At 37.6% G+C, this 69,719-nt stretch overlaps 9 protein-coding genes across 9 annotated transcripts; 6 read left to right on the forward strand and 3 right to left on the reverse strand.

Moving 5' to 3' along the window:
* The first annotated feature begins 51 nt into the window (after positions 1-51).
* Positions 52-1,240, forward strand: LOC110698858 (uncharacterized mitochondrial protein AtMg00810-like). Its single transcript, XM_021876375.1, has 2 exons — positions 52-169; positions 225-1,240. Exons 1-2 carry the CDS (start codon positions 52-54, stop codon positions 1,238-1,240), a joined length of 1,134 nt encoding a protein of 377 aa, XP_021732067.1.
* Positions 1,241-9,751: 8,511 nt separating this feature from the next.
* Positions 9,752-16,762, forward strand: LOC110698797 (zinc transporter 1-like). Its single transcript, XM_021876317.1, has 3 exons — positions 9,752-10,584; positions 10,757-10,906; positions 16,294-16,762. Exons 1-3 carry the CDS (start codon positions 9,961-9,963, stop codon positions 16,603-16,605), a joined length of 1,086 nt encoding a protein of 361 aa, XP_021732009.1. The 5' UTR covers positions 9,752-9,960; the 3' UTR covers positions 16,606-16,762.
* Positions 11,936-15,046, reverse strand: LOC110698800 (serine/threonine-protein phosphatase 7 long form homolog). Its single transcript, XM_021876320.1, has 3 exons — positions 13,346-15,046; positions 12,817-13,251; positions 11,936-12,736 (listed from the first exon to the last, which is right to left on the reverse strand). Exons 2-3 carry the CDS (start codon positions 13,249-13,251, stop codon positions 12,314-12,316), a joined length of 858 nt encoding a protein of 285 aa, XP_021732012.1. The 5' UTR covers positions 13,346-15,046; the 3' UTR covers positions 11,936-12,313.
* A 1,124-nt stretch (positions 16,763-17,886) lies between the features above and the next one.
* LOC110698903 lies at positions 17,887-21,216 on the reverse strand. The gene is made up of 4 exons (XM_021876406.1): positions 20,972-21,216; positions 20,686-20,849; positions 18,568-19,084; positions 17,887-18,461 (listed from the first exon to the last, which is right to left on the reverse strand). The coding sequence occupies exons 1-4, from the start codon at positions 21,001-21,003 to the stop codon at positions 18,293-18,295; spliced, it is 882 nt and encodes a 293-aa protein (XP_021732098.1). The 5' UTR covers positions 21,004-21,216; the 3' UTR covers positions 17,887-18,292.
* A 4,310-nt stretch (positions 21,217-25,526) lies between these two features.
* Positions 25,527-28,624, forward strand: LOC110698805 (cytochrome c-type biogenesis CcmH-like mitochondrial protein). The gene is made up of 4 exons (XM_021876324.1): positions 25,527-25,674; positions 26,442-26,638; positions 27,865-27,996; positions 28,107-28,624. The coding sequence occupies exons 2-4, from the start codon at positions 26,489-26,491 to the stop codon at positions 28,308-28,310; spliced, it is 486 nt and encodes a 161-aa protein (XP_021732016.1). The 5' UTR covers positions 25,527-25,674; positions 26,442-26,488; the 3' UTR covers positions 28,311-28,624.
* Positions 28,625-28,800: 176 nt separating this feature from the next.
* Positions 28,801-32,794, forward strand: LOC110698804 (protein PLANT CADMIUM RESISTANCE 8). Its single transcript, XM_021876323.1, has 5 exons — positions 28,801-29,386; positions 29,476-29,813; positions 30,216-30,287; positions 30,931-31,143; positions 31,251-32,794. Exons 2-5 carry the CDS (start codon positions 29,585-29,587, stop codon positions 31,253-31,255), a joined length of 519 nt encoding a protein of 172 aa, XP_021732015.1. The 5' UTR covers positions 28,801-29,386; positions 29,476-29,584; the 3' UTR covers positions 31,256-32,794.
* Positions 32,795-34,080: 1,286 nt separating this feature from the next.
* LOC110698859 lies at positions 34,081-34,914 on the forward strand. The gene is made up of 2 exons (XM_021876376.1): positions 34,081-34,609; positions 34,712-34,914. Exons 1-2 carry the CDS (start codon positions 34,081-34,083, stop codon positions 34,912-34,914), a joined length of 732 nt encoding a protein of 243 aa, XP_021732068.1.
* Positions 34,915-39,404: 4,490 nt separating this feature from the next.
* On the forward strand, positions 39,405-48,482 carry LOC110698807 (malonate--CoA ligase-like). Its single transcript, XM_021876325.1, has 17 exons — positions 39,405-39,613; positions 40,689-40,858; positions 41,062-41,274; positions 42,784-42,982; positions 43,070-43,158; positions 43,735-43,804; positions 43,896-43,948; positions 44,081-44,188; positions 44,487-44,585; positions 44,769-44,861; positions 44,956-45,033; positions 45,308-45,409; positions 46,344-46,434; positions 47,333-47,406; positions 47,616-47,795; positions 47,943-47,996; positions 48,109-48,482. Exons 1-17 carry the CDS (start codon positions 39,475-39,477, stop codon positions 48,154-48,156), a joined length of 1,860 nt encoding a protein of 619 aa, XP_021732017.1. The 5' UTR covers positions 39,405-39,474; the 3' UTR covers positions 48,157-48,482.
* A 2,421-nt stretch (positions 48,483-50,903) lies between these two features.
* LOC110698808 (peroxiredoxin-2B-like) lies at positions 50,904-52,693 on the reverse strand. Its single transcript, XM_021876326.1, has 3 exons — positions 52,461-52,693; positions 51,508-51,587; positions 50,904-51,416 (listed from the first exon to the last, which is right to left on the reverse strand). The coding sequence occupies exons 1-3, from the start codon at positions 52,613-52,615 to the stop codon at positions 51,163-51,165; spliced, it is 489 nt and encodes a 162-aa protein (XP_021732018.1). The 5' UTR covers positions 52,616-52,693; the 3' UTR covers positions 50,904-51,162.
* Between the last annotated feature and the right edge of the window lie 17,026 nt (positions 52,694-69,719).

A 69,719-nucleotide genomic window follows, 5' to 3' on the forward strand; every position in this document is an offset into this window, starting at 1 on the left:
CAATACAAGATGTAAAGTTTGTCAACTCAAATTTTATGGTGGGTTGGAGCTATGGACAAGAAAATTGCAGCATTGGTTGGAAATGGCACTTGGGATTTGGTGGACTTACCTAGAGGGAAGAAACTCATTGGATGCAAATGGGTATTCAAGGTGAAGTTAAAAGCTAATGGTGAGCTTGAAAGATGCAAAGCAAGACTTGTTGCTAAAGATTTAATATGGCATAGACTATGAAGAAGCATTCAGTCTAGCTGTGAAAATGAACACCATTAGATGTCTAATTGCCTTAGCAGCTTGTAAAGGATGGGATCTGTTTCAACTGGATGTGAATAATGCTTTTTTACATGGTGACTTGAAGGAAGAGGTCTATATGAAAGTGCCAGAGGGGTTTGATAACCCAGGAAACAAAGTGTGCAAGTTGAGAAAGTCCATATATGGCTTGAAGCAAGCTTCAAGACAATGGTTTGAGAAACTGGTCAGCTCCTTAATTGATATGGGTTTTGAACAATCAAAAAATGATTACAGCTTATTCATTAAGAGAAGGAATGGGTTTATTTGTGTAGCTGCAGTTTATGTTGATGACATAATTCTAACAGGAAATGATACTGATGATATGACTTGTTTGAGAAGTGATTTGCATAATAAGTTTACTATAAAATATCTTGGCAGACTTAGTTATTTCCTTGGGATTGAAGTTGGTTACACTTCTGATGGCAATCTGCTCAGTCAAAAGAAGTTTACCAAGGAATTAACTCTTAATTGTGGCTTACCTTTGAAGTCTAGAGCTGTTACACCTTTTCCATTGGGTCTGAAACTACAGCTTGGTGATCCTTTACCAGATGCAGAGCAATACAGGTCATTAGTTGGGAAGCTGAATTTCTTAACCCATACAAGACATGATTTGTCTTTTGCAGTTCAATCTTTGAGTCAGTTTATGCAACAGACTTATTCTTCTCATTTACAGGCTCCTATTCATACTCTAAGCTATGTTGCTAATACAGAAGGCCAGGGAATCTTGCTTAGAGCTTCTGATCACATCTCATTACATGCTTTCTTTGACTTGGATTGGGCTAGTTGTGTGGACTCCATGAGATTAGTCACTGAATATGTTCTTCTTGGGAAATCTATTGTTGCTTGGAAGTCAAAGAAGCAAGGTTTGGTATCCAAATCCTCAGCTGAAGTAAAATATAGAGCAATGGCAATATTAGCTTCAGAGGTTACATGGACAGTCAGGTTGCTTTGAGGAATTGGGTGTTTACAGGTTTAAGACCTGTCGCTTTGCACTGTGACAATCAATCAGCTTTGCATATTGCTCGCAATCTTGTATTTCATGAGCACATAAAGCACATTGAGATTGACTGTCACTTCACCAGGCACTACTAGAAATAGGCCAATTTACGACAGACCAGAAATCCGTCGGAAATTTTCGACGGAATTAAATTCTGTTGGAAATTTACGACGGATTTCCTACGGAACACAAATCCGTTGGAATTTATGGGTTTTCCGACGGAATATTCCGTCGGAAACTTAATTTTTCGACGGAAATAAAATCCGTCGGAAATTTCCGAGGGAATTTTCCGTCGGAAACCAAATGTTCCGACGGAAATAAAATCCGTCGGAAATTACCGACGGAAAATTCCCTCGGAAATTACCTTTTCCGATGGAATTTTCCGTCGGAACATAATTAAATAATTAAAAAAAAAAACAAACCTTACATTCTAACGGAATATTCCCTTGGAAATTACCTACCGACGGAATATTCCGTAGGAAAGTAATTCTTCCGAGGGAATTAATTCCGTCGGAACGTTTACCTAATTAAAAAAAAAAACGGATTTATAATTTTTTTTAAAAAAAAAACAAAACCTAAAACCTAAATACACGGACCACTACCTAAAACCCCCATTATCTTTCATCTCTCTTTCCTCACCCCGCCTCTCTTCTTCTTCTCTAACTTTCTCTCTTCTCTCTTCTTCTCTAGCTTTCTCTCTCCTCTCTTCTTCTCTAGCTGCATTATACTCCTCCATTTTTGACATATATCAAAACAATAATTGACATATATCAAGCTCCTCTTGTTCCTCGTTCCTCCTCTTGCGTTTCTCGGTTTCTCGGCGTTTCTCCTCCTGTCCAAGCAACGTTTGCTGATGGTTTGAGCCCAAGCAACTACGACATCGACTTCTCGTTCCTCCTTCAGATCTAGGTTTTTTTTTTTCTTGATTTTTGATTATTGTAATGTTAGATCTAGATTATAATTAGTTTTTGTTATAATTGTAATGTTATTTGATTAATTTTAGAAGATGATTGTATATTATTTATTTTGTTTGATTTCATTTTTTATTTTCGATTTGTGGTTTATATTTCGATTTTTTGTTGTTTTTGGCTGATTAATTTCAGAAGAAAATTGTAATGTTATTCGATTTTGGTAATTTTTTCGATTTTTGGTTGTTGTTTCAATGTTTTGGTTCGCGGGTGTGGTGGTGGGTGGGGGTGGTTCGGCGGTGGGGTGGTGTCGGTGGTGATGTGATTTTTAGTCTGAAAACTAAGCCTCACAAAGATATGAATCTATCCTAATTCTATACAGAAAATTCACCAAGAATTAAGCAAGAAACTTAGATTAATTAATCAAGAATCCACCTAATTAATCAACCTAGGTGATTGTTTTAACTAAAACAAACAAAACAGCAAATTGGAATCCACCAATCAAGAATTTAAGTAATCCAACTTAAACAAAAGCAATAAGAAATATTATTATGAATGTATGATTAAACTTGTATATTATTCGAAGATTACAACCCTATATTTATAGACTCAATCAATTATCCTAATCCCACTTGAATTAGAATTCTAATCCCCTAACAAAAACCTACGGATTGCATAACTTAATCAAGTTTAGATAACTTTGATTTAGTTATTTAATCCTACTTAAACTCTAACTACTCTTAAGATAAAACTTGCCTATTTTATCCTAACTCAAGCTTGCACTCCAAGCTATTATTGACGCCTACTAGACTAAAAACAATTCCTAATCAACTTAGGAACTCACTTTGCTAAAAACAAATCCTAATCAACTTAGAAACTTGCTTAGCTAAAACTAGTCCTAATCAATCTAGGAACTTATTAAGCTAAAACAATTCCTAATGCAATTAGAAATCCTAAGTGCTTAAAACAAGAAAAACCCTTTCAAGTGAAAGGTAAAAACTTGTAAGCAAAAACCTAAGTAAAGACTCACAAAATAAAACTAAGGAAAAGAAATCATTCTTTTCATATCTCCGCCTGAACACCACTTCACGCGCCACCACTTGTGACACGCGCCACATCACCTTGTAGCTAGGCTCCGTCCGGTGCCGGAAGACAGGAGCGTGGGACTCATCTCGGCGCGTGGTCGCCTGTATCGTCGCCGGAAGTGAGCTGCGCAACTTCTTCGTTCTTGGAAATCATGCTTCTTTCTTTCCAATTTAAGCTATTGAACCTTTCCTTGATTATTTCCTTGTTTGGGCAGCCTATAATGGAGTTGTTTAGACCATCTAAAAGTACATTAGATCTTTCAAAAGAATTAGCTTCTTGATTCGAATCATCCTCCTCTTCTTCAAAAGAATTTGCCCTCAAATTTACTTCATCAAAACAAGTAAAAAGGTTTTCAATAGTATATGTAGAATCTTCATCACCACTTTCAGTAGACAAGTCTTCTTGGCACTCACCATCTTCATAATTGTCATCTTCTTTAGCAAGAAAACATGTCTTAGGTCCTCTATCGATTTCTTCCTTGAATACTTTTTCTTTTAGAAACAAACTCGAACTACGATTAACATTTGAGCACTTACTCTGTCCTTTATGAGATAAAGGATGTAGACTAAAACGTTTGTTTCCAACCTCCACGGAATACACATTAGTCCTTCCATTAAATTTCACAAATCTATCATATTGCCAAGGACGGCCTAATAGTATATGACATGCATCCATAGGACAAACATCACATAAAACTTTATCATGAAATTTACCAATTGAAAAGGATATTAAAGCTTGTTTATTCACCTTGACATCACTCGAATTATTGAGCCAATGAAGCTTGTAAGGGTTTGGATGCTCGGTAATTGGCCACTCTAATTTATCTACCAAAGTAGTAGACACTACATTGGTGCAACTTCCCGTGTCTATGATCATATCACACAACCTATCTTTCACCTTGCATCTTGTTAGAAAGATTTTCTCCCTTTGATTGCCCTCAATAGACATAGGTTTTGAGTGTAGTGCTCTCCTTAGGACCAAAATTTGACCATGAGTCTCGGGTTCAATTTCTTCCATGTGTTCCTCCTCTTCTTCAAAGTTTTCTTCATCCTTTTCATCGTCACTACCTTGCTCACACATAGCCTGCTCTTGTTCCCATTCTTGAGCCGTCATGACCCTTTTAGAAGAACAATCACTTGCAATGTGACCAACACTACCACACTTAAAGCACTTCCTTCCTTCCACAAACTTCTTCTTAGTTTCGAATTTAGGTTTAGAATCTTTGTAATTCAATCTTGAACTACCCTTTTCCACATTAGCTTTCTCAAAAGGTTTTGAGAATCCTTTTATAAACGGTTTAGAGAATGAGCTTTTCTTCCCTTTTAATTGTTTTTCAACTTTGATAGCCACTTTACACACATCCTCAAAAGACCAATATTGTTGTAATTCAACTTTTTCAGCAATATTATCATTCAATCCCGAAATAAATCTAGCAATCTTATGTTCAAAAATCTCTTCTAAACCACATAGCATGCATAACTTCTCAAATTCAACAATATAATTCTCAACAGTCATAGAATTTTGTTTAAAAGTTTTCATCTTAAGATAGATATCTTGAATATAATCACTAGGAACGAACCTCTTTTTCATGTGCTTCTTGAGTTGCTCCCAAGTTGTGATTTTGTTACGCCCTTCTTTATGCCTCTTCTTTTTCAAATTATCATACCAAAGACTAGCATAACCAGTGAGCTTCAACTCCGCAAGTTTACACGTCTTTCTCTCATCATACTCCTTGTAATCAAAGAGTGTTTCGGCCCTTCTAATCCATTCAAAATATTTCTCTGGTTCATTCATACTCCCATTGAATTCGGGAAGGTCTAACCTAAGGTTTCTATCATCATCTTTAGGTCTATCCCTTCTCCTAGGTCTAGGTGAATCATCACTTGATGAATAATTCTTTCGTGACCTCCTAGGGTTTCTCCTTGGTTGTTCTTCCTCACTTGAACTAGAATTAGGGTTAGAATCACCCCTCTTTGAAGAAGATCCATCATGAGTATCAAGTCTCTTCAATACCTCCTCCAACCTTGCTGCCAATTCGGTGATTTGCCTATCTCTTCTAAGATTTTGCGCTTGTTCTAAGGTTAAACCCCTTGGAACTTGTGGAACCTCTTCGTCACTCATGATTCCTACACAAACCAAGTTAGTCTATGCGAAAATCTTGATTAAAAGATAAAATCTTGAAGGAATCTTGAAGCAAACAACAACCGGACTCCCAACCCGTATTCCAGTGAAACAACACCAAAAGTTTAAGGCTGTACAGAGTTAGTTACTCAACCAAATGCTACGAAATTTTAGGTGACGATAGCTAGACGTTTTTCGAGTCTAATAAAAAAAGAATCACTTAAAAATTCCAAGCCAAACGTTACCAGTTTAAATTCTACCGAAACTGTGCTCTGATACCAAGATGATGTGATTTTTAGTCCGAAAACTAAGCCTCACAAAGATATGAATCTAACCTAATTCTATACAGAAAATTCACCAAGAATTAAGCAAGAAACTTAGATTAATTAATCAAGAATCCACCTAATTAATCAACCTAGGTGATTGTTTTAACTAAAACAAACAAAACAGCAAATTGGAATCCACCAATCAAGAATTTAAGTAATCCAACTTAAACAAAAGCAATAAGAAATATTATTATGAATGTATGATTAAACTTATATATTATTCGAAGATTACAACCCTATATTTATAGACTCAATCAATTATCCTAATCCCACTTGAATTAGAATTCTAATCCCCTAACAAAAACCTACGGATTGCATAACTTAATCAAGTTTAGATAACTTTGATTTAGTTATTTAATCCTACTTAAACTCTAACTACTCTTAAGATAAAACTTGCCTATTTTATCCTAACTCAAGCTTGCACTCCAAGCTATTATTGACGCTTACTAGACTAAAAACAATTCCTAATCAACTTAGGAACTCACTTTGCTAAAAACAAATCCTAATCAACTTAGAAACTTGCTTAGCTAAAACTAGTCCTAATCAATCTAGGAACTTATTAAGCTAAAACAATTCCTAATGCAATTAGAAATCCTAAGTGCTTAAAACAAGAAAAACCCTTTCAAGTGAAAGGTAAAAACTTGTAAGCAAAAACCTAAGTAAAGACTCACAAAATAAAACTAAGGAAAAGAAATCATTCTTTTCATATCTCCGCCTGAACACCACTTCACGCGCCACCACTTGTGACACGCGCCACACCACCTTGTAGCTGGGCTCAGTCCGGTGCCGGAAGACAGGAGTGTGGGACCCATCTCGGCGCGTGGCCGCCTGTATCGTCGCCGGAAGTGAGCTGCGCAACTTCTTCGTTCTTGGAAATCATGCTTCTTTCTTTCCAATTTAAGCTATTGAACCTTTCCTTGATTATTTCCTTGTTTGGGCAGCCTATAATGGAGTTGTTTAGACCATCTAAAAGTACATTAGATCTTTCAAAAGAATTAGCTTCTTGATTCGCATCAGGTGGGCTAGGATTGTGGTGGGTCTGGGTGGGTAGGGCCGTAGGGGGGCAGGGGTAGGCTGGTGGGTAGGGGGGTGGTGGTGTGTGGTGGTGTCGGTTTAAGGGTGGTGGCAGGGGGTGGGCTGGTGGGTAGGGGGGCAGGGGGTGGGCTGGTGGTGGGTTTAAGTAAGGTGGGTGGGTGGGTTTAGGCTAGGGCTGGTGGTGGGGGTGGTGGGTGGGAGGCAGGGGTGGGGGCTGGTGGTAGGGGTGGTGGCTGGGGTGGTGCTAGGGGTTTTTTTTTATTTTTTTTAATTCCGTCGGAAGTTTCCGGCGGATTTGTATTCCGTCGGAAATTTCCGACGGACTTTCCGGTGACCGGAATTCCTCTTCCGACGACGGAAGTTCGTCGGAAATTCCGTCGGAACAGTGTTTTCCGACAGAAAAGGCCGTTTTCCTACAAAAGGTTTTCCGACAACCCGTACCGACGGAATTTCCGTCGGAAACGGCCTTTTCCGACGGATTTCAGGGTGTTTCCGACGGAATTTTGCCGTCGGAAATGGCCTGTTTTCTAGTAGTGAGGGACAAGGTGTTGGAAGGGTTGATCACTCTTGCTTATCTTCCTATTGGTGCTCAGTTAGCTGATTTATTCACCAAGACATTGCCATCACCTCAACTGCAAACTCTTGTATCCAAGTTGGGAATGATTTTCAGTCTAATTCATCTCCCACCTTGAAGGGGGTATTGAGAGTATACATATATACAAAGCAAGGTTGTTAGAGTCTCTGCCATGTCATCACAGAGTTTGTTATAGCCTGTGCCACATCAGCTTAGGTGGTTACAACACTTAGAGAAGTTTGTTATTTACTTCTTCTAGAATCTTCTTATTGTAATAGATGCTATAATATCTCCTTTGTTGTTAATCTATTCATTCACTCATAATAAAATAATATCCCAATTTCTATATATTTAGCCTTTTCTCTCTGGTTTTTCTCTTGATTTTTGTCACAAACTTTCATCAATACAAGGTATATTATACATTAACATCGATCATTTCATTAACATGAAAATTCTTCCTTGAGAAGTTTTGTTTCTAATGGCTTTCGATTAAGCGTTGCTTTTCTCTTATTTATATATTTATTTAATGTCTTTTTCTTTCTTTTTCTTGTATCTTTAGCTTTTGGTTATTTCTCGATTTCCTGTGATAGGGAAATCCATGAATTAGCAATTATCGAAGAGATTCTAGTTAAAATAAGCATGAAGCAATCAAATGTGAGATGTTAGAGAATTTTGTGACGTAATTTACATAAGTTTCCTAGATTATTTTTTGGCATGAAGAAATTAGATTAAAAGGGGGATAAGAGTGCAAATAAAGCCCTGTTCACTTCACTATATTTTGCAATATAATTTCAGTTTGGTTAAAATAATTTCAGCTCAGTAAAAATAAGTTCAGTTCGGTAAAATAATTTTAGTTTAGCAAAAATAATTTCAATTCAGTAAAAATAATTTCATTTTAGCAAAAACAAGTTGAAGTGAACTGGGGCTTAAGTATAATTATTTGCTCAATGTTGTTTATATTATATCTCTTAAATCTCTTTTATGTAGAAAAAACCTAAGTATAAGCTAATTATTTTATGGGAGGTAATAAAGCAATAAATAATCAAAATAAAAGAAGAGGTTGGAAAGCAAATGGAGAGGAAGATAAGGTATTGAGTTTGAGGGGATCGATTATTGAAAGGGGTATTTTATTCTAGACTTCACACCATATATTTTATCCAAAAAATAATAATACTTGATAAGCACACTATGTCGACATATTTTTGTTGACTAGTGCAAATAAGACCTAAATTTAGTTAGTAATTATCGAAATATCCTCGTTTAACGAATATAAATGACGACATTCTGTGTACATTTTTTTTTTAAGCTTTCCTTTCGGTCACAATTGCACAAATCAAAATCGAAAATTTATTCACACCCACAATTCTGTGCCTTACCCGTTACCTATATTCTGTATATGTTTTTCTCGTAGACTTCGGATTCATATTTGTTTCTCAGTAAAAGTTTACTCGTGTCACTATCTTTTATGAATAATAATCCTAATAACTTTTCCATTATATAAATAAATAAATTTAAAAAAATAGTTTAAATTCATCTAAACTAGTAACGGTGTGGGTAAAATAATAGCAACCAACTATTTGCAGTTAATAGTGCCACCTTTTGTACTATATATGTGTAAAATAGTACGTCGGCCATCGATGAAGGTATATTGAGGAATATTCTGTCAATATTCACTATTATATTATTTTGATAATATATTTTATATTTTTTTTAAACAATATATTTTATATTATTTATAATATATTTTATATTAAAATATTATAATTAATATTTTATATTAAATATTACTTTTTTTTCAAAATACATTTTATGTTAATATTCCCTTACTAGCTAAATTAATAATGTTCCACCTCTTTCTTTGTTAGGCTAGTAAGTTAAATTTTGTAGAGAAAAAAATTTCTACTATCACACTAAAGTAATAGGGTATTCAAATGCATTATGATATCAATATAATTGGTTTAAATTTTTGATCTAAAAACCAAAATTAACTATAGCCTAACAATAAGGGAGCATTATTAAATCGGGTAAGGAAATTATAAAGATAATACTTCCTTTGTTTTTCATATTTGCAACACACTTTTTTGATTCTCTATATGAGAAAGTGATTAGACTATGTAAATGGATGAAATATGCTATAAAATTTAAATTCTAACAACTCATCATTTTCTTCTTATTGGTGGTAAAATTTTGTTAATTAATTTGTCTATTTATCTAGTCTAATATCTCCTTAAAGTTTTATGTACAATGATAATATAATGGTTAATCCTTTCATCTCCTCGGCCCCTGAGTGATGGGGGTTTGATTCTCATCATGTCCCCCTCCTGTGATAGATAGGAGGAGGCTTTCCGTATCTTACTAATCAAAGATTAAAAATCTTATACTATGACCCTTTTTATTGACTTCGTTTACTTTAAGGAAACAAAACTAAGAAAGTCCTACCATAATAATTGCTACTCCTAAACGAATGAAGTAGAAAAGACGGATAACAAATCAAATAAAAGCTCCTTTGTTTAGTTCGATTTCTAATTAAAAAAATCTCTACTCTTTGCAACTCTCTAAAAGAAAGAAAAAATAATCCCCATTTTAAAGAAGGCAAAATCCTAGTATCAATATTCAAAAAAGGCTATGTCATATGGAGAAAGATCTTTCTACCTCTTTTTCTATTGTGTCATTGGTCTCATCCTCTTCTCAAGCGCCTTGGTCGCAGGTGCAAATTGCACCTGCGACCATGAAGAACTAACTCACAACTCTAAAAGTGTTACCCTAAGATATAAACTTGGGGCGATTGCTGTCATATTGGTAGCAAGTGCCCTAGGAGTTTCCCTCCCTATTGTAGGGAAGAATTTCCTCGCTCTTCACCCTGAGAGCGAGATATTCTTCCTTATCAAGTCATTCGCGGCAGGTGTGATTTTATCCACGGGGTTTATTCACATACTCCCCGATGCCTTTAAGGACCTCACAAACCCTTGCCTTAGTGAAAAACCTTGGAGGAATTTCCCCTTCACCGGGCTCTTCGCTATGGTGGGGGCCCTCGGAAGCTTGATGATTGACGCTTATGCCACGGGTTATTATCGTAGGATGCACTTCGGAGAGGCTGCCCCCTCCGATACTACTGACAAGGAGAATGGTGGCGCGCATGCGGGACATGTCCATCTTCACTCTCACGCTACACATGGTCATGCTCATGGCTCTGGTCCTCCAGAGGGGTTGTCTGAGTTGGATCGTATAAGATACAAGGTTACCTCACAGGTAAATTCATCTTAACTTACACTGATGATAGTTATGATTCATGAATATATGGTACGGAGTGTAATTCCATTTAATAGAGTTGTATAATGACTAATTGATGAAAAATAAGTGTTAGTCAAGTTTTGTGATGATTAAATTAACTTGTGCTATACTTGATATATGTATGTTGTAGGTTTTGGAGATGGGTATTGTTGTTCATTCGGTGATTATAGGATTATCATTGGGTACTTCTCAAAGCATTGATTATATCAAGTCTCTCATGGCAGCTTTGTGTTTTCATCAATTCTTTGAGGGTGTCGGACTTGCTGGATGCATAGTACAGGTATGTTTTAATTAGTCAAAATTATTACAACTATTTTTTTTCCTGTCTTATTTTTTCGAATTTGTATGACCTGACTTTGAAAAAATAGGAAATTTAAAGTCACACTATTTATTATTATTATTATTATTATATCCATCTGATTATATATACAAATATACCATATACGAGTATTATATGTAAAAGATACTTTATATGTCCAGATTTGATTGTTATATAACTATATCGTCTAAAGTAAATGATTTTACCATGCTACTATAATACCTTTTTATATATCGATGTAGTCGTTTTTTGTTTACATGTTCACCTCACCATTCCAAATGGGAATGCGTTACAATATTGGAGCATAATATATTTCATTGTAGGCAATACTAGTACTAATAATAATTTTCCCAAATCGAGCTTTATTGGTAAATTATTTACCAAATTGGTCTCGTGGGAAAAGTATTTCCCAAACTAAGCTTCTGGGGTGAAACGCTGTCTCGGACAGCGTTTTACACCAAGTTTTTTTAAAAAAAAATTCAAGAAGTAAAACGCTGTCTCAGACAGCGTTTTACCTTGTTGACCTGTTGGTATGTATTTTGGCAAAATATACTAGTATATTTTGCCAAATTATACTGGAATATGTATATGGGCTTTAAAACGCAGCCTGAGGTAGCGTTTTATTTGAAGCATAAAACGCTGCCTGAGGCTGCGTTTTATGTTAAAGCATAAAACGCTGCCTCAGGCAGCGTTTTTCTGCTAGACTGCATTACCAGCAGCATCTGCTACACTACATCACCAGCAGTTTCTGCAATCTGCTGCTGCCCCTACACATAACCCTCACCCAGCAGCATCAGCTCAGCCCCACCATGAACCACCACCCCCACCACCATCCACCACCATCAACCACCTCCCCCCACCACCACCGGCCGCCACTCTCGACCACCCCTATGCAATGCAAAACACCCTAAACAACGCAAGGACATTCCCACCACCCCCATCATTAACCACCACCCCCACCACCATCAACCACCTCCCCCACCACCACCGCCCGCCACTCTCAACCACCCATAAACTACCATAAAACACCCTAAACAACGCAAGAGCATTCCCACCACCAGCCCCAACCTTTCCACCACCATCGACCACCACCAACAACCATCAAACACTGGAAACAACCCTAACAGCATGATAACCATCGTGAAACAGCACTTTAAGTGCAGGAGACCAAATATATGTTGCTTGATACATATAACGGATATAAAAGATATAGTTTCACTAACAAAAGTCAAATTCGGACAAATAAGGGAAATAAACTTCAAATTGTACAGAGAGTCATTTAGAAAACATTTCTTGTATTAATAATGTAAGCGTTATATACAACATTGTTAAATATCTGAGTATCACAAAAGGATCAACTAACTAATACTATCCGGACTCATGTATTGGAGTTAACTGATCTCCATCCTGTGTGTCCTCCGTCTGTCTACGAACACGCCTCGGACGCCTCGTGTAATGCTGAATGGTGGTGAATGGGTCTCGGGACGATGGAGGAGTCAGCTGGCGAGACGATGAGTCACCCTGGCTGTGGCCGGGAGCGGTGTTATGGATGAAGTAATCCTCTGCCTGTGTAGAGCCCGAAGTATGACCTCCACCACTACTCTGTCCGAAGTCGAACTGTGAATGGAAGGAGTTGGGGTCATGATCGTCCCTGGGGTGGACGAGATGGCCATGGCCATATCTTTGCAAGCTATGTATGCCCATATCTCGCACCCGCTCAACCTGGGCTCTAGTGGGTACGGCTGCTAAGGCATCTGAAAGTGCATCAACCATCGCACCCATATCCCCCGCCTGCAGTAATCATCCATGAATTAGTAATATGATATAGAATTTCAAATAATTTTGGAAAACAAGAAACTGAAAAAACTCACAAGTCCGCTGATAACATCATAAGCTGGATGGTAGTGCGTGGACGGTGGGGTGTAGGTAGGGTTGATGAAAAGGCGTGTAATCTGCCTGTACCATACCATGTAAGGATCACACGGATCCATAACACCCTGAAACAGGTGACCGTCAACGATGGACTCCAACCGCTGGTCCCAAAGCTCAATGAATTGATGATGCTCCAGTGCCCAGTTTGTCTCCAACTTTCCACGACGGTCAATGCCGTGGAGGCGAATACTAGTGTCACAGGGCATGGGGATAGGCTGGTGAAGTCCGAACTGTCGCAACACTCGGTCCGGTAGGTGGATCTCCACGACCTCAAAACAGATCATGGGGGTCCTGGCAAGCCACTCAGCACGATGCTCGAGCAAGTGTTCCGGCATGGCCTCTACCAACACAGCAGAATAGGGATCCCATGTCATCTGCAACAAGGATATATTGTGAAAAGAATAGGGCAATGCCAATAAACAGTATAAAGAGTAAACAAACGATTACAAATGTAGTGCAAGATTCCACCTGTTCATCCGAGAGTCGATCGAGGGCGTCACGGTAGTAGAGAAGACCTCTCGCTGTATGCGCATGTGTTAGTCTGGGAACCACCCACCTGTGGCAACAAATTATTTAAGAAGTTGTACTAGCTAATTATAACAAAATTTGAGTACACAAGTATAATATTACGAACCTACAACCGTATGCCTGATCGGGTTCAGGGAGCGGGGGAGCATCGTATGCTGCGTACTGATCGTCCTGGTCCAGCTTCCCTGGACGGTGTACAACAGGCCTACCTGGTCTCCCTACATGGATGTGCTCCCAAGCCCAAAGCTGTTTTAAAAATCAAATAAAAGGTAAAGCATAAATAACGTCAAGTCATTATCAGACTAGGCTTAAGGATAATGATGAGGTTTACCTGTAGCACAACCAAAGGACCTCCAATCAGCTGTGCTCCACGCTGTGATGCTCTACACAGATGGCGATACAAGACCGCCAAACAAGCACTACCCCAACTGTATCCACGGATCTCATCCCAGTCGTGGTCTAACAGCTACAGGTAAATAATCTGAAGATGGCTTCCGCTCTTGTTTCCAAAGAGCACGCCTGAGATGAGCAGGAACAAGTAAGCTCGGGCGTATCTCTGCACTGTGGCGTCGTCAGCGTCCTGAGGTAAATGTCCAAAACTGTCGCGTAGCCAACCGGTCCTCAGCGCGCTGCCCCTGATCTCGTTTGGCTCTGGCTGAACCCCTAAAACCCGACCTATTAAACCTGCGGGGTCAAGTACCACACCCCCTGTCACCGCATTCCCATGGATGGGAAGGCGTGTGAGTATCGCGACGTCCCGCAGCGTGACTGTCGCCTCCCCCACAGGAAGATGGAAGGAGTGTGTCTCCTGCCTCCATCTCTCAACTAATGCTGTGATAAGCCCTCGATCTATTTCTCTGTAGCCCACGCGATGAATACCACCAAAGCCAACCCAGTCGACGTACTGAAGAACGCGTGGATCGACTGCCCAGCCGGACCTCAAGTGCCTGCACCCCAACATTTCCGCTATGTCCACCTGGTAATTCATTTAAAAACTGTAAATAAGGGTCAAGTATACAAAAAAACAAGACAAATCTGTATATGAAATGGCACGTGAGAAATTACCGTCTGCTCCCATATGTCAACACTCCGATGTTTATCCTGCAGTGTAAGGACAGAAGGGTCAAGTGGTCCTGGTATCCGATCGTGTCCGACCATGATATCTGTTCATTCAAAACAATATGGCCAAACCAATTAAAAAACAGAATTACTAGTCAATGAAATTGACATGACTGTCACAGGTAAAAGACAAGTGTACTCAACATTTGATCCATCGCACATAATTTCACCTCCCCACCGGCATAACAACACTACATTTTGTGAAGCCATATTCTATATACCAACCAAAACACATTTAAGGATAATCGAATTCTAAAACAACGTCAAAAAACCCTAATTTAACAATACATAACATACATAGCTTCGATAATGGAAAGTTATATCAAATTTCGAGAACCTACATGTGTAGCTAATATGACAACAATGAAACAAGTCCATTCTCATTATCAACATTTTCATCACCAATTTCATAAACTCTTAGTACCGCATACAACTATCAACATACTAATACCGCATTACCATAAACAATTTTATCATTTTTTTCACAATAATAGACCACATTACCATCAACAATTTCATCAAGAATTTCATCAAAAACAAACCACATTAACATTGACAATTTCATCAACAATTTCGTCGACAATTTAATCAACAATTTCGTCTATATTTTTCCTCAACAATGTACCACATTATCATTAATAATTATCAACAATTTATCACATTTCATTACTAATTAGCAACAAATTAATACAATTTACATCACAATTTGCTACAACATACAACAACTATCTACTACCAACTATTCAATGTAAAATTCAACAATGTACTACGAATTTAGGGTTTACCCGGATTTAAAGAGTGAGTGAGACAGTGCCGGCAACAACTTCCGTTCACTTTGGCGGCGGCAGGGGCGGCGGCACGGCAGGGGAGGCGTTGGCAACGGCTGTGGTTCTTTGTTGCTGACAATGAGAGTTAGTGAGAGAGAGAGTGTAAATTGCGTGAAAGAGATTGAGAAAAAAAGGCCTGGAATTCGTTATAATTCCCGCAAGAAACGCTGCCTGAGGCAGCGTTTAATGTACAGATAAAAACGCTGCCTCAGGCTGCGTTTTATGCTTGTACATTAAACGCTGCCTGAGGCAGCGTTTCATTTAAAGATATAAACGCTGCCTCAGGCAGCGTTTATTTGTATAAAACAGGTATGAAATACGAAGTTTTTGAAAAAAGTCAAACTACCATAAAACGCTGCCTGAGGCAGCGTTTTATGTCTTGAATTTTTTTTTAAAAAAACTGAGTGTAAAACGCTGTCCGAGACAGCGTTTCACCTCAGAAGCTTAGTTTGGGAAATACTTTTGCCACGAGTCCAATTTCGTAAATAATTTCCGTATAAAGCTTAATTTTGGAAAAAATCCTAATAATCTAGTACTCGTACACAAGGAACAATATTTAATGAACTAAGTTTTGTATGGTTGTCGTACTGTCTTGTTGCGCAAACTAAAAAACAATTGAACATGTGGCTTGTTAGGAACTAGGAAAATAGAATGCTTGATTGATGAAAACGACGTACTAGTCATGTTGACTGTTTGTTCGCAACTCTATTTATAAAGGACATGTACGACTAATTCAACGTGTGTTAGGTTGTTTCGTAGGAAGTTTGCAAACCACACCTAATGAGTTATCATTTTTTGAAGTATGTATCCAATTTTTGTTTTGTCGGTTTTACAGAGAGCCATAAAATGCACAATGTTATATATAGACAAATTTTGAACCATCCTATGACTTTAACCAACTAAGTTAATAGCCACTCATTGTCAATTTGTAAAACTCTACAGGCATCTTTCAAATCAGCATCTACGTTGTGTATGGCATTGTTCTTTTCCCTGACTACTCCGGTAGGAATTGCAATCGGAATCGGACTTAGTATGAGTAATGTTTATAAAAATAATAGCCCAACTGCACTAATCATTCAGGGTTTGTTGAACTCAGTCGCGGCGGGAATCTTGATTTACATGGCACTTGTTGATCTTCTAGCTCAAGATTTTATGAGCCCTAAGTTGCAAACCAACACTAGGCTTTTCTTTGGAGTAAATCTTACTTTGCTACTTGGTGCTGGTTTTATGGCTGTCTTAGCCTATTGGGCTTGATTTATCTTATGTTTGATTTTCTTATACCTTTGCTTAGTTTTAATTTTTAGTTTGGTTTATTTCAAATTTGTAATTATCATTCCTATAATTTTCATAACATCATATGCATGTATTATTCTCGCTGTAAGTTTTTTATGGAATCGAAATGTTCCCTAAAGTTTATTGAACGAGCCATAGCATTTTAAAGTGATGCATGATTTGATTAAAAATATGCGGCATTCAATCAAAATATCTATGCTAGATCGTCTTTTTAACCCTATATCAAATGGTCCTCCTTTTGTGATATGGGGTCCATGATACAAAGTATATATGTGTTGTTGATATCATTGTACCATGATTTTATGGGTATCGTGGTACATTTGGTAATCAGCGTTCCAAGGATGGAGCTATGCACAAAGCAATGGGCCGATTGGTCCCCTAACTCCTTGGAATCTTGTTATTACAAACAAGTAAAGAATTTTAAAATGAGAACTTACAAAGGAAATGAGAAGAACAAAAAGGAATAGAATGAACACTTCATAAGGGGTTATAGAGTACACGGACTTTGAAAACCTTCGGTACACATGCCTTATAAAAGATGGTCCAAGAATTTCTGTGTGCATTTGTTACTACAAAAATAGCACTATCGCATCCTCTTTGTGAGAATCAAAGATAAAAATAAATACGAAGTATAGATGTAATAATGTAGTCAAAATAATAGGGGAATTATTGTAAGTCAAAAGTTACAAAGTTTGGTATTAGATGCTTGCTATTTTGCAATATGGTCAATAATAACTTCTATAAGTCCACATTTGATGTTTTGATGGTCATGCTTATGTGATGCCCACGATGTGTATCGTACTATCGTCCATATGTATAAAGTGTTCATATTGCGAACAGCATTTTGAGCACTTAGTTTGGGCCAATCTTAGGTTATAGATTATACTAAATTGTTTGAATCCCTTATAATTAAGGATATGACATGATTTTACGAGAAGAATCCTTTGAATAATTGTTATTCATATTATCTTTCTATCACTTTATTTAATAAGTTAGTGGTTCATTCTGAAATTCAAACACAAAGCAATACTATTTTAAGAAAGATAGTGACGTATTCGAACATCCTCAAAAAATTGGTATGACTGACTAGAAATTTAGAATAGAGAGATCATTCTACAGAGTGAAGCTCTATGAACAGTGGGTGTGAGTCATTTACTCATATTGTTTATTTGGGTTATTGTTTTACTTCCAGCATAAGCAGGCATTAATGTACCTTCACAAATCGCAATAATGGTACCCGGGTTTACAGTGATCACAGGCTGTAGCGAGCTTGCCTCAACATAAGAATATCTGCAAAATCTGTGCCTTAATCTGTTAAGAATTCAAAGATTCTAGATTTCTAGGTAATGTTGTAAACAAAAGGTCTCTAGACAAAGGCATCTCATAATCTATCTACCCTACAAAACAATTACTTTACATCTTCATCTGCAGTCTGCAGAAACTGTTCAATTTCTGCTCAAGTAAACTACAGATTACAGAGTTCTGAAACTGTTGCAAGACTTGCAACCATTATCAGGTTGAAAATTTATTCTAAGTACAATCTAGCTATAAGCCTATAATCCAGTACCTACTAGTCAGTGGTATTCACAAATCGCAACAGAAGATGAGTCTTTGGCATGATAGTTCTTCCCGAGTAACCAATTCTCACTCAAACAGTCGCTAAGGCTTTGGTCGAGATATAAACTGGACCCTTTTTCAACTTTTTCCGAGCAGCAAACTGATGAATAACATCTTGAATCCCAGCAAATGCAATTAAGAATTCAGCTGCATCAACCTGGTTAAGTACCTTCTTCATAACAAGCTCCAATACTTTGTTCCTATAACATTTCAATATATATTGTAAGGATGTTTGTAATAAAGAAACAAATTCAATTAATTATTCTAGTTGGGAAAAGAAAAAGGAAGAAGAGTGTAGATATGAACCTAAGTTGTTGGGACTTGGTTATCACTTGCTTAATCTTCTTGAGCTGAGACAAAACACAGTCCCATGGACCTATGGATGAGCTTCTGGCCTGATTACTTTGCTTGAATGGAAGGTGGAGGATACATGTAGCTTGAATCTCAACCATTTCTTCATCGATTATAGCCTCTTCAATGCGGATTTCACGAATGAGCTGTGAGAGGATCCGGCCAATCTCAGCCGAGTCAGCAGTGGAAGAAGAGAAATAAGAGGAACGCGCCAAAGATCTTAGGAGATCTAGGATGGCTGACGGTCTCCAATCCCCCAGCCAGCCAACAGCAACCATTTCAAGTGGTGGGGTCCATAAGGGTGCTAGCAATTGGGAGACATCCTCGATCTTGGTAGGGACCACACCCTGGTTATAGTGCTTGAACTGTTTATCTATTAGATCCTCTAAAGCCCACCCTGCCTTCAGCTGCCTCCTTATAGTTGCTGCCTTATTCTTCTGTTCTTGGCCTTCTTGCCTCCCTGATGGTCCTTCTGATAACCAAGTATTATTCATCAGCAAGAAAATTTCTACATCTTTACCAATCATATCCTTAAGGCCAATTTGAACAAGAGACAATACAATTATATGTCCTGATTTAATATAATGGTATTATTTGAAAAAATACTTCATACTAAGCATACTAGGTTTGTTATTCATAGCCAAGAGTGTTGAGAAACTCGAATCACCATATGATAACCATGCCTATGCTATTGCTTCTGCTAGAAATTTCAAGACTGCTGCAAGTTTTGCTTTAAAACATGACCGTTGCTGATGAATGTAGGACAAGTCTGGGTTCAAGAATATGCATGATATCATCTACATACCCTGTATGATGCCAGTGTCCTTTTGGAATGGACAGATATTCAGGATTTTATAGGCCAAGATTAAAATTGGATGGACATTGATTAAGAATTCCTGAGACACACATCAAAGGCGCGTTTGGCAGACAACATGATACAGCAACAACAGGTGAGTGTCACATAATTACATTAATTCTCATTAGATCTCCTTGTGTACTCCGTACAAATCAATGTTAATAAAATAATAAAGCTGACATGTTGAACATGTTAAACAAATTTTCAAGAGTTATGAATGATTTCAGTATACGAACTGGGGAGCTACACACCATCATCTATCTAGAACAGTAGAAATACTATGAAGTATTATGTGTAATTTGATAGCAAAGATTTGTATACCTCATTATTTCATTCATCAGGACTAATTACCACCTCATAATGTGGCTATTACTCTATTAGCCATGTTGGAAATTAATACAGAAAACAATGTCTGTTAAAGTAGATACACTATGTAAGATGCATCAAAACACACTTCAAGTTCAAACTACAGTCAAATTTTACTAGTTCATCATACATCACCTATTCACCTCATCCCAAATGGAACATAATGAAACTCAAGTTTGCCAACGAAAATGTAGTTCAATAGTGAAACTTGGAATTTCAGTCTAAAGCGAGAGAGTGAGACAATAAATTCAGTGGTCTTAATCAAGTTCACATACACCAAAATCAAACAAATCCAAGTAAAACAACAAAGCTGAAAATCATATCACAAAGTGCATCGATATCAATACAGTCATTGGTACTAAAATAAGCAAGAGAAGATTCATTTTACACACAAGAAACTGCACTACCCAATCGGACCAGTGACCACCCTATGAAACAAATATTACCTTTCAACCTTCCATGAAAAGAATTCTGTTTTTACTATCAATTTCCAATTGAGGCCATCTGAAATCATGCAGTAACTATCAGATTATGCTTCAGTTGGCTAGTTACCAAAACTTGAGCACATTGCCTTCTATCTTTCACAATCATTTAGTTGCCGAAAAGGCGGTATAGCCAGCCTTGACTCTTGATAATTTTTTAGCCACACCAATAAGATTAACAATCAAGATAAACTTAAAGTGTACTTCAATTCAAGTAAATTCAAACCCTAATCCATAATTTCATTTATAATGAGACTAATCAGAATTAAACCAAGAAAATTCAACAAAACACAAATAACAACAAAATTAACTAAATTGCATAATTTCAAAGCAACCCAAAAAAATGAAGAGAAAGAAAATGAAGGTTACTTTTGTGAGAATGGCGACGATGAGAGTAAAGGGTGATGCAACGAACTCTGGCATTTGAATCATCGTCGTCGTCATCAATGGTGTTGCGAATAGCTTTGCGAAACTTCAAGAACCCATCATCGTCTTCCTCTTCTTTTGATTCAACATCATTATCATCAAATTTGCTGCAACCCCATTAATTAAAATTCAATCAAACAAAGATTTAAGCAATTGAAATGATAAATACGATCTGGGGTTGATTTAATTTCTGAAAAAAGTTAATGTATAAGTTGCTAAGAACACTTACATTGAGGGGTGAGTTGAAGAAGTTCTACTCATCTTGAAATTTGTGATTTGGGATGAAGGTGGAATTAAATTTGAAGAATTGTTTGCATTATTAGCGTTTTAATGGAGGAAATGTTTGAATGCAAGAGAATATTGGAGGCTTTGAGAGGTGGAAGTAGAAATTGCTCTTATATAGTTACCGGATCAAGGCTTAGAAAAGTCAAGAATCAATAAACAACTACTCCACTCTGACGCCTTATTGAATTTATCGCGTTTTGAAAACAAACTAGTCTTATAACCCGTGCAACCTGTAGCTGAAGCAAATAAAAAGAAGGCAGTGAAAAAATATACTTGGTTAATGTGAGAAAAGAAATGGAAAGATAATCTAAATGAAACAGTAGTCCACAATTAATGGACTAAAGAACATTCTTTGTAAAATAGGTTCACATAAGTTTTAATAATGGTTAATAAATTCAGATAAAATAATTTCAACAAAAATAAGCTATAATATGTTTTAATAAGGGTTAACAAGGGCTATTTTAGCTAATATATTCAAATAATTTATAGTACAAGATTAGATAAGTTTAAATAAATTCATATAAGTAAAAATTAAGGGTTTGTTTGGCATTGTTTTTTATTTTCAGTTTTCAATTATTTTGAAAACAAAAAACCAAAAACATGAAACAAGAAAAAGGTGTTTCCACTATTCTATTGTCAGTTTTCAAAATTATCATGATTTTAATAAGTTTGACTAATTTTTTATTCATTATATGACATATATCATATGATTTAAAAAACAAAAAACCAAAAACCAGAAAACCATAGTGATGCTAAACGAACCCTTAATAGAAAATATTCTAGATTTGCTACCTGTGCTAGAAATTGGTGACACAGCATAGATAGCAATTAGTTCACAAGATAAAAAGGATTACTAGCTGCCCCGTATCATGTCACTGAAAACTAGCACGAAACTTGCAGATCCAACAGCTAGAAGTTTAATTGGATAACCTTGCGTTTGTGCATATTTTACAAAAGGTGAAGGTAGGTAGAGGAGAGTGTGTGCATGAAATCAACTTCTGCCCTAACAAACTAAGAGATGCTAGTTGGATGACTTCAGCACATATCTATAGAGAAGGCAATCACGCGGTGGATCCACGGAGTCATTCAAGCCACAAGAATTTGTTTAATTCAATTGGTTCCTTTAGAGCTTAGTAGGATTTTAGAGGAGGATATTAGGGGCGTAACCTTACCTCGTCTAGTCCCTCCATAGACCGTAGTCCCCTTTTCTTTTGTTTGTTTGTTTTTATGTTGTCTTTTTTCTCCATAGAATTTCTTCCTCATTTAAATTATTACAAAAAATATATATATTTCACCCCTTAATATTCGAACCACCAAACATATTAAATGTATTAAAAACTTATGTAGGTTATAGTTTTAACCAAGTTACAGATCAAAATAACATAAATTTGACCCATACATCCATGATCCACCCGTATCTTTTTTTTTTTTTTTTTAAAAAAAAACAAAAGTTCTAGGTTATTATTTAAATTCCAATAACATTTGTATTACATTAAAAATAAAATTCATATCAAAATTTCTTAAAATTACTTGTTTGGTTATCAAGACTCGAGACTTTTTAAAAATTTATTTGGTTATCAAGACTCAAGAGACATTTTTTTTTTAAGAAACTCAAGAGACATTTTCAAATCAAGAGAATTTGAGTCATCAAATGAGCTATAATTCTCGCGAAATTCCCACTCTTCTCCTTCGCTCAACTGCTGCTACCGCCGTCTCCTTCGTTCCTTCGGTCAAGTGCTGCTACCGTCGGCCTTCTCTTTCCCGCCGAATGCAACAAGTTTAGGGCTATTTTCGGCAACACTTCCGCAATTACTTTGAATCGGATTTTAAGTGAGTTATTATTGTAGCTTTAATTCATGACATTATCGAATGGGAAATTCATCCTAACAAAACTAAATTAAAATTTGAAATTTGCTTCTATAACTTTAAGTTAATGCTCTAAAGCAATAATCAATTACTTGCAATTTAACTGGAATTCGATTGATTTAAGCTGAATCAAAGCAGTAGTATTTTTATCAATTTATATAATGGTACATAAGTCAAGTTTAGTTTACAGATATTGATATGATTGTAAACTTCTCTAGTGTGTAAATTAAATCGCTAACTTCATTATTGTGTATATTGAAGTATCTGATGACTAAATATTCTAATTTTGTAACCAGAGCCGTTTTTGACATTTTGGAGGCCCAAGCCAAAATGATAATTAAAAAAATCATTTATTTATATAATTGTTAAATAGTTATGTAATTTTTTAATTTATAAATAATTTATATAATTTGTTAAATACTTTCTCCCTTTCTTTAATTGCACCATTTCGACATTTTCATTTACACTTCTCTTTTGACCTTCTTTTGTGATTTATCCGTTAGAAAAAAAATATAATTAAATATCATATTTTTATATTTATTTAAATAAATAATTACTAATCATCAATAAATAATAACCAATCAATAATCCATAAGTATATATTTCAATAACTATATACTTAATGACACGCTAAAAAAATTCGTGTTGATTCCTGGTGTGATAATGCACCATTCTTTTTTTGCCTTTTTTGTCATTCTCGTATGGAAAATATATGTGTAAAATAGAAATGCACTTACTGATGATTAGTAAAAGAAAAGTCTAATATAATAAAATAGTGAAAAAAATAACCACAATAAGTCGAACTTTAGGTGATCTTCCAATATTAAGTCAACTTTAATTAATTAAAAAATAAGTGTCTATATTCATAAATAATTTAAGTACTAGATTTGACTTGTGACCGGTCAAACAAGTCATCAATTGACTTTTACTATAATTAACTTTCAATTGAATAAGAATTGACTTAATTAAAAATAAAATATAGCTTAATATTAATTTTAAATACAAAAATTATTTTTAATTTTAATTTAATAAATAATTTTTTAAAAAGATTGGGGTGTCAGGTTTGGTGTGGAGGGTTGGGTGGTCATAGGTTCGTGCCGACTAGAGTGGGTGGGAGTTGTGTGGGTTTGATCGATCGGCTAGGTTAGGGTTAGGTGGGAGTTCGCCGCATAAGTGTGGTTTGAGAGTAAGGGCTGGGGTTTGGGTGGGAGTTCGCTAAATAAGTGGCCGGGGTTCGAGAGTTAGAGTTAGGGTTTGGGTGGGTGTTCGCTGGACTGGTAGAGACACTAGGGTGTAAAGTCAAAATGTATCTAATAAAAGGAACAGATGGAGTATTAGAGCAACTCCAATGGTAAGCTAATTAGCAAATTAGCTTTTTAGGCCACGTAAGATTTTAAAGCTAATTTTTTTTGTAGCTAGTTTGTGCCCTGTGTTTTCCAGAGAGAAGAAGAATCTTACATGCATGCGTTAAAAGATTGCAGTTTAGCCTGAACAATTTGGAGTAAGTGCAATTATTCTATGGTTTTGTCTCACTCTCTTGGTAGTATGGGTGACTGGTGGGAGCACTGTTTTGGTAATTTTGGAGAGGATATGGTGAGTTTAATTACCATGTGTTTGGCTATGTGGGGCGTAAGGAACAAATGGATGATTGAGGGTGAAAATCCGAATGTTGAGCAAATTGTTGCCTATGCTTTGAAGATTAATACGAAGGGGCATGAGTTGCGAAAGTTGAATAACATGGGGAATAGAGGGGTGGAAAGAGTGATAATCTGGTGGTGATTGAGGCAATGAGGAAGCGTTTGTATGGCTCCAATTCCTTTCATCTGATTATAAAGGATATTCTAAATTTTTGTTTCTTCTGATTTTACTAGTGATCCATGGTCTTTTGTAAAGCGAGAGGGTAATAATGTAGCACACAAATTGACTTACTTTCAACCATGGGAGTTTGCCCAATGGGTGTGGAGTGATGTAATCCCTCCTCGCATTTTGGAAATTTCTTCGGTTGATCTAGATGGTTTTTTTTTTCAAAAAAAAAAAAAAGGTATTAAAGTTGTCACTTTCAAAGTTATTCACTAATAATTTTCTGTTTTACACAGATCACTAATCAACTCATACAATTCTACACTTGCTAGTCTGCAACTGCATTTACAATAAAATGTAGGTGACCGTCAGCTAATGTTAAAACCGCAAAAGTAACACTACCTATACAGTTGCATAATTCACACTTCACATGACACAATTAATTTGTCATAATGGCCATGACAAAAGAGTCATCCTAAACACATTTTTTTTTGAGGAAAACTCATCCTAACCACATTTAAGATATGATAACTTGTAATTGATTTATGTTACCATACTTTCCTTTCGTTTGTTGTAAATTCAGTTTAATTAATGTAATTTCAGCCGTTTTCAAAATTAAAAAAATAAATAAATAAATAAAATTATACAAGCTTTGGTGTGTGAAGATAGTATTTGAGAAATGGAAGTGTAAAGATAAACTAATAATCCGTACTTTTTAAAATAGGTTTACTCTAAACTCTTATAAAGTCTGCCTGCCCCATAATTAGACGATCGTATAAAGACTCAGCCCATTTATTTATTAGACGGATCTAACCCATTAATAACTGTGGCGGGTCATGGGTCATGGCTTTTAATAGGGATTCAAGGCGTCCAACCCATTGAATTGCTCTATTGAAGCGCATTCAACGTTCTCCATTGAAGCGCAGTTGCCGTTCTCTGTCGAATCTAGTTCATGTATCCCCCATTGAAGCAGCTTCTGAGGTAAGTTGTTTGTATTTGTTATCATCATATCAAATATCACTAAAATTATGAGATAATTGAATCAAATATCCCTAAAATTATGAGATAATTGAATCAAATTTGGTTGCTAATGTATTGCACAACACTTTAATGTTAGCATTCAACTATGAAATCAGAGCTCTTTTCCCTGGGCACAGGGCTGCCGCCCCTCCTGCCCTTCCTCAGGGACGGGCCTATTTGTGACCAAATAATTAACTGTATTAATTCTTGCCTGGGGTTTTGCTATATTTGTTATTGACTTATTGCTGTTTGAAAAAAATAAAATAAAATAAAAATAAAATAAAATAAAATTAATGGGGCAATGAACTAACACTGTGATATTGATGAATAGAAAGGGTATGAATAATATATACTTGTATTGTTTTTCCTGCTATAAAATACTTCGTATTAGTATAGATATAGATATGAACATATGATGGTATTTATGTGATGTGGATGAAGGGGAACTAGGGTGATTGATGGGTCAAATGAAGGGTGGATAGTTGGAAGATGAAAGCGGGTTAAACACCATCCAATCTATTGCCGACCTTAGTTAGAATACAATTCAAAGGGCATTATCCTCTTTACTCACTAGTTTACCTCAAATTGAGATATTGGGGATTGATTTGAGTGGAAAGGATTTGTGGTTATATTCAAACTTTTCCCTAAATTACTTGCTAGGTAAATAATTGTCTTCTCATCTTCTTGAATTGATTAACTTCTTTGAATTCAAATTGAATATATTTCAGATTTGGGGATACGTCACTGGTTTGTGTTATCTTTGTTACGTTCAACAATGGCAAATGAGGAGGCTAATGATGCCATGAAGAATCAGCAAATTGTTGATGCTAGAGCTCGAAACATTAGTCATAATGTTCGTTGTACTGAATGTGGAAGTCAGTCCATTGAAGATTCACAAGCCGACATTGCCATTCTTCTTCGAAGGGTATATCATATTTTCTCACTTTTGCTTCAAAATAGATGCACACTTGCTGTTTTACGGTCTCTAATGCACTATGACCATGAGTATCTTTGGCTGTGCACTTGTGCATTAATAATAATCATCAAAACTAATATTTTAAAAAAAAATGGGCCTTTTTTTTTTTTTTTATGATACCATGATTAAGAACAAAAGTATGTCATTTCCATGTTTAATATAATTCATTCTAGCTTGTAGTTTCTTGCTAAACAAATAGTCTATGAGCTATGAGCTGTGTTGCCCTCTACACACATGATTTGGAAGAGGATGGTCAATTTGTTTAAGGTTGCTTTGTTTTGAGATGGGTTGACAACAGTACTGCATTGCTTTAGAACCCTCTTTGTGTTTAAAACCTTCACCTCCTTAATATCTTGTGGCTCCTGAATTGAACTATGAATATAATTTTCTATCTTTTTTTTTTTTTTTTTTTTTTTTTTTGTTTTTTTTTTTTTTTTTTTGGGTTAAAGGGATGTACATGAACTGACAACTAAAAAACTTGTGATATCAATAGAATATATAATTTTCTGTCATCAACATCTTATTCCTGTAGATATTTATTTATGAATACTCTTTAATAGGTAAATGTAGTCATTGATTTAGACCAACTAGCTGCATTAATTGATCGTATTAGCTTTTTAGGTGTTTGGTATAATGGTTTTATAAGCTGTTGACTGTTTGAAGATACAAATAACTGTTCGACCATTAAGCTTGTTTGGAGTTTATGTAAAACAACTTTTGGGCCTAAATCTTTAGCACAACTACTATTCATCAAACAAGCGTGTTTAAAGATTTGATATGGTCATACCCACACCCCCTCCTCCCCTTTCAAGAAATGAACAAGCTTGCAGTCAAATTTTCCTGTGTTTTTGTCCTCATGAGAGGTTGATAAGGTATTCTAAGATGCGGGTTGTGTTTACAGTTTATTTTGCACTCTTTTGCTCAAGTATTATTTGTGTAAATATTTAATTTCTAGCTGTATTCTGATGACTCAATGGCTACATCCTTATGACTTATATACCCTTTTATGCTTAGGAAAATAAACATTTATGATTGACAAGATTAAGGATTAGAAATATGGTCAAAATCTTCATTTGCATTCTTTATATGTATCATTAAAATATTATCAGGGGTGATGGCTGTTGTTGAATATAGCCAATTTTCTTGCATATTACTGATGCTTTGATTTGGTGCAGTTGATTCGTGATGAAATTCGATCTGGAAAGTCTGACAAAGAGATCTATAAGAAGCTGGAGGATGAGTATGGAGAGACCGTGCTTTATGCCCCAAAGTTTGATATGCAAACTGCAGCTCTGTGGCTTACTCCAGTTAGTTTCGAATTTTATGATATGCATACTTTTTTATCCTTTGTATAATTGTATTACTATAAAATAAGGAAATGAGTGTATCATTGTTAACATAAGGAAATTGGACAAAGCTTGTTGTTGCAGGTGTGGCTGCTGGAGGTTGGGCATACAAGAAGCACAGACAAAGGACAAATGTTCACATTATGGCTTTAAATCTTGTTAGAGGGGTTGCATTGACACCAAAAGAGAAAGAAACAATGCTTGAAATTCTTACACCACCTCCTTCACAACGAGCAACACCCTCTTTCTGGTTGAGTAAACTTCGATGCGGATAAAGGTGCATGCACAAGGGGAAGCTCTTTGGGCTTTGCAAGGAAGGCAGATTTTTTGTTCGGATTGAGGAGCTAATGTGCTCATTGTTTAAACCTTGGAAGCTTGCATGGTGTATTTTATGTGCTTATGAAGGTTTTATGATGATATGATCACGTTTTGTACAAATATAAGTCTGACCTCTTTGCAAAGATTTTGCATTTAGATCTTTTATTGACTATCATAGTATCATGCATAAGATGTTAATCTGCGCGATTTAGTGCTGTCATTGTTATGAAAGCTCATTTGGTTCAGAATTTCTATTATGGGGATTTTTATACACCTATTACTGCTATTGTATCTTTCTCTGTTTATTCTCTGATGTTACATTTCACTCCATTTTTATTGTCCTTTTTTGTTTCTTTCTCTGTTGTTTTTCAGGCTGTTTGCTTGTACCTCAAAGCTTCAATTGAAAGTCCTCATTTCGAGCCTTTATAAATAAGCTGATACTGTCCTCTAATTAATTGCCTTTTGTGGTCACGCATCTAGCTAGGATGTCACAACCAATCTGTATACTTGCATGTAGTTTGTATTAGTGTATTATACTAATATACTGATGTTATTTCTGTTTTAAAATATGGCACTTAGCTGGACTGTGTTTGCTATTATATTGTATTCACTCTAATGTGATGCCTCAGGTGCTGTTATTTTTTTTTTAAAATTATATATGGCAGTCTTTGATAATTTTTAAATATTCTTAATAGACCAACCACCAATCCTTAGTCGGATCAATAATCTTAATTTCCTTAATCCTTATTTTACTGATTTAAATTAGACGTGATATGTATTATCAACTAATAGCATAGCCTACATAGGTGCCTTGCATGTTATTCATTTACCTTGAATACTGCTGAAAGTTTCTCCATTTTCTATCCTGCTGGTCAACTATATATTGCTGTGAGAGGTACAATTTAAATTTCTTTCAGGAAGCACATTGGTGGTTAGCATTTTTTTCTGAAAGTTTCTGGAGATAATACAGTTGCAGGTCAGCTTTGGCTGTGGATGTTTGTGCCAGATACATTTTTCAGCATTCTTGCAATCGGTAAGACTTAACATTGATGCATGTGACAGTAGACTTTAAAGATATTTCTTGTCTTCTGATTGCTCTACTTTTGCTTATTGCCTTATCAGCTCAGTCGATAAGACAAGATAGCTATTCATAAGATTTAGTCAGGTGTGGCTGCAAGTTACGAAAGAATTGTCAGCAGCACACCAATATTGATAGATAGTAGGAGAGATCATGCTTTATACAGTAGACACAGATCAGATGAGTACTTTCCCAGATCACATTGATTCAGAAATTCAGCCAGTTGTTGAGTCTGATCCTCCAGAGTCTCTTGTAAAGAACAAAAGGACTGTAGCAGGTAAAAAGGATAAACAGAAAAAGAAGCTTAATTCCAATGTTGAGGCTGCTATAGGGAACCCCTGGACCACTGGATTGTTCAACTGTCATGAAGACTGGACAAATGGTACTTTTTAGCCATCAATCTCATATTGTTTTAATGTACTTCTTGATTAAATACTTTTTACAGCACATTTCCTAGTCCACATAAAAATTCACTGTGGAGCGTAGACTGATTAACTCTTTGAATATAGCTGTAAAAATCTGTATTATTTTATTAACAGAAATTTCTTGTATTGAGTTATATCCTGATTGTTGACTGTGGGCGTAAGGAAATACTAAATTGGAAACATTATTTATTCTTAGCACTCTCTTAAAGAGTACACTGTATCTTTTTAATTTTCATCTCCTAAGCTAGCTCAATTGCTGTTGATTAGAGATTTTATATGCTTCTGAGAATTTGTGACATATCTTCTTACTGACATTATACGCAACTTGTTATAACAGTGAATGTTCGTGTTTTATGCAGCGGTTGTAACAGCATTTTTACCTTGCATAACATTTGGACAAATAGCTGAAGTACTGGATGAAGGAGAGTTATGTAATGTCAAAATCTTTCTCCTCTAGATTAGTTAATATTGCTTTTCATCCTATTCCCGATTTCCTGTTTAGGTGGTGAGAACCACTACTCGTTTCAGATTATATCATCACTACCATAGGCTGCAATGTTAGTGGTGATATAATCTGATATTAAAAATATTGATATTCGTATGGTTAATGTTTTTGAATATGATAAACCTGAGCAGTTGAGCTCATTGAAAACAGATTCAATCCTACTGTGTTAATTACTACATATCAGAGTACACCTGTTGCAAATCTCGCAATGTTATCAGACCATAGTATTATTTCTTTGCACTCTGCTAAACTCTGTTGTGATGTATGATCTAGTCACTTGTGATTGAGCTCATTGAAAACAGACATAACAAACTCCTTGTACGGCTGTAACTAATGAAAAGTCAGAATCTATTGATGTATATTCAAGCTGCAAAAGTGTGTTAGACATCCTTGTACAGGAGTGAAGTTATTGAGACTTTTTCTCTCTTCTTTCATCTTTCATGACTCTCAAACCTCTGTTACTAAATTCTCTAAAAACGCAAAACAGAAGCACAACTGTTTCATTCAGGCATCGGTCACTTATGAAGTACTTCGTATTAAGTTATTTTATTCATGTTTGGTTATTGCAGCATCTCCGTGGGGAAGTTTCATTTACTTGCTGATGATGCCTGCTCTTTGCTCTCAATGGATAATGGGCTCGAAATACAGGAAAAAGCTGAGGAAGAAATATGATTTGGTTGAAGCTCCCTACACTGACAAGGTCTCACACATTTTTTGCTTGTGCTGCTCCCTTTGCCAGGATTACCGAGAGCTTAAAAACAGAGGACTTGATCCTTCTCTAGGTATTTGCTGTTCTACTCCTTGATCAAATTCCTGCATTTGCAATGTAATTGTAATTATTCATATTTGAATGAGATGAAATAAATTTTTTTTGTGTTGTGTGTTGTAGGCTAGAAAGGTATCCTGGCTCAACAAAAGGGAAAACAAGCTGAAGATCAGCCAACAGAGACTCCTCCAGCAAAGCAGGAGATGGTCAAGTAAAAAAGAAATAATTAAATTGCTGAACAGACTTTTGTTGTGCGCTTAAATATAATCTTGCTTATAATTTCAACATTATGTATCAATTTTTTGAGGTCTCGAATCAGGCCATGCTATCTATGCATACAATGCAAGCTACCTAAATATGAAGGCTGAAAGGCAAATTGAAATAATTATGTGTTAACTCCAACTGCAGCAAATTATCATTTCCCATACTCCAGCTATATTGTCCAAACTCTGAAGGTCTTAATATACATCGATGTATTTGTAACTCGGATAAGCCCCCACATACTTCAGCATACTACTCCCTCTATTTCAAAATAAATGCTTCATTTTGATCGTCACAATAATGCGGTACTTTAAACAATGCTCTCTTCGTCACACAATACAAAGCCTATTTGGGGTTTTTCATGAGAATTAAAGAGATTGTAAATTCCTTAAAACTAATGATTGAGAGTACATATGTGCATGTGAGGTTAGAGATAGATAGAGGGAAATAAAAAGTAGTTGACAATTATTGAAGAGAGGGTAAGAGAAAGTGTTGAAAAATAACGTCAGAAGTACCAAAAAAAAAAAAAAAAAGGGGGGGATGACAACTCATCAAAAAGAGGGTAATAATCTCAAAAAGTACAACCGTTAAATAGAAATAGGCGTTATACTTTAATTTACCCAAAAAGCAATACATGCTTTGCATTGTGTCACGAGGGAGTAATATATTTAGTTATCAATAATGTAAGTATAATTTATATAAAAAAATTGATTTTCGAAAACTATAGACTGAGACGATTCTAGGTTTGATCTTATATAAGCACTTTATTTAAGTATAAATTATCCATATCACTTTCACCCCTACCCATACGAGTCAGTTTGCTCTTATATAAGCACTTTATTTAAAATAAAAATCATAATCTGCATCATAACCTTTTACAAAATAATTATTTTTTTTAACCCTTCAAAAAAAAATAATAAAAAAAATAATTTTTTTAAAGAAAACTCAATGAAGAAGAAAACAAGGGAAATTACGAGAAAATACAAGTCTATCACCCTGATAAACAAAATTTGTTAGTCAAATAATAAAACTGTTGTTAGAAGATAAATATGAATGCCTATAATTATTTGATTTGATTTCACAATGTTCACACGAGTCCAAAGACTTGTGAACTTGTGTGGCATTATATGTAAAACTCTTGGCTATATAAGCCATGTTACCGGAGCAATATACATAATCAATTTCTCCATCTTCTCTTACTCCTTTATAAAACTTTCTATCGGTAAAACTTTAACACGTTATCAACACCAGTTTTCAGTCAGGTATATTTATACCTACTTATAAAAATTTATAACAAAATAATACTATCTACTTCTAACTGTTTCGAGGAGTATGCTCTATAGTTGCCCATATTTGGGATCCTCTATAACAGAAACTCAAACATTTACTATATATACCTCAAAAAACAACGGTGAAAGTTCTCTTACTTGTGAATTTACTTTGTTTGATCCATGTTGATATTACATACTCATTTTACGTAAATTTTTATCTTAGTTATTATAATTGCTAAGTAGTAGCTTTGCATGCATATTATTATTAACTAGATTAACAAAAAGATGCAGCCTTTTTATACTTATTATTTTTCTTAATTTTACATACTTTTTTGTGTTTCTTTCCGTTTTCGAACTCATGATCTTTTATAGATATTAGGGCTCTCGGACCACTATGGCTTGCATTCCCAGTGTGATAACCTTTTACAATTATAAATATATATATATATGGACCATAATTTTATGCCAGTACGTTAGACTATTATATGATATTTTTACACTTGTACAGAACAGTAACGGATAAACCTACCTCTATAAAAGACGGATTTTTTCCCCCAATTTCACCACAAATCCTTTATCTCTTCCCACTTTTTATCCAAAAATCACCTAAAAAAAAAAATTCACCCCCTTCTTCTCCGATATGTTCCCCGACGACGGCAACCAAAACACCCAAAACACCCACAACTTCACTTTTGAAGAAGATTTAAGGAAGATAAAACAATATTTCCTTCTAATTACGACACTTGTAGTTCTATTAGTAGCAATATTAATTTTTGTCATTATGTATAAGTAAAACTCACTTATTTTGTCGTTTTAGTATATTAAAAGCTTGTTTTTGTTTTATTATGTTGTTTGTTGTTATTAATCATCATTGTATAATATTACCGTTATCATTATAATTATTGTTACTACTGTCATTGTTGTCGTTTTGTTGTTTTTTTTGCAACTAACATGATTAATTTTTGTCTAATCATATAATTACTCACAATAATAAACCAAGGGGGAGAAAAGACTATATTATTTATGGTTTATTATTATTAAATTTAATTATCACGTGTCTTATTAACTTAATTATAAATATGGAAGAACTAAACATGTGAGTTGTACATATAATTTGTTATTATAATCTAATTATCACGAAATTTGTTGTAGCTAAAATGGGAGACCTTATGAAAAGACAGTTCAGCATCTTAGATTTATCTGGAAAGAAATTTCTGGAATGGAAAGTGGATGCAATGATGAATTTGAAAGCTCAAGGTTTGGAGCACACTGTTAAAGAAAATAAAAGTCCCTCTGGTCAAACAACTGATGCTACCTCTTCTGCAATGACGGTTGAAAAACCTATCACTGAACAAGATAAGGCAAAAGCCTTAGTGTAGTTAAGGCATCATTTACATGAAGGCCTTAAAACTGAGTACATGATGGTTGAAGATCCCAAAGAATTATGGGATTGCCTTAATGAAAGATTTGGACACCACAAAAGGGTGCTCCTGCCTAAGGCATTATTTGATTGGACAAATTTACGGTTCCAGGATTTCAAATCTGTAATTGATTATAATTCAACCATACATGAGATAGTGTCTATATTGAGATACTGTGATCATCCGGTTACAGATGAACAGATGATTGAAAAAACACTCACTACCTTTCATGCAAGTAACATACTGTTGCAAGAACAGTATCGTGAAAGAGGTTTTAAAAAGTTCAATGAATTAATGAGTATATTGCTTGTTGCGGAACAAAATAGTGAACTTTTGTTGAAAAATCATAACCTGAGACCAACTGGGTCTTTGGCCACTCATCATGAGGCAAATGCAACAAATTCCTATCCACCCGAGTCAAATGCTACAAGAAGAGGTGGACGTGGAAATTACAATGGCCGTGGAAGAGGTCGTGGAAATTATCGCGGACGCGGCCGTGGTCGTGGTAGAAATAATTTTCAAAGAAACAGTAATTTCAAAAATTTTGAAAAACAGAAGGGACAGTCATCTGGAAGCCACAAACAAACTCCTTCGAAAGGAAAAGACACATGTTATAGATGTGGCATGACAGGACATTGGGGACGTACTTGTCGAACGGCCAAACATTTGGTAGACCTTTACCAGGCTTCTGTAAAAGGCAAAGAGAAAAATGCAGAAGCAAATTATGTTAATGAGGAAAATGCTCCTTGTCCCAGCCTTGATGTGTCTGATTATTTCATGGATAATGCTGAAATTGGAAATGATTTCATTCTTGGAGAAAACAACAATACTTAGGTTTCTCATCTACTAATGTAACATATGCTATGTTTTAATGTATTTTCTTAGTTCCCTGTATTTTAAATTTCTAGTCATGTACTTTAAATATCTATCATCAATAAAAGTTTGTATGATATTATTCTAAACTAATCTCAAATTTATTTTATGAAGATATGGATCTACCTGAAGTTAGTTCCGAATATCAATGTCTTTTGGACAGTGGAACAACACATACTATCTTAAAAGATAGAAAATATTTTTCACAACTAAAGTTGTTTCAAGCAAATGTAAACACCATTTCCGGGTCAGCTAAATTAATTGAAGGATCTGGAAAGGCTTGTATAATGCTTCCAAATGGAACAAAATTAATAATCAATAATGCTTTATATTCGAGTAAATCTCGAAGAAATCTCATAAGCTTTAAAGATGTACGCCAAAATGGCTATCATCTAGAAACAATGACAACAGATCAAAAAGAGTATATATGCCTCACGACAGAAAAACATGGCAAGAAACATATATATGAGAAATTGCCAGCATACTCTTCGGGGTTATATCGTATAAACATACGACCCGTGGAAATCAATATGGTATCTAACCAGAAGTTAGATGACAAACATTTGATTATTTTATGGCATGATCGTTTGGGACATCCAGCAACTGCGATGATGCAAAGAATAATAGCACATTCAGTTGGACATTCAATAAGAAATGTCAAAATTCCCCGATCAGATGAATTAACATGCTCTGCATGTTCACTTGGAAAATTAATAATAAGGCCATCTATGAACAAAATTGCTACTGAATCTCCAAAATTCTTGGAAAGAATTCAGGGAGACATATGTGGGCCAATTAATCCAGCATGTGGACCATTTCGATATTTCATGGTTTTAATTGATGCCTCTACACGATGGTCACATGTTAGTCTACTTTCAAGTAGAAATGTTGCCTTAGAAAAATTACTTGCCCAAATCATCAAATTAAGAGCACAATTCCCAGATCATACAATAAAGAAAATAAGACTTGACAATGCTGGGGAATTTACATCCCAAACATTTAATGATTATTGTATGTCAATTGGAATTGATGTTGAACACCCAGTAGCTCATGTTCATACACAAAATGGTCTAGCTGAATCACTAATTAAGAGATTACAATTGATTGCAAGACCATTATTAATGAGGTCAAGATTGCCATCATCTGCTTGGGGACATGCTATAATACATGCAGCAGCGCTAATTAGATTGAGACCTACAGCTTATCATAAATTCTCACCACTACAACTTGTTTGTGGTCGAGAACCAAGTATCTCACATCTAAAAATCTTTGGTTGTGCTGTATATGTTCCCATTGCTCCACCCCAACGAACAAAAATGGGTTCACAAAGAAGGCTTGGAATTTATGTCGGGTTTGAATCCCCCTCTATAATTAAATACCTTGAACCATTGACTGGGGACTTATTTACGGCTAGATTTGCGGACTGTCACTTTAATGAAATAGTATTCCCAGCCTTAGGGGGAGAGAAAGTGGACCCACATAAGAAAGAAATTGAACTCATTTGGAATGCAACACAACTGTTGATGTTAGACCCACGCACAAATATGTGTGAACAAGAAGTTAAGAAAATTGTTCATTTACAAAGTGTTGCAAATCAATTGCCTGATGCATTTGTAGACACAAAAAAGGTGACAAAATCACATATACCAGCAGAAAATGCCCCTGCACGTATTGAAATCCCAACTGGTAATAAGGCCATAGAAAATGAATCTCAGGCACGCAGAAAGCGTGGAAGACCACTTGGTTCAAAAGATTCTAAGCCAAGAAAATTGAAAAGATTGGATGGAATAGAAAATGAGACTAATGATGTTCCCCCGTCAGAAGGTCAAGAAAAACCAAATGTGGATGAAAGTAAAGAAAATGATGATAATCCAAAAGGGGACGAACAAGAAGACAACCCTACGGGGAATGAACAAGATGTTCAAAACATCGATAACAATGAAATTTCAATGAATTACGTCTCTACAAAGACTCAGTGGAATAGGAAAGATGTTATCGTTAATGAAACATTTGCAAATTCCATCGCAATCGACATCGTGTCTGATGAAAATGATGTTGAACCAAGAACTGTAGAAGAATGTCGACGTAGGAGTGATTGGCCAAAGTGGAAGGAGGCAATGCTGGCTGAGTTAAAGTCACTTGAAAAACGAGAAGTTTTTGGGAAAATAACCCTTACACCAGCAGATGTAAAACCCGTTGGATACAAATGGGTATTTTTAAGAAAACGTAATGAGAAAAATGAAATAGTTAGATACAAGGCAAGACTTGTAGCCCAAGGATTTTCTCAAATTCCAGGGATTGATTATGAAGAAACATATTCTCCAGTGGTTGATGCAACTAAATTAAGATTTCTGGTAAGTTTGACAGTCACAAAAGGACTGCAAATGCGATTAATGGATGTAGTGACTGCGTATTTGTATGGGTCACTCGATACAGACATTTACATGAAAGTCCCCGAAGGACTAAAACTACCAGAAAACCACAAGCCTAGACAACTGCTTTCCATAAAACTAAAAAGGTCACTTTATGGATTGAAACAATCTGGAAGGATGTGGTACAACCGTCTGAGTGAATACCTTATGAGAGAAGGATTCAAAAACAACCAAGTTAGTCCCTGTGTTTTCATAAAGCGATCACAATCAGGATTCGCTATCATTGCAGTTTATGTTGATGATTTAAATATCATCGGAACCCCAAATGAACTCGAGAAAACTGCAAAATACTTGATGAAAGAATTTGAGATGAAAGACCTTGGGAAAACTAAATTTTGCCTTGGACTACAAATTGAGCACTTGAGTCATGGCATTTTTGTCCATCAATCAAACTATACAGAAAGAGTTTTGAAACGTTTCTTCATGGACAAAGCAACCCCAACCAACTTCCCAATGGTTGTTCGTTCTTTGAATATGAAAAATGATCCATTCAGACCTCGAGAAGAAAATGAAGAGATTCTGGGTCCAGAAGTACCATACTTAAGTACAATTGGAGCCTTAATGTACTTATCTAACAATACTAGACCCGACATAGCTTTCTCTGGGAATTTGTTAGCCAGGCACATCAATGCACCAACATATAGGCATTGGAAGGGAGTTCGACACTTACTCCGGTACCTACGAGGGACACAAGACCTTGGTTTATATTACCAACCAAAACAAGATGCTGCTCTCATTGGGTATGCAGACGCTGGATACTTATCAGATCCTCAAAATGCCAAGTCACAAAATGGATATGTATTCACTTATGGCGGCACTGCAATATCATGGAAATCAACAAAGCAGACATTGACCGCGACATCATCAAATCATGCAGAGTTGATAGCCCTCTATGAAGCAGGACGGGAATGTGTGTGGCTGAGGTCGATGATCAGTAATATCCAAAAGGAGTGTGGAATGAACGTAATAACAGAAGACCCAACCATCATCTTTGAAGACAATACAACATGTATCGCTCAAGTAACTGAAGGATATATTAAGGGAGATAAAACGAAACATATTGCCCCAAAACTGTTCTTCACACATGATCTGCAAAAGGACGAGGAAATAAATATCCAGCAAATTCAGTCTTGTGAAAATCTTGCCGACCTTTTCACCAAATCACTTCCTTCGAAGAAATTTGAACAGTTAGTAAAATCGGAATGCGACATCTTCGTGAACTATGCTGAGATCAGGGAGAGTATTATATGTACTGCACTCTTTTTCCCTTCGATCAGGTTTTTATCCCACCGGGTTTTTCCTGACAAGGTGTTTAACGAGGCAGTATACCAAAGCATATAATACTATATCGTTGTACTCTTTTTCCCTAGCTATGGTATTTACCCCATAAGGGTTTTATCTAGCAAGGTTTTTAATGAGGCAACAAATACCTTTCTGTATAATAAGTATGGGCATTCAAGGGGGAGTGTTAGAAGATAAATATGAATGCCTATAATTATTTGATTTGATTTCACAATGTTCACACAAGTCCAAAGACTTGTGAACTTGTGTGGCATTATATGTAAAACTCTTGGCTATATAAGCCATGTTACCGGAGCAATATACATAATCAATTTCTCCATCTTCTCTTACTCCTTTATAAAACTTTCTATCGGTAAAACTTTAACAACTGTAAATAAATCAATATTTTTTTAATAAATTTAGACCCATAATTTTTGATATAATTACATAATATGCCATGCTGACTAGACATTTTTGTTAATTTATTTATAATTTTACCACTTGATAAACGAATTTTGTAAACCGACTCCTCAAGGCAACTAGAACTCAGGGAATGAGGCCACTCCTCTGGTCTTCACGACTCCACCACCTCAACCAACTTTTAATAGCGGATGTACAATACTTATACAATAATACTCCACAGTCACTATTTATGGAGTATAAAGACAGGACGGTGGTGACGAACTAACCGTAATTGCATGCTTATTAAATCGCGAGGGAAAACCATCAACTACCCCCAAACAACAGTGACATTAATTTTAGACCCTTGTTTTGAGGCCTTGACTGGTGAGGGTGTTGAGCTAATTTCATGACAACATTTAATAGGTTTTTCAATCCATTATTTCCCTTAAATATATGTCGTGTTTATCTCAAATTCCCATGTTTCTTCTTTCCTTCTTCTCCAATCAACTCTTCTCCTTGCTTCTCTCATTCTCGTCTTTATTCAAGTAAGCCATTTTTTCCCAATTTTCTCGTCTTTTCTGGGTGTTTTTCAGTCATGCAGATAACGTGTTCGATGAATTGCGTGCTTTTTTATTTTCTGATTTAATTGCTGTTTTCTGATTTGGGAATTTGATCATTTGATGTGGGCATTTTACTAAGTTTGGAAATTTGAGTTTTTTTTTTATTTATTTTTTATTTTTATTTTTTTGTGTGAACTGTAGGTCGGCAGAATTTAGAATATATAGGATGTAAATCATGTGATTGAGTAACTTTCTATCCAGTTAATGCTCAAATTGATAGCTTTCATTCTAGTCTTTTCTTGGTCATTTGGGTTGTAATCTGCTTGATTCTGTCTTAAATTTAACATGAAAGAAGCATTTTTTTTTGGTTTAAAGTTGAATTTGGTAATCCCTGTTTTTCATGCCTTGGACTCTCGTTACACAAATGATCACAATTTGAAGTAAATGATGTATGAGATAAAACTGTATGTTTGTAGTGAATTATTCTCGAATTGTCGAAAACGAACTTAACCTCTGTTGAGATATTGGTTAATTCCACCTAAGTATTTTGTATGATCATAAATAATTTGGTGAAGGGTTGTTTAAAGGCATAGTTTTACAAATGAATCATGGTTTAAAACAGTTTTGCATATGTAAATCGTAAACTACGAGTTCTTGAGAGGCGCAAAGAAACATGGGTCTCTGAGACTCAGACAATGTGCCTCTGCCATAACATGGATTGCAAGCTTGTTACAGTACACCTTTTTTTTAAAAATTCCAGTTTATCTTGCTCAGCGATGTTGTGACATTTGATGTGGTTCGTGCGTCTGCATTTTAGTTCAAATGCTAAGGAAAATTACACTCTTCTTGTAGACATGATTCTGTCATCTAGCTCTGGAGAGTTTACTACAGCTCTAATGTACTTCCCTTCTCTAATAATATATAATAATCTAAAAGGGAAAAAAGGAGGTTAAAATAAATACAATCTTACAAAGAGATTGTTGAAGTTGGATAACTTGGAGGTCTTGGACAATTAGACAAATGTTCTCTTCAATTAATTTGTTCATGTCTATGTGTACAGCGTTGAGTTCAAGTTCAATCATGGAGGTGGTTAAAGCTGTTGCAACTCAGTGCTCGTCAGCTAGTAACAATATCGCTGTAAGAGCTGATAGAAAAAGTTACAGCTACAAGCAACTCATCTTGTCTGCAGAAAGGATATCTAGTATTCTACGTACTAGTGGCTTTCAAAGTGTAAGCTGGACATACTTTCATACTATGATTATTATGACAAAACATCTATGTGAAACTGAAACTAATTGGATTACAAATGGTCCCAATTTGGTGGGTTTATGTATCTAAATGAACAGGATTTAATGAATGTGTGTTTGTGCCTGGTTCTACACCAGATTTGCTACTCATCCCTTGTTTTTTCATGATGTTTGTCACTTAAACAGAGTTCTGAAGCAAGCCAGCTTGATCATGCTTCCATTTCCGTTGATGGCCTTAAAGCCAATAAATCTCTTGATGGGACCCGAGTTGGAATTGTTGCAAAACCTTCAGCTGAGTTTGTTGCTAGTGTACTGGGGACATGGTTGAGTGGAGGAGTAGCTGTTCCACTTGCACTTAGCTACCCAGAGGCTGAGCTCCTGCATGTCATGAATGACTCGGTTAGCCCCTAAACATTTGTGTCCATCAATTCAATACATACTCAGAAAATAACTAGAACTTAATTATACATGTCGGACTTCAGGGGCTGGTTCTTAGAATTTCTTATATATAATGAAATGTCGTCATACCTTATTTGTCATGGGATCCATTGTTGAACATGTCGTTTATGGCTTAGCCTTTTGCTTTTAAAATAAAAGGTAAGGACCAAATGCTGTCTTTTTTGTTGATTTCTGAAACTAGTTTATCATACTACCATATACTCACTATCGATCTGCTCTCTGTACTCTGACTACAATAAAGACCTTTTAAGTATTCCATCTCTGCTAAAGTCGAGCATATATTCTCTTTATCCTGACCTCAAATATACTTCCCTGTTGTCAATATGTTATTGGTGTATAGGTTCCCTTTGCAGTGAATATACTTTTCAAATGCATATTACTCTACCATGAAAGACTTTTGAGCTTCAATTTTTTGTAGATTTTCTCTTATGGAAGATACTACAACTTCAGGCTTTTGAGCTTCAATTTTTTGTAGATTTTCTCTTATGGAAGATACTACTACTTCATCCTTTAGTAGAATTACTACAACTTCACCCTGTCATGTTTCGTTGGGAAGGCTGAAGGAATCATAGATGTTTTGTCATATAGTCTATGTAAACAGTGAATATGTGTATGAATATTGGATTACCTTCTTCCGTTTGCTTGTTTGTACTGGACTACTGGCCTTACCAAAAGCTCTCCCGAATTTATATTAAGCTATCAACTGAAATTGTCTAAACTTATTCTGAATTTTCTGAAATTTCCTGGTTTTTGCTTTAGTTTTTTTCACTTTCTGAAGTCGCTGAAATTAAACTGAAATATATCAGAACTCTTACAAATTGAAGTTTTATCAATATTATTGTTGTTATCACCACCATCGCCATAATATCACTACTTCTAACAAATACTTAAAATTGAATTAAACATTAACAACGAAAATGAAAAACTAACGGTAATGAAATAAAATCTATATAAATGAGAAGTTTCTTAAATTGAGAAAAATGAGATGATTTATACTCATATTTTTCAAATTAAGTGTGCATATTTTGTTTTTCATGGTGAAATTTTTTATTTTGATTTTGGGAAAAATATTAAATATACACATTTTGTTCAAATAATATGCACATCATATTTGAGTTACAATAATAGTTGCACATTTTGTTTAAAAAATATGCACATCAATCTTTTTCATTTGACTTTAAATTATTTAGGGTATTGGATCTTCTAAAGTTACTGAACTTTTGTTATACCAAATGTAGCTGATATGATGCAGAATGCAAGCTATCTCAATTTATGACTTAAGTTGGCCCTAGAGTTCGTCTTCATACTAATGTTCGAAGATGGGTATAGGTTTTTAGCGTGTCAATCTGATGCTGGAGCATCTTGCTAACTGATTTCTTCAATTCTTGTGTTGATAATTTGATATCAATCCTTGCAATTTCTACATCACTGTTTTTGTTAATGGATCAGGATGTCTCCATAGTGCTGAGTACTGAAGATCACCAGGAGCTTATGCAAACCGTTGCTTCTAAAAGTGCTGCTCATTTTTCTCTTATCCCTTCAGTTCCGAGTTCAACATCAAAAACTACTCCTAATGGTCATCCTGAAAATGAACAGTCGGATGCAAACACAAATTTGAAGGGATTTGAAATTCTGACTAAGATAGAAGGTGGTCAGCTTTTTGTCAGGTTTGTGACTGGCTATTTCAACACCTAGGATGTGATATTTAACTTTGTATTTGCTTTCTCATTTGCAGAGGAAGATGCAGCATTAGTCATTTACACAAGTGGAACAACTGGTAAGCCTAAAGGTGTTGTTCACACACACAGGAGCGTATTGGCACAGGTACTCATCAAATGCTCTAAATTCTCATTAATGGGCTTGAGGTGATGCAGATCTTGAACGACATGCTTAGGACTTATTTTATACTCCCTCCGTCCCATAATATAGTTCCTATTGTGTTTTTTTCACGGTATTTAAGAAATGGGAGGAAAAGTGGAAAATATACATTAAAAGTGGAAAAAAGCTAGACAAGAGTTAGACAAAAGTATAAGGCAAGTGGATAATTTAAGGGGAAAAAAGTGAAAAGTACAATTATATACAAAAGTTAGAGAGAGAAAGTGGAAAAAAGTACAATGCAAGTGGATAATTTAAGGGTAAATTAAAAAGTTCAACGAATTAAGTTAAAAAAAAAGAGGGTATAATGGTCTTTACATACTATCCAAAAATAGAAACAGGAACAACATTTTGGGTCTCCAAAATAGGAAAACAGGAACTATATTGTGGGACGGAGGGAGTACTTTTTAGTGATGTATATTGAGATTATTTTGTCTATATTTACTATGAACTGTCGTCCAATATATTGTTTGGTTCAACTTTTCAAAATCTACTTTTCTGTTTATCAATCCCTTCAATTTTCAGGTCCAAATGTTGACAGAAGCTTGGGGGTACTCTTCTTCAGATCATTTTTTGCACTGTCTACCATTGCACCATATCCATCAAATGTGCCTTTTATAAGGCTTGCTTCTTTTTCTTTTCCCCAGAATCTTGGTTTGTATAGATATCCTTAACAGTTGCCTCACATGTCCACGGTCTTTTCAATGCTCTATTGGCTCCCATTTATGCAGGTGCCACAGTAAGTAGCATTACATCCATATCTAGATTTTGTAAGACTTCTTCTATTTGTCAGGGGCCATGTCCTGTGCTACAGATACTCAGGCCTGGCATGACCATTTCATCTCTCATGTTTAATTTCTTACAATTGAAGGTTGAGTTCATGCCAAAATTTAGCGTCAGTGGAATCTGGCAGAGATGGCGTGAATCATATCCAGTGGACGAGACAAAAGTTGATGGTGCTGTGACTGTCTTCACTGGAGTAGGTCTTTTTCTCTAGTCTTTAGTTTTGTTCAATCTAATGAAAATCGTCTCAGGATTATAAATCTAATGGTTTTACAGATTAGGAAGACTTAAACAACTTGATGATGTGGTTCTTTCAATAGCTATTAACTGCTGTAAAAACCATCTGGTGATGGTTCATTAATCTCCCATGAAAATGCTCTCCCACTTCTAGTGCGAGGCTAGGGCTACCGTAGATTTGATTCTGTTGTGTGCATGTCAGCAGAGTGATTGTTTTATGCAAGGAGGTCCTAATATTATTAATTGTAATTATGTAGGTTCCAACAATGTATTCTAGATTGATACAAGGTTATGAAGCAATGGACCCTGATGTACAGGCTGTATCAGCCTCGGCTGCAAGCAAGTTGCGACTCATGGTAATTGGATCAACCTCTGTGTCATTCTGAAAGCTGTATAGATTAGGACTAATGGTCTTAACCTTTGTGTTGAGATGAAATGTTGTCAGATTACACTGATTAGATCTGATTTCTCGACTGTTCTCCGCTACTTATGTGGACGGGAAAGTTTGTCAGAAGTAATAATGTTCATTTATCTTCCAGATGAGTGGATCCTCTGCCCTCCCTTATCCTGTTATGCAGCAATGGGAAACGATTACTGGGCATTGCCTTTTGGAACGCTATGGCATGACCGAGGTTAGTTTTGCACCATATGTATCACTTCCCTGCTAGGGAAAGGGCATCTACTGAAAAGTACCTTTAATTGCAATTATTGTGGTTTGGCGTGTAGTTTGTCATGGCACTTTCTAATCCCTTGCGAGGCTTGAGAAAAGGAGGCACCGTTGGCAAACCACTTCCTGGCGTAGAGGTGAGTACTTTCTGCAGTCTAATTCTTTGAAGGTGTGCTAGAACTTAGAAGCCATAGAACCATGCATTCCCCATCATTGGTGTAAGGTTTCGATGTTGTTGCTGTGTTAGAATCACGCTGTCACTAAATCTGTTGTGTTTGTGCTATGACATATATCCTTACCTATTTGGGTTAGAAACATTATGTATCAAGTAGTAAGAATCTCTCCAGTGGATGTCAGGACCTCTGCTCTACTATACATCTCTGACTTCGTAAGCAATTAATTAATTGGCAGGTCAAGATTCTTGAAGAAGAAGGCAGTGGAAATGAAACAGGTGTTGGTGAGCTTTGTGTCAGAAGTCCATCATTGTTTAGGGAATACTGGAAATTGCCTGAGGCAAGTATTAGCTGTAAAATGACTATACTGATCTAATATGCTGCACAACTTTTAAGTTCTTGCTTATTTTTCAATCTTTAAAATTTGCAATGTATCTAATAATAGTTATTGGATGCAAGAAAGGAAGATCTATTAATGGTCCCTCTGGATCCTAGGATTATTTTTGTTTATGCCATTATGCATAACATTTTAAGAAAGGTTAAACTATAAATAAAGATGAAATCATTGTTTTTCTGTTCCCTTCTTCGTTCTTTCAATCTAATTCGTTGAACTTCTAGACCTTGCTGCACCAACACTTATCCCTTCAGCTCCTCTCCATTAAATTTTTTTTTCCAGCTCTACTTCAGTGTTCGTCCTTTAGCTCAAAATGTCATTAGAGTTTAACTTAAGGTTTGAGGGTGTTTTTATTGTTCATTGCCCGAGCATATGCATTGACCAAGGGTTGTCATTGAAACTCAAATGACTCTCTGTCCCATAATAAAATTCCTGTATACTATTTAAATGCTTTACAAGAAGTTCTTTTTAGTCAAAGTCAATAGTTTAGATATTAATTTTCTTTTTCACTCTCCTGATCAGATGAACTTTTTTTTTTTTTTTTCCTTCCTCTTTGCTATTGCTAACTCATAATTTTTTTTTTTTTTAAAATAAGAAAAATCTCTATTTATCCACTTTTTATGATTTTATTGTATTATAGAACTATTTTAAAATTTGAACCCATGTTATAATCCTATAATCAACTAACTTGATTTTGGTACAGAGTTAGATATACTGCTACTCAATATGAGAGTGAGGAAGACATTATTTATTGGAATATTTCGAATCGCTTTGACTTTTTATGTATATTTCTTAGATACTATATGGCATGGATTTGAGATCTAGAGGTTCTTTTTGGATTGGTTTTTCATTTTAGTCTACTTTTCATCACTTCATCTAGGTAACAAAACAATCATTTACTGCTGATGGGTTCTTCAAGACGGGTGATGCTGTCACTACAGATGAGGATGGCTACTTTAAAATTCTGGGAAGTAAGTCACTTGAACCTAATATCCAACAAAGACGTATGCTCATCCATTATAGTCTACTATTTTGTCATTCATGGGTTTTTTTTTTTACATCAAATGCTCCCTTGACAAAAGTGACTATTGACTATGGGAGTAATCCCTTAGTCTTTTTGCAACTTATTATTGTGTGCTAGGAATTTTATTTTTTCCTAATATAACTTCAATAGGGTAAAAATTCTGAGTTAGTTGATTTTCTATGTAGCTTATTGATAATTTTATTAAATTCCTGAACAATATAAATACCCAACTTCTGTGGTTCTGTCATGCAAATGTATGGAAAATTAACCATCAAGATGCAAGCATCTTACTGCATGTTATTATGAAGTATCACTGGCGATGCTACTCTCCTTTTTAACACTTCATGAGTTGATATATCAGGTCAATCCCTTGGTGGCACCATAGAAAATTATCTGATTGCTCTCTTGGTTTTCTGCTTTTCTTGCATAAAAATTTGGAATCTTTGATATAGGTTGAAGAACCAAATTTTCATCATCCAATGATGATTTTCAGCATTGTTGTTTGATACTCTGTATATGTTGTGAGACTTGTGATCATTGTTTACAACGACACTTTCTTAGCTTTAGAGAGTCATATATTGTGCTGTGGACATCACTGATTAATTGCTAGTTTCTTTGATGGCCTTTGGACGGAAGAACATATTTTGCTGCATTTAACCTGACAATTCATTTTAAGGTGTTTTCAACTTGAAAAAATGTCATACTACAGAATCACATGCCAAATTTCAACATCGAAAACTGTTCATACTACTGAGTACTGAATCACGCACACAGAAATTTATATTCATTTTTACCATTATCATGTTGAATAATAATTATAAGCTGTTATCTTTTGTTAAAATTAGGAACAAGTGCTGACATCATGAAAGTTGGTGGCTACAAGTTATCCGCATTAGAAATCGAAGCAGTTCTTTTAGAGGTGAGTTTCATGTATACCTTTACAGCAGGGAAGAGAACGATATGATGTCAGATGTATATCTTGTGGGTCATTTTTATTTCTCCAGGTTAATGGGGCCTCACATTTCTTCTTCTTCTTAGACCCTGAAACTAAATTGAATAAGAAAGTTGGTGATTCAGTTTCATAATTAATTTATCTGTTATCCTTTAATCGGCTCTATTTTTTTTCAGCATCCTGCAGTTTCAGAGTGCTGTGTATTAGGCTTGGCAGACCAAACCTATGGAGAAGCTGTATGTGCGATAATTGTGCCACCGGCTGAGATCAAGAAGAAACAACAGGAAGAATTGAAGCCCGCTTTAACTCTAGAAGAACTCTGCTCATGGGCAAAAGAGAGGCTTGCTCCTTATAAGGTATTGACTGTTCTTCCATATAGATTCCTAATGTTAATTTGCTATTGATATAGTCTGATTGCGTATTCATAGTTCATACTGTATTTTTGATAGAAACCATATTTAATCTGACACTATTGCGTTTGTGATTGTTACTTAAATTTGAAGCTACCATCAAAGCTATATCTTTGGGAAAGCCTTCCTCGTAATGCTATGGGAAAGGTAAATGACAAAGCCCAAAGCCTTTTTGTTCCATCCTTCCCTCATGCCCTTCTATCTAGCTAACTTTTGTTCAAGCGTAAAAAGTAATATATAATTCGTGACTCAATTTCAGGTGAACAAGAAAGAATTAAAGAAAACACTAGCTGCTGAAGGGCAATAATTTCGCTAGGCTGTGCGCCTGTGCAATGATAGCTAGCAGTACTGGAATTAGTCTCAGTAGGTTCCAGTTTTAGAGAAGCTCGCAAGCTATAGTTAAAATTACGTGATATTGAAGAAAATTATTTTCTCCAGGCCACTGTGTGACGACCAGACGCCATCGACTGAGGCATCACACACCGGCAGGGAGTCCCATCATTTATTGCTCAAAAGTGTATGATATAAGAATTGATATCCGAAGGACATAAGAATTATTCTTTTCCCCACTTACAGAAAATTTTGTATCAGCTTAATAATCTATTGAAGTAGGAAGTTTTTTAACAAGTATCATTGATCTCGTTGCTTAGCATTCATGCTCTCACTTATGACTTATCATGCTAAATCTATAATCAAGCACAGGCCTAAAGTAAATTTCTGCCAAATGACAAATTTCAGCACGTGTAAAAAATGCAATATATTATCATTTGAGTACAGTAATTTAGCACGTGTAGAAATGCAATTATCCAAGGAAATTCCAAACTAATGGTGGAAGGTGGAACCACCCAAGACAATGTCAAAAATGCAAGGAAAATCATTGCACGCATACCGGATAGTGGAAACTCCATGCGAAAGCAAATTTTGAAGCTCCCTTCACTGGGGATTTTACGTCACACCGTCCAATGTTCTCTATGGTTAAGGATCGCATTCGCTATGAATTCACTTATTCACTAAAATAAATTTTACATAACAGATCAACAATTTTCTTCTTTTCTGTTTCCATGACTACATCATTCCATTCATGTTTTGAATTATAAACATAATGCAATTATTGTTAAGAAAATGCGAAAACTCTTTTAAACATCAAATTAAATAAGAAAAGGCACACCATATATGTATAACCAGCATAGTGTGTAGTGAGCCTTTGTCACCATATATAATTCTATTTTCAGACCATCTTAAGAACAAGACTTTTGTACATTTGCAGCATCACTCAATGAGTTGACATAGGCAATTAGGTTTGCAAATGTGTTTTAGGCTACTTAGAGTTCAACTCAGGGCCGGCTACTAGGGGGAGCTCATTGAGCGATCGCTCAAGCCTCCTTTTTTGTGGGGCTCACATACTTTTTTAATATTTTTTTAAAAGGTACTTTCTTTAATATCTTATTTAAAAATAAAATAAAATAAATAAAATAAAATAAAAAAAACTGGTCTTTGATAAATTCAAAGATCCTTTTAGTTAGCTAAATGATTTTTTTTTTTTTTGGATTTTTTATGGAGGAAATGAACAGAGCAGCTGAAAGATAGCACTGAAACAGGGGTTTGGTTTATTTGCTTAATTTTCCTTTAGTTTTGTATTTTTAGATTTTTATTTATTCTTTTATGTTTGCTATCATTTTCCTTTTTTCTTTTCTACTTTCTCTTTTAGTTTATTTGTTTGCTTTAATTACCTAATTTCTGTTACATTAGCTTTAATTACTTAATTTCTTGTGAGGGTTTGATTGATAAATTTGCTTTAAAAAAATTGCCCGGAGGATTGACTATAATTAATAATTTTGATGAACTTTTACTTTATGAAATACATTCTCATAATTTAGGGGGCTTTTTTAAGATTTCGCTCCGAACCCCCAAAATATCCAAGACAACACTGGTTCAACTTGATAAGAATTATCAGCAACCTAGCTCGACTTGATATTTAGCTTTTTACAATTTAGCTCCTGAATGTGCTAGTTTGCAAGTCGTTTTAAGCTTGAGCTTAAATGAGCTATATTTTATGTTTCATTCAATAAACTGATAAAGGGGCATTGAGTTACTTTTTTGAAGGGATTTCAATAAATTAAAATGAATCTAATTGGATTTTCAAGTTTAATCTTCTACAGTTCTATGGAGTAATTTCGAAAAGGTTATGGACAATTTTTTATGCATGTGATAAAATAATTATTTTTGTTAAAAAAAAAAATAAAAAAAAAATAATAAAAAAAAAACTTTATGTAAGAAAAGACAATGTAACTAAAGTGATTTTTAAAATTCAAAAATTATTAGGGCATGAATAACTTAACAAAATGGATAAAACGAGTTGTTCCGAAACATTAGCAATTTGCACATGAAGTTGTACTAATTTGGCTCATTTACTCAACCAACTAAAAAAAAAATTCTCCAATCTGTTTGTTAACAAACAGTTTAGACTAAGCTTTGATCGAGTTTGTTGGCAGACAATTTATGAGCATATCAGCTCATTTGTAACTCTTACCAACAATTTCAAGCCATATCTATCTGAGGTATGTTGATATGCCACCAAACCAAGTGATAATTTTAGCAAATCCAAAGGCTATAATTATTTATGCACTTCCATTTCCCAATACCTAAACTCTCATAGAGTGATGATAGCATTAGCAATCCCAATATCTTATCTACCCCGAGACACCTAACTTGGTTCACAATAAGATCATGGCACATGATAGGTAATAACTTGCGTTTCAGGGGTAGAGAACAAGTGATTTTCCAAAAATAAATTAGCCCATCACAAAACCATCCTAACATACACGCACATTATGGAGTACAGACAACAGAGTACAGAGTATCTGATATCATGACCGAGATCACTTCCCCTATAATTAAGTGGTTCTCAAGAGAGACGAGGTGAGTTTCTGCATCTCGGAGATGAGGCATCAGCCTTCTGGAGAGGAAATAAGAATACAGACATCAAACCCTAAAAATTCATGTCATCTAGTATTATGACAGTAAATTCTGTCAAGAGATATCACAATTCAACAATTTGATAGAGAGCAAAGAAGAAATGATTTAAGTTAACCAGTAATAATAAAATGGGTTTCTAGTAGTGTACATACGAGCCATTTCCCCCACAACTGATTCAATTCCATTGAATCCAAATCGACCTAAATGATCACAGAGGGTCATAAAGTTACACAACATTATTATGCTAAAAGCACTATATAGTACAGTACATAGGGTAGAACTTAGAAGCATAAAACATCAGTAGAGCTTCTTCACAGCAGTACAACAGTTTGCAAATTCACAAGGCTTTGAGGATTTCCTCGGCACTTGAGACGGAGAATTGCCCAGCTGATTCAATATTTGCAACCTTCACTTTCAGATCATCAACAAGGAGAGCATACCTCTGAGAACGAGTCCCGAGTCCATGTGCTGTAAGGTCAAGGTCAAGGCCAAGGGCATGGGTGTAAGTTGCACTACCATCAGCAAGAAACTTCACATGCTTGTTGTCCGGGTATTGCTTGGACCATTCTTTCATCACAAAGTGATCATTCACTAACAGCAGAAAGAGAAACACATCAAAGTCAGAATCTGAAGAACGAATAAAACCAAAATCATGTTTGTAACAAGAGGATAGTTACATTACCACTGATACAGATAATTTCAGAGACTCCCTTAGACTTCAATTCCTCAGCCTTTTCAATGAATCCAGGCACATGCTTCTGACTATAATACAGAAGTATACATAAAATTAGCCCACTTCACTACTTAAAACGGACACTTCAGAATATTAGAATCAAGGGAATCGAAATTTATTTACTAGCAGTGAAGCTTTAGCAACAACAATAATAATCCACTTGACTACTACTAGATTATAAATCAATCAAAATGAACTGTTACTGCAGCGAATAAGCCCCAATCAAGCAAAATGAAATTGTCTCATAGTAAGTTTATTATGATTAATTCGAGAAGGAAAAAAGAAAGGATGAGTTCCCTAACCTTATAAAAAAGTTGCCTTGATCGCATTAAATTAACGTGAGACCGTCTCATTCCTTTTGTTTTTTATCATTCAATTTAATGCAGATCTTTAATATTACAGGCATCTTATCAGTTATATAACTCAATTTAACCTCAAATACCCGTGTCGAATCCTTAACACCCTATACTCGGTCAAAATGGGTTATTTTTAACAAAATAGCCAATTCAGACACATGGAGCCGTAATCATCAGATTATTAAGATAAACTTTGAAAACGAACAAAATCCATAACCAATAAAATCAGCTACCAATTTCAATAAAATAAACCCACACTCACTGATCCACATGCTTTTTTAATTTCTTAATTAAATTAATCAAACTTTTTACATTTACACATTCACACTATATCATTTACTTATGAATTCATCCAGATCCAAAAATGCTCCACAATTTTAACAAAATTACGAGAAAAAAAAAAAACAAAACCCAGAAAAAACAAAAACCGATAAATTATCAAAAAAATGATAAAAAGTAAAAACAGAGCCGAACGTGCCGAGAACAGCAAACATAATACGGTCAAATGAAAAACAGAAAAGTCAAAGGAGAGAGAAGAAAAGAAACCTGCAAGTAGGAGTAAAAGCGCCGGGAACAGCGAAGATTACGACGGTTTTACCGGCGGCGAGAGAGTGGACGGAAACTTCCTGCCTCTGATTGTTTTCGTCGAGGTAAAACAGCTTTCCGTCGGGAATACTGTCACCAACTGCAATGGGTGCCATTTCTTTTTTTTTTTGTGAATTTCGTTTTTTTTTTTTGGAGAGGTTGAGGTTTTTTTGGGGTTAAAATGCTAAATTATGGGGTTTTATATAGCACTGTTTGTATTTATATTTATTTTTGATTATATTTATTGCAACTTCTAACCTTTTTTTTTTAGCTACTCCTTAATAAATGGGATATTTAGCTATTTATAAATGTTGTATCACGTCCGATTTTGTATTAGGTGCCTAGGTGGCATTGTGGTAATGTGGCTTCTGTACTTGGAGAGACGGTGTGACCAAATATTCTGTATTAGACTTGTTTATCTCTTGAACATTACTTTCTTCGTTTTAAATTAGATTTTGTTGTTTCTTCTTATTTTTGTTGTTATCGGTTATCCAAATGAATTTTTTTCTTTTTTTTGGTAAGTTTATTCAAATGATTAACTGTGTTTGAAATGTATTGTGAAAGTTGATATTTAGAATATTTACATTGAGATGGATTTATTAGGTATTAGGTTAAGATTTCAGATAGGTATATGTGGCATAAGATCAATGACTATGAGTCTATGACAACTTATTGGAAGAGATTTACATGAGAATGATCAAATCAAATAAAACAAGGAATATGTGTGAGTGGCAGAGGATAAATCGGTCGTTGGACAATCACCCTAAACCAAACACTAATTCTACCTAAACCAACCTAAGACAAGTCTAGGGTAAGCAAGGATCGTATTTACATGGAATGGGTACAGTAAAGAACACCAAGAGTATGAAACGATTGTAAGCTAGTTCGGTCACAAGATTGGGGTTTTGATTAATTAACTACTATGGAGACAAACACTAGGGGGAAATGGGAATCGACACCAACCAAACCAATAGATCAATACAATAGGTAAACATGAACACAAATTGGGTGATAGAAAGGGCACTCAACATTGCCTTCTTTCGAAGCCACAACACTAAGCATTTCTAAGCCAAACTCAACTAACAAGATAGGCCAACCAAGTCTCAATAATAGAAAATAGACTACTAACTCGGGTTTGTCTTTCGATCGTTTCGAGAAAGCATTAAGGCACATTTCTCTCCTCATTATCGCAACTAAGACTACTACATCATCCAAACAAGGAACCGTAATCAAGAGAAATTTAGCATAATCATACAAGAAAAGGCTCTCAACTAGACCTCATCTTTTAATGCAAGCATAGAAGTGAATACATGAGCAACAAGTGGCCATCCAATTACACATGCAATTAACCAATCCCTTAACAATCAATCATCAACCCAAAATGAACATGCAAGCACAAATATTAATTAACCCATGTCTTGGTTGGGTCTTCACCTACCCCTAGCTAAGAAACTACTCGCTAATCATGGTGTTCAACATCCTAACAACAATTTATCTAAATTCAACATTAATCTAACAAGTTGAGAGAAGTAGTAAGAACAAAATAGATTGAACATGCAACAGCAAATAATCAAGATTAAAGAAAAAATTAACAATAGAAAGCAATTAAAAACAGAAAATAAAGAGTAAGAGGAAAAAGATTACTAATGAAGCTTCAAAGTTGAGAAATTGTTGAAATTAAGAACACACTTCAATTGATTCTTACAAATGATTGAGTTTTTGGAAATCTAAACTAAGGGAGAGGAAAACTATGCACTAACTATGATAATAAGCCTAAGGGAGTTGGAAGAGAAGAATCTGCGTACAAAGAAGCTCAAGGGAGGTATTTATATGACCCCCAAAAAAAAAAGGACGGAGAAAACAAGAATTGGGCTCGACAGTAGGTTTGCACGGACGTGCCAAGGTCTGGCACAGACGTGTTGATCTCAGCACGGACGTGTCATATTGTGCATGGCCAGGCAAAGCCTATAGAGCTGAGGTAGTAGCTACTGTTTTGGGTCAGGGCATCCTGCACGAACGTGCAGTATTCAGGCACAGGCGTGCCAGGTCCTGCACGGACGTGCTGGATTCTACACGGCCGTGCAGACCTGGGCAGTGGCTACATCACAATTTGATCACCCCTGCACGAACGTGCAGGGGCTGGCACAGCCGTGAAGGGAGCTTAGCCATGTGTGGACCAAAATGGGCCCGCGAAGCCGGTTACCGGTAGGTCTAAGTCCTTCTCTAACTAGAAGAGCAGCAAATCGTCTGCTCACTGAAGTTAGGATTACGGAAAGTAGGACATCACTCTTAGCCCATCTAAGGCCCGTTGTTCACTTTTTCTTCGATCTTGCTTCTTCCTTCTTCATTTTTGCTTCACTTCTTTTCCTCATTGCTCTAAATTCCTTGCTTACTTCTCGGGATGCTTCTAGTCCATTCTTGGGACCTGAAAACAATAACAACCCAGTGAAGCACGTAATACAAAAAATGCATAAAAATAGGGTGATTAGTGAACTAAGGCATCGATTTCTCACAAATTCAAAGCTAAAAATCACTCTACAATCGTATCAAATAGCGAGCTATCAATGAGGGTTTCGGAAATTTAGGGTATAATCACCTTATATAAGGAAACAAATCACTTAATTGAAAAAATCTTATCAATGCTCTCTATTGATTGTAAATAGCAACCTCAATTCAACAACTATATATTTTACTTTAATTTAGTCCAACAACTATAGACATCTAAAAATATCTCCCCAAAACCAAACCCGATGATAAACAACCTTTCACCGCCATTATTGATCGAGTCGAGTATTTAATCTTGGGAGTGCTTAAAACCCATATTCGGTCAAACATATTCAGTCAACAGATCAATCCTAACATTTAATCAAACTCAGTCCAACTCGCATTTCAGCCCAAACCCTTTTTAATTCATTTCGTGTTATTTATTAATTAAGCCAGACTAATAAATAATAAAACCCTGAGCTTGGAATAAGTTCGGAATAGCTAAAACGGCGCCTAATTATCGCGTGCTTAATGCTTAAGTAAAATATTAAATGAACCTAGACGAAATTCCAGAAAACACAAATGCCGCTACATGGCAAAATTTGACTCGTCACGGAAATTCTGCCGTGACACGGCAATTTTCTAGGGTTTTGTTTCGCGGCGCCTTCAATTCTAGAGTTTCGTACCTCACCCCTCATATTTTCTCTATAAATACAAAGCTGATTTCACCAGTTTCGGGGCACCAACACACATTCTCATCTCTCTCTCTCTCTCACATTCTAAGCCTTAAACCTATTATCCTAATTACACCCTTCCTTCTCTAAGCACTTCCCGGAGTCCATACAACACCCGAAGTTCTATACTTAAACCAAGGCGTGAAAGGTAGAATCCATTGAGGGTTTTGACCAAATCAACTCTACTTTTATTTGATTTATTTTTATTGAAGTTACTAACAATTTATTCATGATTTAGCAATTTAAAGGAGCGCACGGAACATGAGTAATTAATCAATTTAATTACTTATTTTATTTTATATTGCTAGTATCATGATTAGGGTTATTATTATGATTTGATTTGTCTAACGTTACTATGGCTAAAATGCTTCCAATGTTAATGATGATTTTATTATTGTATTGATCACCATATTGCATGTTAAAGGGAATATGTAATTGAATATCATGCTTAATAAGATAATTTGGACGACCGGTTTAGGATCCTTTTTAATCTTATTTTTTAATTAAAGTGATCACGATATTTTATATTTATGTGTTTCATTAACATTCAACCAATTTAGCCTAATAATATTTTGGAGTAAATTGAATCTTAGTTCGTATGCCTTTGAGATCGCAGGAATCCCTTTTCACAATAAGAATCGAGTAGAAGCCAATACAGGCGAACGTGACTCCATGACTCACTTCGTACCATCATCCCCGATCCTCCTTTCATGGTTCCAAACCATACGGAGTTAGTAATCTCATGGATTATGAATGGGGTGTAACCTTCACGGGTCAATCGTTGTTGCCTATCGTTGTCCCTTAATCATGGTTGCCTTTAATGATCCGTGAATGGTTTACAAGTTCCTTAAAAACTTGTTGGCGGCTCCCTACTTTATTTGTCCCTAATCGTTGTCCCTAATCGTATGTCAATTCCCACTTCCTATGAGTGCCAAGCATATTCACACATGCTTAAGTAGGCACGCTTTGAATGACGCCTACAACAACTTAAGCATTTTTTAGTTTGTTAGCATCATATAGAGTTTACCCACACTATTTAGAGTTTAGCAAAACTATGATGAGTTTTCGATTATCACATGAATCCGAAAAAGGTTGAAGACATGTGATATATACTTGATTAGCAAGCACAACCGTATGTCTTGATTGTTGCCAAAAAAAAAAATTTCCTCTTCAACAATTACTTATGTTAGATTTACTTCATAGTACAAATAAAACTCATCATCTTCACTCCAGATTTAGTCATCAATTACTTACATTCATAGGAGAACCTATGCTATAACCTAAAGTAGCATGTACTTACCCCATACGAGTATTAATTAGGGATGTCAATGGGGCGGGGCGGGGTAGATGTTGGCCTTCCCATCCCCATCCCTACCTAAAATTTCATCCCCATCCTCATCCCCCCGGCAGGTTCAATATTCATTCCCATCCCCGCCCTACCGGGTACAATTCCAAAACCATCCCCGCCCCACCCCCCCCCCCCTCACTTGGATATCCAGCCCCACCTAATGACCTAATCCCCAGCCAAAAACCTGCCTAATCCTCGCCTCCCAAATACACAATTTTACATACTACCTCCGTTTCAATTTAGTTGCAACTTTCACCTTAGCACAGATTTTAAGACAAAATTTCATAATAGCTTATTAATGAATCAAAGGATAGATAATTAAGGGTAGGAGAGAGAAAGTGAAGGTAATTAATAAATTGAATACCACCACGGCACCACCAACAGCAGCCTGAAACCACCCCCTCTCAGCCCGAACCACTTAGAAACCACCCACACGCACCTCGAACAACCCTAAAATCACCCCCTCTTAGCCCGAACAACCCCAAAATCACCCCCTCTTAACCCAAATGACACCGAAACCACCTCCTCTCAACTCGAACCCCACTGAAACCAACCCCTCTTAGCCTAAACACCCCAATACCACCAACACTCGCCATAAACCACCCCCAAAACAACCACCCTCACTTAGCCCCAAAACCACCCACACTTACCCTAAACCAACCTAATTCTACCCTTACTCACCTTGAAACACACCGAAACCACCCCAAACTAGTCCATTCACCCCTCAAACCATCAAATCTAAACAAACTAAAAAAGAAAAAAAGAAAAAAAGAAAAGAAAAGAAAAGAAAAGAAAAGAAAAGAAAAAAGAAGAGAGAGAGAGAAAGGAACATTGGAGGAGGAGGCGACGACTTTGAATTTGGCGATGAGCAGCGACGACATTGACAATGGTGGTAGATGCAGCGGCGACGTTGTTGGTGGTGGCCTGGTAGATGCGACGGCGATGGCGACGTTGAGAATGTGGTGTTTTGACAATTTCGTGGGAGTCCAGTTGAATGAATTTTTGGAATTGAATTGTTTTAATTTATGTTATAAGTTAGAGTAGGAGTTTAATGAATTGAAATCTGATTTAGGTAGTTAATTGTGTTTATGAGTTTTTTTAGTAAGGGTATTTTTGTACTCTTATTTTAAAAAATTTACTAAAATAGGAAAAATAAAATGGAAAGTTGCAAGCTTGCAACTAATGTATAGCACCCCGTTTTGGCAAATGTTGCAACTAATATGTAACGGAGGTAGTGATTAAGGGATTTTGCTCCCACCAATCGGAATGCGCCACGTGGGCCAATCAGGTCCTACCAAGTGTCCTCTAGTTGGACCCGTCAGAGTCTGCCACATGGCACGCGCCTATTCGTCCACCATGGACCTATTATGTCACGACACGTGGCATCCTCCATGCCTAATGGAAAAACCGGCCACCTAGGCCCAACTTCCAAGGGAAGCCCAATCAGTCCTAGGTTAACCTAAACCTAGGATTGGCACGCTTCCCAAGGTTATAAATACCCTCATTAATCCTCATTAGAGGGGATTACGCTCATTAATTACTCTCACCAAGAGAAAATACACTTGACCTTTCCGCATTAATTACTCCTAAAACAAGTACTAACTTGACTGTCGGAGGCAGAGCTCCAACCACTCGGAGTCTCCGTTTGTTTTGCAGGTACAGGCGTCCGGTTCTAGTCTCGAAATTGTAACTCTCCCGCAGGACATCAGAAAACCCCGAAACATTTTGGCGCCGTCTGTGGGGAGAGTACTTTTGAGATGGCATCAACGTCCGTACCAGAAGAGAGGCGTCCACTGGACGACCCTCAAGTCTACTCAGATCATGATACTGAGAATGAGGTTGAGGTTGAAACACACACAGCATCAGACGGGACCCTAAGGGCCCGACGCACCCGTCACACTGAAAGGAAAGAACGGGTAGATCACCAAGCTGGACCCAGTAATCCAGCCGGCACACCGCCTGATCAGCAGCAAGCGGCTGAAGGGTCTGCTCCCATTACAAGAAACGAACTCATGACCTTCATGAGGGGTTTCAAGGGGGAGATTCAAGAGCTGATCAATAAGAAGACGCCTGCTCTGTCTAAGGAGCAGTCGGCTAAAAAAACATTCCCATTCAGGAAGAAGGAAGCTTGTTCAAGGACGAGAGGCAACCCCTCATCCTAACTCTAGGAAGTGGGAGCCGCCTGTTCTTGACTTGACAAAGTACCGTTTTCCCTCACCAGGGAAGAGGAAGCCCATTCGTCATATACAGGCGGACGGGTCAAAGAAAACATACTCAGACGCTCGGCTACTGCTAGAGCAGAAGAAGAACGACCGACTGTCAGAGTCGGCCTATACTTCTGACTTCAAAGATAGTATGCTCAATACCTCTATGAAGTATACTCAGTCAAATCATGAGAGTCAGACAGGCGGTACCTCCCGTCGGTCTGGATTTCATAACGACCAGGCGGTACCAAACTTACCATATGTACCGCAACAACAATATTTTTTGCAGCCACCTCTGTTTGGAGGATAGGCGGCAAAAAATGTCCAGCCTTTGGACTGGTAACTACTGTTGCTAAGACTTGGAGAACAGCCGTCCGCCTTCTCCAAGGAAATTACTGAGGCCGCTCAGCCGGCCAAAGTTAAAAATGTGCTAGTAGGTGCCTATGATGGCACTACTAACCCTGAAGACCATTTGATGGCATTCACCAATCTAATGTACCTCCAAGGGTTGGATGATCCCACTTGGTGCAAGTGTTTCCCAGCGACTCTCAAAGGAATCGCACAACAATGGTTCGGCAACCTGCCGACTGGTTGTGTGAACAACTTCAGGACGCTTGCTTACTTATTCACCTCCAACTTTGCCATGAACATACCTGCAAAGAAGACGACCCTTGATTTAGGGACGATTCAGCAGGGTGAGAAGGAGGGGCTCCATTCATACATCAGGAGGTTCAACCTAATGAGGATACAGATTCAAGGGCTACCGGATGAGGTGGCCTACACTGACTTTTTCAGAGGTCTCAAGGACGGGTCAACCTTCAAGTTTGACCTGGTTCGAAAGAGGGTTGCGACTCTTTAAGAAGCTTTGACTGAAACAGAAGCCTATATACAGGAGACTGATCTCTGTAGTACTGGAAAGCAGTCGGACGGAAGGAGGTCCGACAAAAAAGAAGGCCGACCAAAGCAGTCGGCCAATAAAGATGATAAAAAGAGAAAAGAGGTCTGGGCGGCCGATTCCTCTAAACAGCCGGCCCAGAAAAAGAAGAAAGAATTCAAACCATACTCTCCGAAGTATGCATTCAGCAAGGATAGTCAAGCTATCCTCAAAGAAATCAAGGGCCGGATCTCAATCGAGAAGCCGTCCCCTATGAAGGGTTCTGCGAGCAATCGGAACCAAGACAAATTCTGCCATTATCATGAAGACGTTGGTCATGAAACCAACGAATGCATCAGTCTCATGCGCTACCTAGACCGCCTGGCTGAACAAGGCGACCTTGACTCCTATGTCAAGAAGTCTAAGGGGAACACTTCCTCAAAGAACAAGCAATCAACCAAAAAGAATCAACAAGCCGACAACTCTGATACAGATGATGCAGTCGTCTACACGATTGCAGGCGGCTTCTCAGGAGGCGGCCCCACTATCAGGGGCAATAAAGACAATATCAGGCGGCTAGATGTTAACTCTGTTCATCAAGAACGACCTTCTAAAAGTTCATTCCCAATGATTGTCATCACAGAAGAAGATCTAGGAGGGGTAAAGGGGCCGCATGATGACCCCATTGTTATTGAGTGCAAAGTGGCCAACCAAAGAGTTGGCCGAATCCTCATAGATACCGGTAGTTCCTCCAATCTTATTAGTAGCAAGTGCTTGTCAAAACTCAAATACAAGACTGGTTGCCTACATCCGGTATCTCACCCTTTAGTAGGGTTTGGAGGAGGGGTCGTACACCTAGTAGGGCGAGTGGATTTACCCATCCGCCTGGGTGAGAAAGGGGAGGGCCGTCACATGGTGGTCCAGTTCCTAGTAGTTGAGGAACTCTCGGCCTACAACATGATCCTGGGACGACCTACCCTAAATAATTCAAAAGCTGTCATTATTCCATCTCTTATGCTGCTCAAATTTGAGAAGGATGATGGGACAGTCGGCTCCCTAAGGGGAAATCAGAAGATGGCTCGGGAGTGCTACCTCTCGGATATCAAACCCACTGTGGTGGCTGCTGGGCCAAGTGGTGAAAAAGTGGACCTTGAAATTGTCAAGGAGGATGCGCCTGCTCAAAAAGCAGGCGGTAAGAAAAGAAAGGCTTCCCAGTTGGGGGTCGAAAGAAAAGAAAGAAGATAGCAGTCACTGGCAGAGGAGCGGTCAGATGAATTCCGCCCTCAGCCGGCTGGTGACCATACGGACCTTGTCCTAGATGACTCGCGTCCAGACCGAACAGTCAAGGTTGGGACGACTGCTCTTAAAATTCTGGGTGATGATTTTCACCAACTTTTGAAGGAATTCAAAGACATCTTTGCATTCGAAGTTCATGAAATGCCAGGCATCAATCCTGACCTAGCGGTACATAAACTGGTCGTGGATCCGAAAAAAAAGCCGGTAAGGCCAAAGAAACGGAACCATGTGGAAGAGAGGAGTCAGGCGGCAGCCGCCAAAGTTAAAAAGCTGCTTGACGCAGGGTTTATTCGGCAATGTTACTTCCCAGACTGGGTTGCCAATGTTGTACTTGTTAAAAAGCCAAATGGTACCTGGCGAATGTGTGTGGACTACACGGACCTAAACAAGGCGTGCCCCAAGGACAATTATCCTCTGCCCAAAATTGACAGCCTGGTCGACTCAACAGCCGGCCATGCTTTGATGAGCTTCATGGACGCCTACTCTGGCTTCCATCAGATTCCTTTGTGGAAAAAAGATCAGGAGAAGACGGCCTTCGTCACTGATCAAGGGCTATATTGCTACACGGTCATGCCGTTTGGTTTGAAGAATGCCCCGACCAACTTCCTACGAATGATAAATACGGTCTTCTTTGACCGAATTGGGAGAAACGTCGAGGCATACATCGATGATATGATTGTTAAGTCCAAGCTTCAGATAGATCATCTGTCGGACCTCCGAGAAACTTTCACCACACTCAGGCGGCACCATGTCATGCTCAATCCCAAGAAATGTATTTTTGGGGTTGAGTCTGGGAAATTTCTCGGATTCCTCATCAATTAGAGAGGAATAGAGGCAAACCCTGAGAAAGTGCAGGCGGTCATTGACATGTAGTCGCCTCGCACCGTCCGAGAGGTTCAGAAATTAACAGGGTGTCTGGCAGCTCTAGGAAGATTTCTCAGCCGGTCAGGCGACAAGTGTCTTTACTTTTTTCAAGCAATCAAGAAGAAGGCAAGGTTTGAATGGGGGCCGGATGCTGAGGCGGCCTTCCAAAAATTAAAAGTTCACTTACATTCCTTGCCAAGGCTGGTCAGCCATTTGCCAAAGAAGTGCTTTATATGTACCTGGCAGTTTCTGACCATGCTCTAAGCGCTGTCCTCCTTGCTGAAAGAGACGGCTGCCAACTCCCGGTCTACTTTGTCAGCCACGTATTGAAGAATGCCGAGTTGAGGTATCCCTTGGTGGAAAAGTTCGGTCTTGCTCTCTTCATGGCCGTTAAAAATTGAAGCCCTATTTTTTGGCACATACAGTCGTTGTGTATACAGATCAACCGATCAAGCGGCCACTGACAACCATGGAGTCGTCAGGCCGGATGATCAAATGGGCAATAGAAATTCAGAGTCTCGAAATCACATTTGAGCCTAGGAAAGCAGTAAAGGGGCAAGCTTTTGCTGATTTTATTGTAGAAATGACTCGGCCATCTGATTCTCAAATTCCAGACCAAGTCTGGAAGGTTTACGTGGACGGGAGCTCCACCTCAAATGGTTGCAGAGCAGGCGTCATATATCAGTCGCCAGAAGGCAACAGGTATGAGTATGCTCTACGTTTTAACTTTCAAGCCTCAAACAACGAGGCAGAATATGAAGCTTTACTAGCCGGAATCCGCATGTGCAAGGCGGCTGGGGCAAGAAAAATAGACGCTTGTTCTGATTCACAATTGATAGTGAGTCAGTACAATGGCGAATACGAAGTGACTCATCCGACAATGATCAAGTATTTACTGGCGGTACGACAAGCAGTCGGATCCCTTGAAGACTTTCATCTGACTCAAGTACCAAGATCTGAAAACAACCAGGCGGATGCTCTTTCAAAGTTAGCATACTCCAAGAACCGTTTTCTAGGAGGTTATGGAGAAAAGAAGCATTGAGGAAGATCCTATTGGAATTTTAGATAGAAGTTCAACCTGGATGGATCCAATCAGGGCATACTTAACAAACGACACCTTGCCGGATGATCATCACCAGGCGGCCACACTGAAAAAACGAGCGTCCAGTTTTGAAATGATAAAGGGAGAACTTCACAAGAGAGGGTACCTCCAATCTTTCTTGAAGTGTGTTACTCCAGAAAAAGGACGAGAGGTTCTAGAAGATCTTCACTCTGGTTATTGTGCTTCCCATGTAGGCGGCAGGTCACTTACCCAACGAGCAAGGCGGCAAGGTTACTTTTGGCCTACTTTAGAAGCAGTTGCAATGGAGATGGTGAAAAAGTGTGACAAGTGTCAAAGGTTCGGCAAGATAATTCACCGTTCGGCTACTGATCTCACTGCTATCCATAGCCCACTACCGTTTGCTAAGTGGGGCATGGATATTCTGGGTCCCTATACGCCTGCTACAGGCGACAGAAAGTACATACTTTTTTGCAGTCGACTACTTTACTAAATGGGTAGAGGCAGAGGCTGTCAAGGGAATCAAGACGAAGGATGTGATTTCATTCATTTGGAAAAATATCATCACTCGGTTTGGGGTTCCCATGTCTATGGTTTTTGACAATGGTACCCAATTTGAGACGCATGTTCTCAAAAACTGGCCGGGAGACCAAGGAATCTCACATTACTTTGCATCAGTCGGCCGTCCACAAGCAAATGACCAAGTTGAAGCTTTTAATAAGATCATCTCAGACGGGCTCAAGAAAAAGATTGAACGAGCAGGCGGCCTATGGGCAGATGAGCTACCACATGTTCTCTGGGCCATTAGGATGATTGAAAAAGGATCGAATGGAGAGACTCCATTCCTCCTAACCTATGGGCAGAAGTTGTTCTTCCAATTGAACACTACGAGCCGACTCTTCGAGTAATGTTATACGACGAAGAGTTAAATTGGGAGTCCATGTGCCTGGCTTTGGACTCACTCCTAGAAAGGAGGGGCAATGCAGCCTTGCGCCATGAAATTTACCGCCTGAGAATGACCAGATTATATAACAAAAAAGTGCACAGGCGTCCACTCAAAGTGAGGGGCTTTGTACTAAGAAAGATGGAAGCAGTCGGTAGGGCTAATGAGTCTGGCAAATTAACTCCCAACTGGGAAGGACCCTACCGAATCTATGAAGAGGTCCGGGACGGTACCTACCTCTTGGAAACACCAGACGGCCAACCCTTAACTCGAACCTGAAATGTAGATAATCTCAAAAAGTATTATTTTTGAATGATGTAAATAGCCGAGAGCTACCTAATAAAAGTTTGCTATTTCACTTCATTTAATTTAGTTCTAAGAGGGGCATGCCTACTGGTAAAAAAGTCGGCTACTCTTCATGCTTTACGCGTTCAATTAAGAGGGGCATGCCGCTTGTTCTATACAACCGGCTACTCTCCATACATAGTTCACCAAGAACTATCTAAGGAATATGGCTGGAATGATCAGACCAGGCGCCAGGCCAACTGATCCAACTTTTAAACTAATCCGACCTGTCCCAACATCATAGCAAGCGTCCGGCGGTATCCATCTGGATGAAATTCGTCGCAGAGAGCAGCTCCCTTTTGGGTGGAACATTGTTCTATAAATAAATTACACGGCACCTATACGACTGTCTACTAAAACAATCACGTAGCCGTTTCTGAGACAAGGATAACTCTCAATGGTCCAACGAGTGTTAGCATTTAACATCCGCGTCGGATAACCGACTGTACTACTTGAGATAAGTACAACCGGTGCCTTTTGAGTTAATAGCCAACAAACATTGGCGAATAAAGGGGACCAGCCGGCTTTGCTGTCTGATACCTCTATCACTCAAACAATAGTAACGACGACTAAGTAACGTCCATGTTCACTTATAGTCACTCCTTAAAACTTGGTTTGAAATTTAAAAGGTTTTCATAGACCGCCTGTTTCTTACTGAGTAATCGCTCCTTGAGTAAATAACCAACAAAAATTGGTGAAGCAAGGGGGCTAACCGGCCTAAGCCGCTTGGTGCCTCTACATCTCAAACATAACCATGGCAAGCGAGTAATCACTCTCATACTTAGCCGATTTCAAAAAAAGTATGACGGGACCGTCTGTCTAACGGTGAGCCAGAACTCTCGTACCCTTAACCCCGTTAGGACGTTTTCTCTTCAAACCAGACACATTTGAAGAGTTGGTTCACAGGACGACTGCTTTTTAGCAAGCCAGAACTCAAGAGCGTGTTTCACTTTCCACTCTTTAGTCAAACAGACCTAACGTACTCATCAAAATACGTTAGAGACCGACTGGATAAATGGCCGACTGATCGCTTAGCCTGAAAGTAGACAACCAGTCGTCCAGGGGCATAGGCAGCTCCTTTATTGTACCTGTCTGCAACTATCGGCCATACAAAACAGTCGCTATGACATGCAAGCGGATATCAGAGTTTCAACACCTAGCAAAAATAAAAAGAAAAGCAAAATTCGAAATTTGGCAGCTAAGGCGACCTAAAAAGATGGTCGCCGAAATTCTATTAACAGCCGGCCATAAAGACCGGCACAAATATTCAAGACCCCGGCCCCCTTGGCCGGGTAAAGATACAAAAATAAACCGGCCATAAAGACCAGTAAAATATTCAAAGACCCCGGCCCCTTGGCGGGTAAAAGAGATACAGAAACAGACGACACGTAGGCCGAAGAAAAGAAAAAAGAAGACATAAGCTTTAAGATGGGGCATATCTTCCACAACAACAGCCGCCTGATTAGCACGAGACACCTGCTTCTGAGAAGCATCCCTCTTGCTTGTCTCGGCACCTTTTTAGACGCATCTGCCCCAATCGGCACCAAGGCCACTATTAGCTCCTCCTCCTCCTCTAGCGCATCATTCTCAGCAGCCGCTAGCAGGACTTCTTGGTTATACGTTTCAGAGCATTGGCGAAATTGTTTTTCCCAAGAAGCAAAGTCGGCGTTTGGAAAGAGGCGAGTCCAGGTCATGCGCTGGATTTGGCCCGAGTCCTCCATCATGTCTCGAACCAAATCCTTCTTCTCTTTCTCGGCCTTGGCCGAGAGCTCCTCAGTAAGGCTCTTCTTCTTGGTTTACCAGGCGTTCCTTGACACGCTCCAAGGATTTCTCCAAGGCGTCGTGTTGGATCATCTTTTGCTTAAGAGGCTTCAGCTCGGCTCTAAGGTTCTGGATGGTCGCTCCAACTCATTGTTTTTCTTCTTGGCCGCCTCCAACTCAGTCCTAATAGTGGAATTAGCCTACGCCTGATAATAAAGAATATCAGTTGTCAAAATCTTATTTTGGGCAATTTGAAACATTACCTTGTCACAGTTAGAGGCGGCCATGGCTTTAGCAGCCATTACCTCTTTGTTCTTCGCATTAATTGGCTTGCGAAGGCCGTGTACTCGCAGCAGGGACTGTAAGAGGAAGCAGGCGTCAAGATCCAAAACTATGTACAACATGAACAATTAAACAACAAAAATACGCTAAGTATACCTCGGCAAGGAGCCCTGCAATTCCATCTAGGTCAAGGGTGCCGACACCCTGGACCGCGTCTCTCTCTACTGGAGGGACGGCTTTAATCATGGACTTGGCCACTTCGACCAGGTCCGGTTCTTGAGGGTCGGCTGCACCAAAAGTAAACAGAAACTTTAGACAAGAAGGTGAAAGGAAAGTGGGTCAAAGTCTAGAAGAGCAGTTTCATACTCCTAGGCGGCCTGCTGGGATTTTTTGAGATGGAGTGGCTGAATGTTTGTCAGCAGCCGATGGTTTCCTGGCAGAACCAGGCGAACTCCCCACGATCGCCTTCCGGGCTTTGGGGTCCGGCTGTTGGGGAGGAGGAAGCTCTTGGTGTGCCCGTCTGCAAAAAAAAAAAAAAAAAAAAAAAAAAAAAAAAAAAAAAAAAAAAAAAAAAAAACAAATGGTTAATATTTGTATAAACCCAACCTTTTAAAAGAAAAAGGGGGGGTTGAAAGCTGGGAACTCACTAAGGGCGTCTCCTTGGTGGGAGAGTCAGCTGATGAGTGTTGTTGCATGACGGATGCTCGCAGCATAGCAGCCGCTGTTTTGGAGGCGGTTATTTTGCTCATGGCTTCCGCTGCATAAAGGAATGCGAAAGTTAGAAAAATTCAGAAATAATTTCCACAAGAGTACGTATTCAACAGGTCGGCTACCTCTAGAGCACCGACTGCTAAGGCCACAAGCGGCCAGGAAGTACTCATCATAGAGCCATTTGTAACTCGGGACGCAGTTCAGGGTACTTGCTCTCGTACCCCTGTAGTAGAGTTGGCCCTGGTCTCTACTTTAAAGAGTCCTCGGTCCAGGATCTCTTTTTTAGCTTTGAGAGGGACAGGCGGCATGCTGCGACCGCCTGCAAGAAGAGGCGGGTCTCTGTTCCACCTATTGAAGCGTTTGTTCAGCTCTTTGTCTGAACTCTCAATAATAAGGAAGGTGCTTCTCCAATCCTTCCATTTGTTCTCTTTACCTCTTGTCATGAGGTAGCCTCGGTGGCTCGTCAATTGGTACCAGCCGGTACCGCCTGCCTTAAGGGTCGGCTGAGATAGTTCATATGGGCGAATGCCTCGAAATTTGGCTCCACCCCATACATTTCACATCCGGCTACATAGCCGAGAACATTGAACCAGGAATTTGGGGCTAACTTCCATAACCCTAACTCATATCCGTCAAGTATTTGTTGAACCGCCGGATGTAAGGGGAAACGCAGACCAGCCCTAATGGCCGCCTCATAGCAGCCAAAGCAAGGCGCTATCATAACTGGTCCAGCCGGCCAGACGACTGTGTCTTCCGGATCTGGCACAAAAACTAGAAAGTCAGGGCCCATTACATGGTCCGCTACGAAAGCTGCCCACTTTTTCTTGCATGGCCTTGATTCGGCCTTTCGGAACGGTGCAGTAGTAGGGAGTGTTCTGCTCTCTTTTGAGTGGCGGATGGCTCCGCCCAATTGTCCCCCTTCTTGACTGCATAGGAAAGTCTCGCCTCATGTAGGCGGTCGTGCCCCTCCTCTAAGTCGAGAGAAAGGTGACCTGAAGAGTTGGAGTCAGACTCGCCTTTCTGAAAGAGTCCAACTCCTCCCCTCTCCTTGAGGGGCCCGCTTCCTCTCCTCTTCAGTAGGAGCGAGAGAATACGTAGACATGTCTACGGTAAAATGTGAAGGGACCACCTTGATCCCTCCCTCAGAGCTCTCGACAGCCGAGCCGCCTTGGTTCACTTCAACATCTGGCGTATGGTAAGATGTTTCACTAATTGGCACTTGGAAGGAGGAGCCGTCCGAATTGGTGATCCTAGCTGTTCTTTTTGTTCTGGCCATTATGTTCTGCATAGACACAGAGACAGTCGGACTTTGTATAAAGGGCAAAGATTGGTTCGAAAAGGGGCAGGCGGCACTCCTAGTCCTAGACTCAGCCGTCCCCGGTGACCGGCTGATCACTAACCTAGGTCGTGTCGTGTGCTTCCGAGGTGCCATTTCAAAAAAGAGAAAATAAAGAAATGTAAAAGAATAAGAGAACGGACGGTTACCTGAACGATTGAGAAGTTGACGAAGATCTGGAAAAGTAATCTGAATATCAGCCGGCTTGTCAGAACAGGCGGTAGGCTGGAAATGTCCAAAATGTCAGAGCAGGTTCAGGGGTCCGAGTGTTCTCTTAAAAAGTTCTCAAGTGTGAATAAATGTGAAGTCAACATGCCCTTATATAGGCAAGGGAAGAAGTTGAAGGGACACTCTCCAAATTCAAAAAATGAGCGGGAAAAACTCCCGGCCTTTCACCAAACGACACCTGTAGCAGGTCGTCGCCTGTTACGGGCCGACACCTGTCACAGGTGACATGTGACCAGTCACGTGCCACCTGTGAGGGGCAAATGATTAAGGGATTTTGCTCCCACCAATCGGAATGCGCCACGTGGGCCAATCAGGTCCTGCCAAGTGTCCTCTAGTTGGACCTGTCAGAGTCTGCCACGTGGCACGCGCCTATTCGTGGCACCACCATGTCCACCATGGACCTATTATGTCACGACACGTGGCATCCTCCATGCCTAATGGAAAAACCCGGCCACCTAGGCCCAACTTCCAAGGGAAGCCCAATCAGCCCTAGGTTAACCTAAACCTAGGATTGGCACGCTTCCCAAGGTTATAAATACCCTCATTAATCCTCATTAAAGGGGATTACGCTCATTAATTACTCTCACCTAGAGAAAAACACTTTACCTTTCCGCATTAATTACTCCTAAAACAAGTACTAACTTGACCGTCGGAGGCGGAGCTCCAACCACTCGGAGTCTCCGTTTGTTTTGCAGGTACAGGCGTCCGGTTCCAGTCTCGGAATTGTAACTCTCCCGCAGGACATCAGAA

Source organism: Chenopodium quinoa, unplaced genomic scaffold (genome assembly GCF_001683475.1).
Source record: "Chenopodium quinoa cultivar QQ74 unplaced genomic scaffold, ASM168347v1, whole genome shotgun sequence".
In the NCBI taxonomy this organism is placed as follows: domain Eukaryota; kingdom Viridiplantae; phylum Streptophyta; class Magnoliopsida; order Caryophyllales; family Amaranthaceae; genus Chenopodium; species Chenopodium quinoa.

Excerpts from the sequence above, each read along its gene's own strand:
- LOC110698858 (XM_021876375.1), top strand. The coding sequence starts at position 52 with ATGGACAAGAAAATTGCAGCATTGGTTGGAAATGGCACTTGGGATTTG. Across the intron at positions 170-224 it reads GGTGAAGTTAAAAGCTAATG|ACTATGAAGAAGCATTCAGT; the intron begins GTGAGCTTGAAA and ends AATATGGCATAG.
- LOC110698797 (XM_021876317.1), top strand. The coding sequence starts at position 9,961 with ATGTCATATGGAGAAAGATCTTTCTACCTCTTTTTCTATTGTGTCATT. Across the intron at positions 10,585-10,756 it reads GATACAAGGTTACCTCACAG|GTTTTGGAGATGGGTATTGT; the intron begins GTAAATTCATCT and ends TGTATGTTGTAG. Across the intron at positions 10,907-16,293 it reads TTGCTGGATGCATAGTACAG|GCATCTTTCAAATCAGCATC; the intron begins GTATGTTTTAAT and ends AAAACTCTACAG.
- LOC110698800 (XM_021876320.1), bottom strand. The coding sequence starts at position 13,251 with ATGACATGGGATCCCTATTCTGCTGTGTTGGTAGAGGCCATGCCGGAA. Across the intron at positions 12,737-12,816 it reads ATGATGTTATCAGCGGACTT|GCGGGGGATATGGGTGCGAT; the intron begins GTGAGTTTTTTC and ends TGATTACTGCAG.
- LOC110698903 (XM_021876406.1), bottom strand. The coding sequence starts at position 21,003 with ATGAGTAGAACTTCTTCAACTCACCCCTCAAT. Across the intron at positions 20,850-20,971 it reads TCTTCAACTCACCCCTCAAT|CAAATTTGATGATAATGATG; the intron begins GTAAGTGTTCTT and ends ATGGGGTTGCAG. Across the intron at positions 18,462-18,567 it reads ACCAAGTCCCAACAACTTAG|GAACAAAGTATTGGAGCTTG; the intron begins GTTCATATCTAC and ends GAAATGTTATAG.
- LOC110698805 (XM_021876324.1), top strand. The coding sequence starts at position 26,489 with ATGGCAAATGAGGAGGCTAATGATGCCATGAAGAATCAGCAAATTGTT. Across the intron at positions 26,639-27,864 it reads TTGCCATTCTTCTTCGAAGG|TTGATTCGTGATGAAATTCG; the intron begins GTATATCATATT and ends GATTTGGTGCAG. Across the intron at positions 27,997-28,106 it reads CAGCTCTGTGGCTTACTCCA|CTTGTTGTTGCAGGTGTGGC; the intron begins GTTAGTTTCGAA and ends AATTGGACAAAG.
- LOC110698804 (XM_021876323.1), top strand. The coding sequence starts at position 29,585 with ATGCTTTATACAGTAGACACAGATCAGATGAGTACTTTCCCAGATCAC. Across the intron at positions 29,814-30,215 it reads TCATGAAGACTGGACAAATG|CGGTTGTAACAGCATTTTTA; the intron begins GTACTTTTTAGC and ends TGTTTTATGCAG. Across the intron at positions 30,288-30,930 it reads ACTGGATGAAGGAGAGTTAT|CATCTCCGTGGGGAAGTTTC; the intron begins GTAATGTCAAAA and ends TGGTTATTGCAG.
- LOC110698859 (XM_021876376.1), top strand. The coding sequence starts at position 34,081 with ATGGTTGAAGATCCCAAAGAATTATGGGATTGCCTTAATGAAAGATTT. Across the intron at positions 34,610-34,711 it reads AAATAATTTTCAAAGAAACA|GACATTGGGGACGTACTTGT; the intron begins GTAATTTCAAAA and ends GTGGCATGACAG.
- LOC110698807 (XM_021876325.1), top strand. The coding sequence starts at position 39,475 with ATGACAACATTTAATAGGTTTTTCAATCCATTATTTCCCTTAAATATA. Across the intron at positions 41,275-42,783 it reads TGCATGTCATGAATGACTCG|GATGTCTCCATAGTGCTGAG; the intron begins GTTAGCCCCTAA and ends TTAATGGATCAG. Across the intron at positions 45,034-45,307 it reads AACCACTTCCTGGCGTAGAG|GTCAAGATTCTTGAAGAAGA; the intron begins GTGAGTACTTTC and ends ATTAATTGGCAG.
- LOC110698808 (XM_021876326.1), bottom strand. The coding sequence starts at position 52,615 with ATGGCACCCATTGCAGTTGGTGACAGTATTCCCGACGGAAAGCTGTTT. Across the intron at positions 51,588-52,460 it reads GCTTTTACTCCTACTTGCAG|TCAGAAGCATGTGCCTGGAT; the intron begins GTTTCTTTTCTT and ends TCTGTATTATAG. Across the intron at positions 51,417-51,507 it reads TGAAATTATCTGTATCAGTG|TGAATGATCACTTTGTGATG; the intron begins GTAATGTAACTA and ends TTCTGCTGTTAG.